The following is a 51,581-nucleotide window of genomic DNA, read 5'->3' on the forward strand; positions in this document are numbered from 1 at the left end:
GTTACTCAGCTAAAGCTATATGGGCAAATTATTGAACAAGTGAAGGTTTTTAGGTTTCTAGGGGTGTGGTTCGATGATAAGCTAACATGGAATGAGCAGATTCAGGTGATAGTTAGGAAATGTAAAACTATTTTAAATGTGATGAGGTGTCTAACCGGGTCGGAATGGGGAGCCAGCAGGCCTGCAATGAAGAATATTTATATTGCGCTGATGAGATCAGTTTTTGATTATGGGTGTATAGCGTTTGGAACTGCGGCAAAAACTTCACTAAAAAAGTTGGATGTGGTGCAATCTCAGGCTCTGAGACTTTGTTGTGGGGCTTTGAGAACAAGTCCTGTGTCTGCTCTCCAGGTGGAGGTGGGTGAGATGCCGCTGCATTTGAGACGTAAACAATTAATGTTGAGCTATTGGGCCAATCTGAAGGGCATTCCGTGGACAAGCACCCGACCACAAAGGGGCTCATGCCGTGTTGGGAAAGCCAAAGGGACAAACGGGGCTGCTTTGCGTGGAGTAGTGGACAATTTGCAAGGGAGATGGGGTTGAATCAGATCAAATCCACTGCTACCGTGTCGCTATCGGTAACACCTCCTTGGTTATTTTCCTCAGTATTAGTTGATCAATTTTTTCTCACTCTGAACAAAACCCAAGCACTTAAAAACATTGACAATATTGCAGGAATGGTGGCGGATAGGCTAAAGACGACATATAAATCATTTACTCCGGCATTCACGGATGGATCGAAAGACAACAATATTTAGCACTAGAGAAGAAAACATATTGAGTAGACTCAGGATTGGACATACAAAGCTAAACAATACAATGCACTTAATTAAAAAACACCCAACTGGACTGTGCGAGTCCTGTAAGACAGCAGAAACGGTGGATCATATCATGTGGCATTGCCAGAAATTTGGAAACGAGCGAGGCAGGTTGAAGAGGAGGCTGGCAGTAGGAGGGGTGCAATTGAGGGATGCATTATCCTTGGGGGCAGGAAGGGTGCTGCAGTATTTGAAGGAGACAGGGTTGAATAGAAGAATTTAGGGCACTGAAGTTGACAGGGCTCCCTTCTTAGTTTAGTTTATTTTAATTTAATTTTCTTTTCTTTTCTTTTTGAGGGGATAAAGGGCTTGCTATTTCTAGTTCGCAAAGAAAGGCAGTAGGTGGCGGTAATGCACCAGTTTGGATGCCAGCCGCCTAAAAACAAAAATAAGAAGAAGAAGAAAGAAGAAGACCGGGCTACGGAAGCTCGAGAGGAACAGAAGAGGCGAAACAGCAGCGCGAGCTGGAAGTGGACGGACCCGAGTGGAGTCAACGGTTTTCCGTGAGTTCGTGAACACGTGAAACGTCGAAGTCCGAGGAGGAACGTTGTAGTTTAATAGAGGAGCGCGAGCGCCAACGGAAACTACTGGACGCCATTTTCAACCCAGAAGTTACAGCGAGCAGGTTGGTTCTCTTTGTTTCTTTATCACTTTAAACTGATGGAACTAGTTCTGGAGGAAGTATTCACATCATGTACTGATAGGCCGTAAGGTGAACACTGTTTTCGTTTCAACCCGCTCCACAGTCGCGCATCTACACAATCGTTAGCTCATAAAAAAGAACGAGTTGTGCTAAATTACAACAACAAAAAAGTCCGTCGCTGAATTTGCCTTCGATTCTCGATGCGACTATGTTTTATGCCGAACTAGTTTCTCCAGAGCGTCATCGGATCTTGGTCGCCAGTGGTGGCACGGTTCGACACGTGATCGGTCTTCACCAATGAGGTAGCTGCTTTTTGTCAACAGAATGGCAAGATGGCGGCTCCCGTGGTTGGATTCAACGTTGGCGATAAAGACGAAAACACCCTTAAAAGTGGGCTAAATGGATTCTAAATAGTGCTGTATACATAGCCGCGTCCAATATGAACAATGAGGCAAATATACGATCATGTTTGACATACCTGGGAATACACCTTACTGACGATCTAACATGGACTGTGAACACCCAGCACACACTGAAGAAATCAAGGCAAAGACTGTACTTCCTACCTCAGGAGGAAGTACAGGAAGATAATACAATGCTGACTTCTGCAGAGTATTTTCAGCTTGAAGCAGTGTATGGAAACCTGTCCAGCTTGGGATTGCACATCTATCCGTATCTGTGGACTTCACAAAAACATATCAGGGCTCCAGACTGCGACCAAATGGTCGCATTTTGTGCCTAAAATTAGACGCAGTGCGAGTAAATTTTTCAGCAACTCGCGCATGCGCGACGAGTAAATTAGCGGGGGGGGGGGGCTAATGTGTGAAAAGAGGCGCACCGCAGCGGAGACACAACGAGGGCGAGGGCCGCAGAGTGAGAGGTCCACGAGGGGATCCTCACGCACCGAGCGGCGTCCCCGTCCCCCGAGTTGAATCTCTGGGTCAACTCAGCCGACTCTCACATGTCTGAGCCCCTACAGACTGATGCTCACGGTAAAAGCATTCGATCGGGAGCGCGCGAGGATTTTGATAAAGTTAGCGGAAGGATTTAAGTGACAACATCCGGTTTTGCAAAGTTAGCGGAAAGAACCACGTGAAACAACATCAGTTTATCAAAATAAGATGTCGACAAATCATACACGAACATATAAAAGTAAACAATGAACTGATTTTGTATCTTTATAGATCATTTCTGAGATTTAGCTTAAATTATGCTGACATTAAAACATGTTTACTGTACCAAGGAAGAGTTTATAAAAATAGTCAGTCTTTTGTATGTTAAGAAAAGTCCTGTATATAGATCTCCCCAAGAGTTCCAGGAAATGAATGATGCAGATGTGTTCCATACATATCTGAAATCCCCTACAATAGCAATCAAACAATTTTAATGTATCAATTAGGACATTTTTCAAAGTAAAAGTCCTAAATGTTTAAAGAAATCGGTAATTTCTTTAATGTTTGAGTTGCTTTATATATGTATTTCCTCATAGTCCTAGGCAATAATGCTACACAATAAATAGAATGCTTCAATCAACACCGTGATCGGTATTATCGGTGATCGGCAGGTACTGATTTCAGTGATCGGTGATCGGCACCAAAAACCTGATCGGTGCATCTCTAATCATAACATCATCAAACCCTAGATCAGGGGTGCTCACACTTTTTCAGCATGCGAGCTAGCTCCGTCCCGATGCGCGCAACGGTGTCGGGGAGCTCTCCAGCGCACGGCGGGGCGGCAGAGGACTGAGGACCACGAAGGAACTTCGATCGGCGCGCCGCGCGCTGTGTCGTCACGAGCGAAAAATTACAGAGTGGCGGGTGGAGATTTCACCCTGTTATAATGGTAGGGGAAACACTGAAGTTGATAAGCGTGTCTTCTTGTCTGATCAATACACAACTGTGAGGTGCATGAATGGACAGATCGGCCACCTGCTGATCACTCACTCAATAGCTCGACCTGGGGAGCACCGAAGACCCATTTTGACCCAGGAAAAACCCTGTGTGCGCCCCTAAATTTTCTACTTGCGCCCCTAAAATTTTAAGTTAGGGGCCACTGTGCTCCTAGTAAAAAAAGTTAGTCTGGAGCCCTGCATATGCCAATTCAGTTTGTGCAGCAAAGTGGGTGTCCATTCTGCATGTTGCTGCCTGCACTTGTTGACGCAAGTTCTGTGGCCCTTGCCTTTTGGACTGATGGTACGGTTCTATAGGCATTTTGGGGGGGGGGGGCTTTGAATGAGGAAACTCTCTTCCTTAGTGGCTGTCTGATTGCTGTGGACATAGGCTCGATGGTCAAACTCTGGAGCATGATTCCATTGGTATGGTGAGTAGTTCCACGACCTGATGGAGTCTCCTCCCCAAAGTCAATGTTATCCCACACAAGTGTTGTGGGTGCCCTCTTTGAGAATCCCTTTGGTATTTTGTCTGCCTTCTTCTAGTCTCAGTTGGGCAAGGCTAGTGTCTAGACTCAAAACTGTGTCCCATGATGCACAATGTCCCAGTTTGTTAAGCAGTGACACAATGCGTGATGATCCTGTTAAATGTCGAACAGTCAAACCTAAAGTCAAGGACTTAGGTGTCTGCTTACGGCCCTTGGAAGCAAGGTACACAATGTCTTGACAAACAGACAACACTTTCAAGTGCAAGTCATCAGTAATGTCGACAAAATGATCCAGTGTTGGCTCCTCAGAGGCGCCTATAGTCCAGTTTACTTGATTGTATCGCGCAAGGGGAACAACAGTTTGTGCTTCAGTGACATTCAAATTTTCAGAGGTTGGAGGCCATGGGCATGACATGCCAGGAGTGTCACTAAGATGTCTTTTTAAGAACAACGCTGCTGTATATAGTGTCCTTGCATCCTCTTGTGTTGTTTGGCACTCTGTTGTCCCTTTTTCAGTCTCGCTGTCTGTCTGGCTCAACTCACTAGACTGTGTGGTTTCTGCACCTGATGGGTAAGGTAGCATGTCCACGAGTGTACCGGTTGACAGGGTCTCTGCAAAAACCAGCTCCCAGATGTTGCGCTTGCTGGGGATGTGAAACACCAGCTGGGGGAAATCACGAGCCAGCCTCTGCTTCAACATATCCTGTCTGCAACACAACAAAACAGTGACAATTAAGAGTCACAGGAGTATCATGAAAAGCAGAGAGTGGTGCAGGTGGTACAAGACATTACAGGCTAGAACCTATCTGCCATACAGCACATTTAACACCAAAGATGCCCAAGAAAGGCACACAACATCACGCACGCACACACACACTTCTCCTTGTTGCCCACTGGTACATGTTTGTGCAAACAGCAAGAATTAAAAACAGTTTCTCAGGCCTGTCACACACATGTTGTGTAAAGCTGGACTTGCACATGACAAATAATAAGACGTGAGAGAAAAATGCATTGCAGTTCCCTGTAGTTTGAAGCATCAAGACCTTCATTTGCTTTCACCAGTTCAATGAAGGCCTTCCTCAGCTGGCCCATTCTCAGCACCTCTTGGTTGACAAGCAGCCTTTGGCCAATGATCCTTTCACAGAATATCTTATAGCTGACATCAAACGTGGGCTCACTCCTAGAACACATATGAATGAGAAGGAAATACATGAATATGTGTTGTGATTGTGTGTAGAGATGCACCGATCAGGTTTTTTGTGCCGATCACCGATCACTGAAATCAGTATCTGCCGATCACTGAAATCAGTATCTGCCGATCACCGATAATACCGATCACCGATCACGGTGTCGGTTGAAGCATTCTATTTATTGTGCAGCATTATTGTCGAGGACTATGAGGAAATACATATATAAAGCAACTCAAACGTTAAAGAAATTACAGATTTCTTTAAACATTTAGGACTTTTACTTTGAAAAATGTCCTAATTGAGACATTAAAATAGTTTGATTGCTATTGTAGGGGATTTCAGATATGTATGGAACACATCTGCATTATTCATTTCCTGGAACTCTTGGGGAAATCTATATACAGGACTTTTTTTCACATACAAAAGTCTGACTTATTTTTATAAACTCTTCCTTGGTACAGTAAAAATGTTTTAATGTAAGCATAATTTAAGCTAAATCTCAGAAACGATCTATAAAGATACAAAATCAGTTCATTGTTTACTTTTATATGCTAGTGTATGATTTGTCGACATCTTATTTTGAAAAACTGATGTTTCACGTAGATACATCACAAAGGTACTCGTTACCTCAGAGGTACATATTGTACTTGTTACTGTACTACTGCGAATATAAAACTGACTTATTGAAGGGACTGTTGTGTTCAAGCTCCTGCAAATTCACATTTATTTAGCCTGATATTAATTGCTTATTTTGTTAATGTTTCCACTCTGTTTCTGAAATAAGACATTTTTCTAGCTTCTTATTCATTTCTGAGACTGTTAAATAAGTGACACACAGTTGTCTCCAGGAGAAATGCTGAGGCCGTTGGTGAAGCAGCACGTGGACGAGGTCGTCGACGAGGCGTTTGGGCTGTTGGACACGTTGACAGCAGCGTATGAGGACATCGTTTCTCGTTTAGGAGAACATGAGCTACACACATCAGGTTGGTGCCGCTTCACGATTGTTCCCGGTCTTCGTGCTCGTTTCACGGCTTCAAGTCACATTTGGTCCGTTTCCAGCTCGTCAGCTGCAGTGAGCGAGACTTTTGGTGGATCTGATTGGTTTCCAGCTCTCCTCTGATCTCATTCATCAGGGAGGAACTTTAAACACCTCACGGTCCTCGAGTCAAACTGGTGACGGGATCTGCACCTGGAGATCTCTTGGGACGGTCTTCAGAACGGCCAGAACAACTTCTGGAGGAGCAAACCGGCCGTAAAGTGTTCCAACTGCCGTAAAGTGAAATAACTGCCGTAAAGTGATCAAACTGTCGTAAAACGATCAAACTGCTGTGAAGCGAAGTAACTGCCGTGAAGTGATCAAACTGCTGTGAAGTGAAATAACTGCCGTAAAGTGTTCCAACTGCTGTAAAGTTATAAAACTCCCGTAAACTGATCAAACTCCCGTAAAACAAAGTAACTGCCAAAAAGTGGTCAAACTGCCGTAAAGTGATCAACCTGCCGTAAAGTGTTCCAACTGCTGTAAAGTTATCAAACTCCCGAAAACGAAATAACTGCCGTAAAGTGATCATACTGCTGTAAAGTGGTCAAACTGCCGTAAAGTGAATGGCGCAAATCGAATCAAGCGGAAGACATGCTCTTCTATCAATCTCTTCTCTCTTCTTTCTCTGCCTCTCTCTGCAGCCAAAAGCTCTTTCTACCTGACCAAAATGCAGTCTTCCTTCTCTAACCCCAAAAAACTCTTCTCTATCTTTTCCAACCTCCTTGATCCCCCCTGTCCCCCTCCTCCTTCCACCCTTTTGCCGAGCCACTTTGTCGACTACTTTACAAACAAGATAGACGACATACGCTCCTCCTTTACTAATCCATCTTCTATCACTACACCAACTTCTTCATCCCCCTCTCTTTCCTCTTTCACCCCCTTGTCTCCCAATCAAGTTCTTAGCTTGGTGACCTCCGCTCGACCGACCACCTGCGCCCTTGACCCCGTCCCGTCTCCCATTCTCCAGGCTATTGCTCCTGACCTTCTGACCTTTCTCACCCATCTTATTAACGGCTCCCTCTCAACTGGCTGTTTCCCCAACTCTCTGAAGGAGGCGAGAGTCAACCCTCTCCTGAAGAAACCCACGCTCGACCCGTCTGAAGTCAGCAACTACAGACCGGTCTCTCTTCTTCCTTTTCTCTCCAAAACTCTGGAGCGAGCTATCTTGAGCCAAGTGTCCTCCTATCTCCACAGTAACAACCTTCTTGACCCTCACCAGTCTGGATTCAAGGCCGGCCACTCGACAGAGACGGCCCTCCTTGCTGTCTCTGAGCAGCTTCACACTGCTAGAGCAGCCTCTCTCTCCTCTGTTCTTCTAGACCTTTCTGCAGCATTTGACACCGTGAACCACCAGATCCTTATCTCTTCTCTTCAGGACCTGGGGATCTCAGGCACTGCACTCGCTCTTTTCTCTTCCTACCTTAACGACCGCACTTACCGGGTAACTTGGAGAGGATCTGTGTCTGATCCTTGTCCTCTCACTACTGGGGTTCCTCAAGGCTCCGTCCTGGGTCCCCTCCTCTTCTCTCTGTACACAAATTATCTCGGCTCTGTCATTCGTTCGCATGGCTTCTCCTACCATAGCTATGCCGATGACACCCAACTGATCTTCCCGTTTCCACCGTCCGAAACGCAGGTGGCGGCACGAATCTCTGCCTGTCTGACCGACATCGCTCAGTGGATGTCTGCTCACCACCTGAAAATCAACCCTGACAAGACCGAGCTACTATTCCTTCCAGGGAAAGGCTCCCCCACCCATGACCTGACTACCACCTTCAACAGCTCTGTGTTGGCCCCTACCCTGACTGCCAGGAACCTCGGGGTGACACTAGACAGTCAACTCTCCCTGACGGCCAACATCGCTGCGACGACGCGTTCCTGTAGGTACATGCTGCACAACATCAGGAGAACACGTCCTCTTCTTACTCAGAAGGCGGCACAGGTTCTGGTCCAGGCTCTGGTCATTTCACGCCTCGACTACTGCAACTCCCTCCTGGCAGCTCTACCTGCTGAGGCCATCCGACCTCTGCAGCTCATCCAGAATGCAGCAGCTGGTCTTCAGCCTCCCGAAATTCACCCACACCACTCCGCTCTCTTCACTGGTTACCGGTGGAGCAGCATCCGCTTCAAAACACTGGTTCTGGCGTACCGTGCTCTGAACGGATCGGGCCCCGTCTACATCCGGGATATGGTCACACCGTACACCCCGGCACGTTCGCTCCGCTCGGCAACAGCCAATCGATTTGTGACTCCTGCACCTCGAGCTAATCACTCTACATCCAGACTGTTTGCTGTCCTGGCTCCTCAGTGGTGGAACGAGCTCCCCACTGACATCAGGACAGCAGAAAGTCTCTCCAGCTTCCGCCGGAAACTAAAAACATATCTTTTCCGACTATATCTGGATTAAAACACAGATTAGCACTTCAGTGGCACTTAAATAGCTCTTATTGTGGTACTTTTGAAGTTCGACGATGTTGAGGAAATGTTACTTTCTGTATTCTTGTTTTTCTTAGTTTGTACTCTAGGTTGAATGCACTTATTGTAAGTCGCTTTGGATAAAAGCATCTGCTACATGACATGTAATGTAAAGTCATCAAACTGACTTATTGATCTGTGTTCTGCAGCCTCTCTTCTCGTTCTTTGATTTAGCTCCAGAAGCTGTGATGAAAGGGTTGAACTGGAGGAGCTCTTCAGGGGGAAGAGGAACCAGCGTTGAGTGCAGCAATGCTGGTCCTTTGGTCTGATTCATGTTTCTGAAGGACCACAAACAACTTTCTTTAATGATGAAAAGATTAGTCTCTTCAAGGTCTGTTAATTCTCTCAATAACAAGCAAGAGCAGGAGAGACGAAACACTCCCGACTTCATTTATCTTCATTTCCGTTCACCACGTGAGGCTGGTCCTTCCTGAGTGTATTTGAGGAGTTATGGCGCCTCCATTTCCCCCAAAACATTGATCCTATGAATCACTTCCAGTGTTCAAGAGAACCCATCATCATATTCTGGGTTATTTAATAATGACGTCACAATCAGAATTTCAAAACATACAAATTATGTATGTAAATTAAACTTAAATATGATGAACGCATTCCAATGGTAGAAAGATGACTCATTACTCATCATGGTGTTACTTGTGTGTTTTTTTTGTAGTTTGGCTTCTTGAAGAAATGTTACTTTCTTGATTCTTAGTTCTGAGTTTGTACTCGTGGTTGAATTCACTTATTGTAAGTCTCTCTAGATAAAAGCGTCTGCTTAATGACATGTGATGTAACAGTTATGTATTGATAGAACCCATTCCTCTAGATTTATATTAGTTTAGTTACATAATGAATTATGTAAAAAGGGGGATTGATAATATAAAACTGAATTATTGAAGGGACGATTGTGTTCAAGCTCCTGCAAATTCAGAATAACATCACATAGCAGATGGAATATGTGTCTGATAATAAATATTATGACTGCCTCTCCAAGCTAGGTACTCGCCTCACACAAACGCAACACACACTTGTTATCACGGTGTTACAATGAGAGAGGGGGACGAGGGCCCCCTCCTGTGAGAAAGGGGTGTGGGGGGGTGCAGCAGATCCGAGGTCAGGATGACTTCACATGTGGGGGCACGGAGGCCCGTACGTGGAAAGGGAGGCCGAGTTGTTTTGGGTTTTCAACTAGTGCCGACCGGAGAGGTCTCCGCTGTGATTGCTATCTCATCGAACTTGTATTTGACGCGTGATCAGAGAATAAATTCTCCCGTTGGAAAGGAGAGAACGAGAGGTCGTACTTTACCACACCTCCAATTTTGATAGACGCTAACACTACACCTCAGAGGTACATGAACGTTTTACTGTACGACACCTCAGAGGTACATATTGTACTTTCAGATGATTTCACTCACGAGTTTATTTTTTCATGTTCTCCCTCAAATCTCTGACCTCATTCATTAATAAACCTATTGAATATTAAAGTTCAATATGAGATTCTTAAGATGTATAAATGTATTTTATTATTCTCCACAGACGTCCAGCGGCAGTTGGTGCTGAAACAAGAGGTTCCCCCTGAACAGCAGGACTGGAGCTCCAGTCTGGACCAGGAAGACCCAGAGCCTCCAGAACCTCCACACATTATAGAGGAGCAGGAGGACCAGGAGGACCCAGAGCCTCCAAACATTAAAGAGGAGCAGGAGGACCCAGAGCCTCCACACATTAAAGAGGAGCAGGAGGACCAGGAGGACCCAGAGCCTCCACACATTAAAGAGGAGCAGGAGGACCAGGAGGACCCAGAGCCTCCACACATTAAAGAGGAGCAGGAGGACCCAGAGCCTCCACACATTAAAGAGGAGCAGGAGGACCCAGAGCCTCCACACATTAAAGAGGAGCAGGAGGACCCAGAGCCTCCACACATTAAAGAGGAGCAGGATGAACTCATGATCAGTCAGGAGGGAGAGCAGCTTCAAAAGCTGGAGGAGGCTGGAATCAAGTTCTCATTCACCCCTGTAAAGAGTCAATATGATGATGAGGAAGCTCAGCTCTCAAAGTCCATAAAAACTGACAAAAGAGAGGCAGAACATTTGAAAACAGAAGCAGACGGAGAGGAAGTCAGATCCACATCAGATCCAGATAGTCCTTTACAACCAACTGCTGATGAGACGTCACAATCCTCTGAATGTGAGACTGATAACAGTGACGATTGGAAGGAGACTCAGGAACCTCAGTCACGTTTAAACCCTTTGGAAAACAATGCAGTCCCTGTAGGTGACATGGACTGTGGGACTGGAAACGCATCAATTAGCTCTTCTCAATTTGCTGGAAGCTTTGGCCAAAAGAGACATCCGAAGAGACACTCTGGAGCCAAAACTGGAGTGACCAGTTGTTCAGTTTGTGGTAAAACATTCAGACAAGCAGGCAATCTAAAACGACACTCAGCTGTTCATACAGGAGGAGAGAAACTATTCAGTTGTTCAGTTTGTGGTAAAACATTCAGACAAGCAGGCAATCTGAAACTACACTCAGCTGTTCATACAGGTGAGAAACTATTCAGTTGTTCAGTTTGTGGTAAAACATTCAGACTAGCATGCAATCTGAAACAACACTCAACTGTCCACACAGGGAAGAAACTATTCAGTTGTTCAGTTTGTGGTAAAACATTCAGCCAAGCAGGCAATCTGAAACTACACTCAGCTGTTCATACAGGTGAGAAACTATTCAGTTGTTCAGTTTGTGGTAAAACATTCAGCCAAGCAGGCAATCTGAAACTACACTCAGCTGTTCATACAGGTGAGAAACTATTCAGTTGTTCAGTTTGTGGTAAAACATTCAGACTAGCATGCAATCTGAAACAACACTCAACTGTCCACACAGGGAAGAAACTATTCAGTTGTTCAGTTTGTGGTAGAACATTCAGCCAAGCAGGCAGTCTGAAACGACACTCAGCTGTTCATACAGGAGGAGAGAAACTATTCAGTTGTTCAGTTTGTGGTAAAACATTCAGTCGAGCAGGCAATCTGAAACAACACTCAGCTGTTCATACTGGAAAAACAAATTAGCGTTCAGTTTTCTATAAAAGATTCCCTCTTCTCTGATTTTAAAAGAAATCACAATTGCATTGTTGAGATCATCAGAAATAAATGAGACGTTGTTGTTGTTGATGTTAGCAGAGTTGATGTTCATGATAAGGTTGAAGAAGTGTTCTTGCTTGTGTTGCTGCAAGTCTTAAACCTATATGATTTATATGTATATACGTAAATCTATATTTTTTTATATATAAATATATATTTCTATATATATATTTAAATATAAATAGAGATTTATTTAAAAACAAATTCCTTTATATATATATAGGTTATGTATTTTGTTTAGATTATTTCCTTACGTTTCTTGATTTAATTTTTTTTGATTTTATTTCTGTTAATTTTTGCTAGTTATTATTGACAATGTGAAACTGTTTAAAGACAAAATACTTGCAACGTCGATATCGCTGCTTCCACAACTTCCGGCTATGGCTCCGGTCAGCTGACCCTGAACTGGCCAATCAGAAGTGCCTCTCTGTGGTAAATCCCGGGTTGTTTTGATAGGGACGCACAGTGCTGAGCGGTTCACACCAGAGAGACCGCGGGGAGACATGACGGTGGAGACCTCCATAAGAGGTGGTATTGTAAAAGTATTACTCCTTCATGATTTAACTATAATATTCTGATGTACCTGGCTTAATGTTTTTATTGTTTTGACTCGTCTTTATCTATTTTTTTATTGTCTTTATGTAAAGCCTCAATGTACTTTATTTACATGCTTAAAGTTACGTTTATGTTAATAAACACAGTATTTTTGACACAGCTGAAGCTGAAGTTTTGTGATGGTCTAAAAATAATAATAAAATACTCTGCTTTAAATGGTAATTTGTGTCTCAAATGTTTATCCATGAAATAAAAAAGCCAGAATGTTTAAACATGCAAATGTTTATTTTTCTTCAAAGACTACAAAACAAAGTGATGTCATCCGGATCACAAGATGTCTCTCAGCTCTCTGAAGTGTTTCCTCTGTGGTTTGTGGTTTTCATATCATGCACATGAAGCTCAAACAATCCAAGGGATTGAACCAAAAGCAAAACCCATTTAGAAATGGAGGGTGGCTTTAATAATAATAATAATAATAATAAAAATCTTCACGATTTTTGTGCTTTTTTGTTCCATAAATGTTCTTGCTCAAAGTTATCCACAATAATTTGTCTGGAAAGAAAGTGCTCACTCTGAGAAACACAGATTATAACAGGATTACATCTATAATCCTCAATCTGTAAATGATGCACGGCACTCGGATTATTATCGGACCAGGAAAAGATGAGAAGCTGTCCGAGTTTTAATTAATTTACACGTCTCTGTGGTAGTTCAGTTTTTGAGGCCATGTCTGACTTCTATAATTCAATTCAATTTAGTTTATTTGTTTAGCCCATTTTCACAAATTAAAATGTTCCCTCAGAGGGCTTTACAATCTGTACACAGACATCCCTGACCTTTGACCTCACATCGGATCAGGAAAAACTCCCAAAAAACTCTTTCATAGGAAAAAAAGGGAAGAAACCTTCAGGAGAGCAACAGAGGAGGATCCCTCTCCAGGATGGAGAGAACAATAGATGTCATGTGACCAGTGTTGGGAGTAACGCGTTAAGTAACGCGTTACTGTAATTCCACTACTTTTAGCGGTAACGAGCATGAAACGAAGTATTTTTTTAATCAACTCACACAGTTACAATTACTGAAATTTAAATGAGTTCGTTACTCGCGTTACTCTCTTTTGTGAAAAATGAACACTTGCAGACAAGAAGACAAGCTAGGCTACTTTAGCTGCTTCTGATCTGACATCGCAGGACCTTGGTGGCGCAATGATATTGTAACGTCTCGGACGTTATGGCACTGATGACACGGAGACGTTATTAATCCTCACTTTATTGGGCATCCACCAACACAGACAGCGTGCTCCTCTCGGCTCAGCAGCTCGAACGTCAACAACAACGGTACCCGTCAACCACCCTTAACTTCCGTTTTCCGACAGGTTAACCCCGCCTCCCCTCTACTCCGCCAATCACAGGCACGCCCCCTCGACCAGCATGCACGGTGCCACACTGTGATTGACAGCCACTTCCAGTGTTGCCAGGTCCGCGGTTTTCCCGCGGAATTGGGCTACTTTTGAAGTGTTGCCGCTGGTTGAATTTTTTGTCCGCTGGTTCGGTAGACCTATTTTGCATGCAAATTACATGAATATCTTTAAATAAAAATCCATATTTTAAATGAAATAATTTATTTGTACCCAAATCCTACCAAACTGACTCCAGATCAGCACGTACACGCCGACACATCCGCGCACACAGGTGAGCACACTCTCACGAGCACCCCCCCCCCCCCTCAATTATATGCAGCACCTCAAGGCACCTTTGTTTTCTCTTTTAATTAGTGTTAATACTGTAGGCCAATCACTTTTATTTCATTGGGCCTAATGTGGTCAAAAAAAACACTGTTAAATGACTGAGACAGTTATTTTATATTAAGTTAAGTATTGCAATAAATAGGTCTACAACATATGTTTATTGTGTTTGACTGTTCAGTACTGTTCATTACATTAAAAAAGCAGACATAAAAGTAACTTACAAGTTACTTTCCCGAGTAACTAATTACTTTTGATATACAGTAACTAGTAAAGTAATTAAATTACTTTTAAAAGAAGTAACTAGTAACTATAACTAATTACTAATTTTCAGTAACTTGCCCAACACTGCATGTGACCAGAAGGAATCATGACACACAAATTAAAACACAGTAACAACACAATCAATGAATCTGACAGAGTGTATGACTAGTTGGTAGTCGGCATGGACCACGATCCAGACCTCCACGATCCAAATGACCAATGTTAACTATTCATTTATTATTAATCTTTTCTTAAACACACACAGGGAGATATGTCACACTGTAAGTAAGAAAGTAAAGTAATGACTAAATGCGAGGCTACTCGTGGTTCCTAGAGTCTTAAAAAGTAGGATGGGAGCCAGAGCCTTCAGGTATCAAGCTCCTCAAAACTATAGCTGTACTGAAGAGAAAAGACCTGCAGCCGGGGCTTCAAGGAGAACAATGGAGAGAAGGAAAACAATGCACGTGAGAGATTTTTGAATCTTCTTCTTTTAAATTAAGGAAACACGTGTGGTGCACCTGGATCACCACAAGGGGCGTCAAGTCAGAGCTGCTCCAACTAAAAAAAGTGCACCCATTTCCAAACATGTTTTGTGACAGAGTTGAAGCATAAGCAGCAATCCACTAGTGAAGCTGTCCTCGACCTGCGTTTCCTCTGGGCAGGATTACACAGCTAGTGTAACGGACTTGTACTGGCCAAGGAAGAAGTCGAGTCCGCAGGTTTATTTTCCAGGTTTTATTCCTGCTGACCACATCCATACATCAGCTCCCTCATAAATACAAAAGTCTTATCTCTGGAGATAACCAGGGCTGTGTCTACTACCGCACATTTTACGAAGTACACTGCAATGCAGTGCACTACAATTCAGTGCACTGTATTGCAGTGCACTGCGTCGCTGATGAAGTGCTGTCTCAAATGGAACACTTAACCATTAACCACTTAGCGGAAGTGACGGACGCAAATCTGTTCACGGCACCCGCGAAATTAAGCCGGGAGTGACGTATGCAAATCTGCTTGCGATACCCTAACCCTTAAAGTGACCAAATGAAGCACTTCTTGCCCTCTTGTTGTCCCTTGTTTACCCCTTTCTCCACCCCATGTGGACGATACCTCCACAATAGCGGCAGGAGCCTCCGCCTTCTGGCTGAAGTCGAGATGGTATATGTACATTTAATTGTGATTTTGCCTTACCTTCATGTAGTAGTTGCAATTAAATTCTCCTCGCTAGGTATGCTAAATTCTCAATTATCTTTGTCAAAAGTAGCCTTCTTCTTTGCAATCCACATACACACCAAATGGAAATAAAACATGACAAATCTGTACATGTTTGTCCCTAGATTCCAATTAGTTTTAAGAATTATCCACTGAAATGATGGGCATCATCTGCTTGAATTCACACAGTAATAGGCCTACTTTGACTGACTGTACTTTTATACACATCTCTGTTGTAGTGAAGTTCACCCTGATACAGGAATCAATTAGCAATTGAACACACAGGCATATTAATTATTGTTACAAACATGCATCAATTCTAATATAAATCAGAAAACGCAATAAAAGACGACAAAACCTCAATGACAACATTTTATTGATAAAATGACTTGCATATTAATATAATCTTCCCTTCCCCTCCCCTCCCCACACACTCTACAGCAGCCACCCAGTCCCAGGCGGTGCTGCCGTATCAATGTTGCAATGCCACTGCTGGCGTTGTATTGTGATGGCCAGTGACATGAGGGTGGACTTCAGGCTCACCGAGAGTCATTCAACGCCCTCATGGCTGTGCTGGGCACTGACTGTGACCACGGTTGGGGCCCCGAGATCTCCTGTCTAGTTTTTATTTTTTGGCTTGCCAGCGCCACCTCCTGTCGGGTGGTGGCCAGGGCCTTCGACAGGCCACCGTTCACCGGCTGGTGCACAGGATGAGTGGGCAGATCGCTGCGCTCCTGTACACCGTTGTCCGCCATCCTACAGGAGAGGAACTCCCACGCCTAGGTGCCCGCTTCGCCCGTCTAGCTGGGTCGGCAGCCTTCAGCAGAGGGGTGGGGGCTATTGATGGCGGTCCATCTTCTTAAAGGCCCTGGAGGTGGATGTGAGGTTTGTGCCAGAGGTCATTGGCGCCAGATGCAGATGTCGGGAGGGCAGCAGAGGACCAGCCAGCACCTCCAGGAAACGTCTCTGGGGCAGAAAACAGAAATAGGATAGCCATTCAGTGCTATGTCCCAGACCACGATTACATTTAAATTAATACATACATACACGACATTAAAAAAAAAACACAACGATGATTGAAAGCTACAATTATTTCTAGAAGGACAAGCTTAGATAGCTATCGTAACGGTATTAATTATCGGGCGGCGTGGGCAAACGTTCGCGGTGTCATGTTAACCCGTTATTAAACTGAGCATATCCATTGTTAATCCATTATTAAAATTGCTATTTCGATTGTTTAACAGAACAGCCGTTGTTTAACACTGTCCGATGACTGACATAGCTATCTGTCGTCGGACTTGCCGCTGGAGCCCGCCACCTGCCCCGGCTCGTCAAGCGAAAAGTGTCCGATAAAAGTGCACCTTCCGGGTACTTTCAGTGCACTGAATTCTGCTGGTTTTTTCAGTGGCGCACTTCGAACACTGAAAGTCAGTGCTCGAAGTGCTCAAGTGCGCGGTAGTAGACACAGCCACGGTCACACAGCCAAAACAGAAATAGAGTTAAACACTGCCCCCTAGTGGACAAGCATTGGAAGGAAACCTTTCGAAGTTTTGCAGAATTAATACAAAATCTCTCTCTCTCTCTCTCTCTCTCTCTCTCTCTCTCTCTCAGGTCTTCACTCGCTACGGGAAGTGTTACACCTTTAACGCCGGCGGTGATGGACGCCCCCCTCTCTTCACCACTAAGGGAGGTATGGGCAACGGACTGGAGCTCATGCTGGACATCCAGCAGGATGAATACCTGCCCATCTGGGGGGAGACAGGTGAGGGGTCACAGGTCACAGGTCACAAGGCCTCAGAGAGTCAGAGCTCTGCATTCAAAATCTGTTAGAGTTTGTTAGGATTCAGCAAAATGCAGTAAAAAGTTCTCATTGTGTAGTCTCTTAGGTCCCTCCAGTTGATCCAGAATGCTGCAGCTCGTGTTCTCACTAAAACTAAGAAAAGAGATCACATCACTCCTGCACGAGCTGCTCTGACCTGGCTACCCATAAAATCAAGAATCACTTTTAAAATTCTTCTCTTAACCTACAAAGCCTTGATTGGTGATGCACCATTACATTACATTACATGTCATTTAGCAGACGCTTTTATCCAAAGCGACTTACAATAAGTGCATTTCAACCTAGAGTACAAACTAAGAACAACAAGAATACAGGAAGTAACATTTCCTCAACATAGTCGAACTACAAAAGTACCATAAGTAAGTGCTATTTAAGCACCATCATATCTTAAGGAGCTTGTAGTACCATATTGCCCCACTAGAGAGCTACGCTCACTAAATGCGGGACTACTTGTAGTTCCTAGAGTCTTAAAAAGTAGAATGGGAGCCAGAGCCTTTAGTTATCAAGCTCCTCTTTTATGGAACCAGCTTCCAATTTCAGTCCGGGAGGCAGACACAGTCACCTCGTTTAAGAGTAGACTTAAGACTTTCCTCTTTGACAGAGCTTATAGTTAGGGCTGAATCAGGTTCACCTGGTCCAGCCCCTTGATATGCTGCTATAGGCTTATAGCTGCCGGGGGACGTTTTAGGATGCACTGAGCACCTCTCTCCTCTTTTTTTTTTCTCTCCTTAAGGATGAATTTTCATCTCTCAATCACACGTTACTAACTCTGCTTTCTCCCCGGAGTCCTTTTGACTTCACGTCTCATGGGGTCATCGGACCCTATGAGACGGCATAGATCCTATCTGCCTGATGGATCATCGAGGTCTGGGTCGTGGAATTCCTGCTCCTGACTACGCCACTGTCCTGTTGAGACTCCGCCTACTGTTGAGACTCCGCCCACTCCTCCTCCCCACCGCCATCTGCCTGATGGATCGTGGAGGTCTCCATCGTGGAATATGCCTACTATGAACTATTCATACACTCTGTCATATTCATTGAATGTATTTAAACTCTAAATCTGTCCTTCTGTACACATTACATCTATTGCATCTGTCCATCCTGGAGAGGGATCCTCCTCTGTTGTTCTCCTGAAGGTTTCTTCCCTTTTTTTCCTCCTGAAGGGTTATTTGGGAGTTTTTCCTGGTCCGATGTGAGGTTTTGGGGCAGGGATGTCTATGTGTACAGATTGTAAAGCACTCTGAGACAAATTTGTAATTTGTGAAATTGGGCTATACAAATAAACTGAATTGAATTGAATTGAATTTAAATGTTCCCGGTCAGTGTTTCACTTTTTATGTTGTGATGTTTTTATATTATTATTACTGATGCATTAATGTTTATGTTGCATTTCAGTGTAGATGTTTCCGGTTGTGCTGATTTTAACTCCTTAATATACTGTCAGCTAGTTTAATCTTTAACAGAAATGTATCATATCCTATGAGATTGTGTGTCTGTGGCGTGTGTTTGTAGTTAGTTTTTTTTCGGAGAATTTTCTCAAACCATGAAGAAACATTTTAAAGCTTCACATTCAGAAACATTCAAATTCGAAATCAACATATCTGGAGCTGCGTTGTTTTTAACGGAAAGGATGGCTATGAAAAATATGTATCTGGAAAAATAAGTAAAAAAGTAAATATTTGCCTCTGAGATGTCGTTTAAAGTATAAAAATGCATTAAATACTCAAGTAAAGTACAATAACCGACATGTTTAGTACTTTAGTACATTAGTTGAGTAAATATAGGTACATTCCACCACAGCTGAGACAAAACTCTGTGAAACTCTGTGTGTGTTGCACCGATTCAACGCTCTTTTCATTTCTGCAGATGAGACTTCGTTTGAAGCCGGGGTCAAAGTTCAGATCCACAGTCAGGACGAGCCGTCCTTCATTGACCAGCTCGGGTTCGGAGTGGCGCCCGGCTTTCAGACGTTTGTTTCCTGCCAGGAGCAGAGGGTATACGACCCACATGCACTTATCTGGAGTTAATTAAATTATTCTTGTCTATTCCATTCTTTTATTACTGGAAGCGTCCTCTTTTTAATTCATGAATGTTTCTTTTTTATTTGCTTTAATTCCCTTTTAAGCCCCAGGATACATTGTTTTGGATTTTCGACATGTAGAGACTAACTAAAAGTGCCAGTAAAAGTATTTATAAGTGTATAAAACGGTCTAATGAGTGACGTGTGTTTGTCGCAGCTGATCTATCTTCCTCCTCCCTGGGGAGACTGCAAGGTGACGGCGATGGATTCAGACTTCTTCGACACGTACAGCATCACGGCCTGCCGCATCGACTGCGAGACTCGCTACCTGGTGGACAACTGCAACTGCCGCATGGTGCACATGCCGGGTAGGCCCCGCCTCTTCCTGTAGCCACTGGGACCCCCGGACCAGCGCAGCCCCGAATATGTTATACACAGCGCTGGGTCATCAGTGTCTGATTTAGAATAAAATATATCAGATTATGTTCATGAACTTACATTTATATTTTATTGAATATTTATTAATGGATAATAGTTATAGATATATTTAGAAAAAGATCACGTACCCCCTGGAGTGCCTTCACGTACCTCTATTTGAGAACCACTGAGTTAGAGGGTACAGTGAGTGTGTGTTGCATCAGGGTCCAAATGAGTGTACTGTGAGTGTGTGTTGCATCAGGGCCCAAATGAGTGTACTGTGAGTGTGTGTTGCATCAGGGGCCCAAATGAGTGTACTGTGAGTGTGTGTTGCATCAGGGCCCAAATGAGTGTACTGTGAGTGTGTGTTGCATCAGGGGCCCAAATTAGTGTACTGTGAGTGTGTCTTGCATCGGGGCCAAAATTAGTGTACTGTGAGTGTGTGTTGCATCAGGGGCCCAAATTAGTGTACTGTGAGTGTGTGTTGCATCAGGGGCCCAAATTAGTGTACTGTGAGTGTGTGTTGCATCAGGGCCCAAATGAGTGTACTGTGAGTGTGTGTTGCATCAGGGCCCAAATGAGTGTACTGTGAGTGTGTGTTGCATCAGGGGCCCAAATTAGTGTACTGTGAGTGTGTGTTGCATCAGGGGCCCAAATGAGTGTACTGTGAGTGTGTGTTGCATCGGGGGCCAAAATTAGTGTACGCCCAAATGAGTGTACAAATTAGTGTACTGTGAGTGTGTGTTGCATCAGGGGCCCAAATTAGTGTACTGTGAGTGTGTATTGCATCGGGGCCCAAATGAGTGTACTGTGAGTGTGTGTTGCATCGGGGCCAAAATTAGTGTACTGTGAGTGTGTGTTGCATCAGGGGCCCAAATTAGTGTACTGTGAGTGTGTGTTGCATCAGGGCCCAAATGAGTGTACTGTGAGTGTGTGTTGCATCAGGGGCCCAAATTAGTGTACTGTGAGTGTGAATGAGTGTACTGTGAGTGTGTGTTGCATCGGGGCCCAAATGAGTGTACTGTGAGTGTGTGTGTTGCTTTGACTGCAGGCGATGCTCCCTACTGCACCCCCGAGCTGTACAAAGAATGTGCTGACCCGGCTCTCGGTAAGAAAAGAGGCGCTTCATCCACGTCTAGCCTGAATGTTTTACACAACAGATACAAACACACACACACACACACACACACAGACCATCCCCATGACATGTCAAAGTCACGGCAGCATTGATCTGTTCCAAAGGTCCAACGGAGCTCTTGCTTGTTCTCGTCTGCAGACTTCCTGGTGGAGAGAGACAACGACTTCTGTGTGTGTGAGACGCCGTGCAACATGACCCGGTACAGCAAGGAGCTGTCCTTCGTCAAGATCCCCAGCAAGGCCTCCGCCAAATACCTGGCCAAGAAATACAACAAGTCTGAGCAGTATATTAAGTGAGAGTCAATCAATGTAATGCATTCAAACACCTTTAGTTACGTATTACAAATACACTGCATTAATTCTGCAGCGTTCAAATATTTAAACAAGATATGTTTCGCTTTAGAGGGGAATAAAGAACGAGATGTGAAGAAAAATAATTCACATTTGTACATAATTTTATTATATTCGATTCATATTTTTCTTTAACCCTCCTGTTACCTTCACATTTACTAACATATTTTACCCTCGGGGTCAATTTGACCCCAGCAATTAAAACCTCCAAAAAATTATTAGAATTAATATTGTTTCCCAAGTTTAAGTGTGAGGTACTTTATGTTTGTTTGTTGACTACCTAAATAGCCCTTTAAATATATAAAAAAGTTAATATTTCTTATATGTTTGACACAGTGAAAAACAGCCTGGGGTCAAATTGACCCCAAAGAATGTTGTGCACCGACAGATATGCTAGAGAGGTTCATGTCATTTATGTTCGCTTTCCCTCATTCCAGGCTTCCTGATTGTTTTCACCTGTCATCACACCTGTCTCCTATGCTCATCACCCTGATTGGTCCCACCTGTGTCTTGTTACCATGTGCTTAAATTCCCTGTCTCCCAGTGTTCTTGTCAGTCTGTCTGGTCTTTTGTTCACTGCAGAACCGAAAAAGTACTTACAAATACTTTATCTCTGTCTCCGGTCGACATTATGGACCCATTTCATCACGAAAAACTGGACAAAGTCAGCGAAATACAAGAGCTGAGAGGACGCCAGGCGGTTCAGGAAGAATTATCTACACAGATGCAACAACTGGTTGCCCAAATGAATAATTTTTACTCATCAACAGACTGCTCCTATGACGTCATCCACAGCTGTGAATTTGCCTGTCAATACTCCAGCTGACGACCCAGGTCAGGCTGTTTCCTCCCCATTACGGCTGGCTCTTCCGGAGAGATTTTCCGGAGACTCTTTGAATTGCAGAGCCTTTCTGGTACAGTGTGATCTGCATTTTCAACACAACCCAGCAGCTTTTTATCTGAGCATGGTAAAGTGGCTTATTGTGTCTCATTTAACGGGAAGACTGCAGAATGGTCTAGAGACACCGAACTATGTTACTCATTGGCCGATTTCATAGAGACTATGAGGCGCATTTTTGATCACTCATCTGTGCTTTCATGCCATCCGGGAGTAGCAAGAACAATGTTCAGGATTCAACAACGTTTCTGGTGGCCATCCATGAAGAAAAATGTGGCGTATGTAGCGCTTGTCCGTGTGTGTAATAAGACCTCATCTCAAGTTAAGATGGGCTTGCTCCAGCTGCCGATTCCCCATCGTTGGTCACACATTTCGATGGATTTTGTGACAGGATTTCTCATCCAGAGGCAAGACTACGGTTCTAACAGTGGTTGATCGTTTTTCAAAGATGGCTCACTTCATCCCATTGACCAAGCTTCTCTGCCAAAGTCACAGAGGTCATGATGAATCACGTATTCAGGATCCATGGATTCCCTAATGACATTGTTTGTCCAATTCAATTCCGCCTCCGGGAGAGAGATTTGTCGACTCATAGGTGCCACCGCCAGCCTGTCATCAGGATATCACCTCAGTCAAATGGACAGTCGAACCAAGAACGTGACCACCTCACATGGGTCGAGGTTGCCCACAATACCCTTCCTCCACAGGTCTCTCTCCATTCCATTGTGTCAATGGTTTCCAGCCCACTTTTCCCTAACAACGAGGAAGAGGTGATAGTTCCATCGGCAGATGCCATGATCAGACGTTGTCGCAGAGTTTGGGCTGCAGTCCAGGCCAAAGGTTTGGCTCACCAAAGACTTACCACCCATGTCGCCTCAAAGAAACTGGCTTGTCCAGAGTCATCAACCCCCTCCACCGCTACTGGAGGTCCGTAATAGGGGAGGCAAGCAACAAGACTCTTATCCACGACTTTACAATCAGCCTGGGCCATCAGGAGTTACAGATATGCTAGAGGTTCATGTCATTTATGTTCATTCCAGGCTTCCTGATTGTTTTCACCTGTCATCACACCTGTCTCCTATGCTCATCAGTGTCAGCCCCTGATTGGTCCCACCTGTGTCTTGTTACCATGTGCTTAAATTCTGTCTCCCAGTGTTCCTTGTCAGTTGTCTTGTCTTTTGCCATGATCAGGTCGGGTTATTTTGTGCTCTTGAAAGTTTTGATCCTCACTACGTTGCTCACTGCAGAAACTGAAAAATAAAGTACTTACAAATACTTTATCTCTGTCTCCCGGGTCGTGCAATTGGGTCCTACTTCCTAAGTGTCTGAGATCGTAACAAAGAACACCGACGTTAAACATTGAATGGGGTCAAATTGACCCTAAAGGTATGGAGAAAAAAAACTAAAATGCAAATGTATTGCAAAAAAGAAAAGACACATATTATTAAGACAATAATCAGAGCAAAGTAATAATGTAATAATTTACCCAAAGCAGTATTTTAATATTTCATAAATGGTTTCAATAGCATTTAGTAAAAAGTATATCCAAGGATAATTTGTTAGATTAAAACTTCTCCTATGAAGACATATTTTACAAAATTGGAATGTGTTATCTTTTTTACTCCTTGTATAAATGTGAGGTGTTCTAGCTGTTGACAAATACGTAAATAAACATTTCTATCTGCGTACAACTACATTATATTGTGTTATAATCTATTAATTAAACGCCCATGAATGCTGAATAGTTTGACTTCCCTCAAGTGGAATAATAATGTGTTGACTCTTCTCTCCACAGAGAGAATATTCTGGTTTTAGACATCTTCTTTGAGGCTCTCAACTATGAAACTATTGAACAGAAGAAAGCTTATGAAGTGGCGGGACTTTTAGGTACATGAGTTTATTATGTGGACCTTCTTTCTGTCTTAATGGTCGATGATGTTTTGTATGACCTTGAATCGTATGATTCCAGGTGACATCGGGGGTCAGATGGGGCTTTTTATCGGAGCGAGCATACTCACCATCCTGGAGCTATTCGACTATCTTTATGAGGTGAGACCTCGTCGGGAAAAGTGATTTTATGGAAGAATAATCCTGCTGCATGTAAATATTACTGGACCTCTGAGGTCACTGAGGTCATGTAGGGTTTTTTTCTGGGAATGTTGGTTTTAGCAAACTCAGGGGAGCCAAAATGTACACAATTGCATTTTAGAACTAGATTACACTAAAGTCATCTTCAAATTGTTATAGATTTGGGCCGAAGTAATACCCGCCTCTGTTTTTTTTTTACACCCCCCCCCCCCCCTCAGGTGATAAAGTACAAGTTGTGTCGCTGCTCCGATAAGAAGCATAAGCACAACAACAACAACAACGACCAGGGGACGGTCCTGAGCGTTGACGATGTCAAGTGTCACGTCGGTAACTTTCATTAGGAGTCTCGAGGACTTTGTTCGTTGAGGGTTTTTTTCCGAGGCCGCGGGAGCGACCCGGAGGGGAAGTGTCTTGAGCCTGGAGAGAGTTTGTGAGTTCAGCGTGTGGCTGGAGGAGAGGTCATGCACACGGCTGTGGAGAGCACACACAGCAGACATGTTGTGAGGAGTAAAGCAAATGAGACTAAGTGCATGGTCGTCTGTAAACAGCTTCTGGAGACGTAACAGATCCGGTGGATGAACTGATCCGAGGTCGGCGTGTGTTCAGTGAGTCAGCGTTAGAAATCCCAGCTGTGTGTGGAGCTCTTTGTGAAAATATTTTATGCGACGTGTTTGTTTTCACTTACGAGATGTTATTTATTAATTTTAAATATATATAAATAGAGTTTCATCGGCGTTGTTGTTCTTGACTTGTTCTTTTTTTTCCTCCTTTTTTTTCACCAACTTTCCATTTTTTTATATTCATGTCGCCCAACCTCGTTTCACGACCCACGTCTTCCCTCCGGAGCATTTTGCCGAGTAAACTGTACTACCTCATCTCGCAGGTTGACGGCGCCCTGAAGAATTGACGAGCCGAGCATTTGATTAATAAAAAGAAAGAAGTAATTCTCATGTTTAGAAATGAGCAGAATAGGTTGAGGATTTTTTTTTGTTCTGGCCTTGAAGAGAGCCCATGCACATGTGCTGACAGGTCTTTACTTCAACGGTGTAAATATTAGCCACCATGAGCTACAGCCCACATCAGACACAGGCATCCGAGTGGCCGCCAATTCTGTTCTGTATTGAGAGTAGTTTGAATTTTGGGGAATACGTCTTATTTTCAGAGAGTTAGATGAGAAGACTGAAACCATTCACTCTCCGTAAAATGTAACGCGACGGCCAGGAGCTGGTTAGCTTAGCTTAGCACAAAGAATGTAAACAGGTGTTAAACAGCTGACCAGGTTGCAACAAATCACAAATAAATATCTTCCTTTAAGTCCAAACCCGTAAAACCGTGTGTGTCGTGTTTGCTGTAATTGGACAGGCTAGCTGTTTCCCCCTGTTTCCAGTCATTATGCTAAGCTAAGCTAACTGGCTATAGGCGTTCTCCACTCTCTCCTCTAGAGACCTAAAGCCTGTTTTTCTCATAATGCTGAACTTTTGCTTTCACGCACTTTTAGCATTTTGAAGAACATCCAACGAAATTAGCTAAAAAAATATTTGAACATGATAAAGAGAAGTCTAAATACACAGCAACGGCTAAATTAAACACAGGTGTACAACCAGGTGCTACGTACTGTATGATTTAACTTCAAATTCCCTTTTTAATGAAAATCCCTGGATACATTTAAAAACGCATATTTCCTGACAAGAGGCAAAAGAATTGACATTAATCTAAGGCAGTGTCTTACATGTGTACATGTAGGTGCTGTTCATCACATGTAAGGGAATTTTTCTTTTGTTTGTTTTTTTTGCAAGAAAAAACTAATGAGTATAAATATGTAGAATGTGTTTTTCCATCTTCTCGGGCTCTGAGTTGCATGTAGCACTGACCAGTAGGCGCCTTAAGTGTGCTCCATCAATGAACAAGGTTTACTTCCATCTGTCTGTTGAATGTGAATTTTTTTCTTCATTTGTGTGTATTTTTTATGTTATGTTGAAAAATGATTCATAATGCGACCTTCATATCCAAAACACTGAACCTGTTATCAGTTGGTAAACATGTCGGCTCTGGCATGTTCAATACTGGGTCTATTCTAACTCTGTTTACAAAAATCTAACAATATTCTGTTGCCGTTAATCCACTTGCACTCATTCCCATTGAGATCCGTGTTTTCTTAACAGGAAGTGGGAAATGTAGTAGCTGTGTAGTGTTATTATCAAGCACAATCATTCCATCAACCGCAATGTAATGTAAATATTGGATAATAATCTCATTATTACGATGGTCTGATCTGTGTCATGTTGTACTTGTTGTATTTAGACTTTTGGGTATCTCTTTCTGTATATATGATTGTACGTTTATTTATGAGAAGTATATTTATCAAATATTAAAGTATGAGGCTCTTTCTATTCCTTTTGTTTGTATTGCTACAGTAATAGCTGCTTCAAATGTATCATCGGTAAATAAAAATGAACAGCTGGATTGTTGTTCTCAGAAATGAGGTCATGCATCTCAATTCAAGTCCTCCATTTTTTCTTCAGGCTCGTGTTTGACACTGTGTGTTCCAGTCATCGGACTCTATTTGAGCTGAAGTACATGAAGAACTGATGGAGCAGACAGATAATTCACACGTTTTATTAAAGCACAAGAAGCATCATAACAATGAAAGAACACAACATTACTAATAAAAGACCCACATTCAGAATGATGGATGTACAAACTACTGAAGAATGTTCCTCATTATCGGAAGTAAAAGCACTCTTTATGCAGAATAAACTCTTTTAGAGAATTATAATAAAATAAACAGCTGGTTCTTGGACCAGTATTGCTCATTTACATCTCAGTCACATCTTCACACTGCAGCAGGTTGAGATTTAACAAATCAATGCGTCGTATTTAAAAAGCTCATCACACATTTTATATTTTACTTACTGTGCTGCATGTCTTTGGACTGTGGGAGGAAGCCGTAGAACCCAGAGGGAACCCACGCTCCTACACAGAAAGACTACCCAGACCAGAACCCAGGCCCCTCTTGCTTTGAGACTATAGTGCAGCCGCTACACCACTGCCACAGTGCAGCCCTTCTAAACATCGAGGATTTTAAAATTCAGGCCATTAGGAAGAACATGTTAGAACCCTTATGTCACAGAGAATATAAACTATACCACATCAATGTAGTAGAGTAAGAGTCTAAAGGACTATGAGAGGGGAACAGGGTACTTCACAGCAACGGGTCGGTCCTGGGGTACTTTGGTTCTTTCTACCATTAATGGAGAGGAAGAAGAAAAGGAGGAAGAGGGGGAGAACCAGAGTGGGTTGAAAGAACATTACAGCTCATCTCTTCTCTTCTTGGTCTCCTTCTCTTCCTTGTGAAAGACTTTTCCATCCGACTGCTTCTTCCAGCTCAGCTTGATGACGCCTTTCTGCCCCTGGTCCTCCAGCCTCTGTTTGAGCTGAAACATGGAGAGAAGGACTCTTCACTAGACTTGTTCCCTTACCTCCTGCATCCTTTCTCTCTCTGTCCTCATGTGAAGCTCTAGAAGGACTCTTCACTAGACTGTTGTTCCCTTACCTCCTGCATCCTTTCTCTCTCTGTCCTCATGTGAAGCTCTAGAAGGACTCTTCACTAGACTGTTGTTCCCTTACCTCCTGCATCCTTTCTCTCTTTGTCCTCATGTGAAGCTCTCGAAGGACTCTTCACTAGACTGTTGTTCCCTTACCTCCTGCATCCTTTCTCTCTCTGTCCTCATGTGAAGCTCTAGAAGGACTCTTCACTAGACTGTTGTTCCCTTACCTCCTGCATCCTTTCTCTCTTTGTCCTCATGTGAAGCTCTAGAAGGACTCTTCACTCGACTGTTGTTCCCTTACCTCCTGCATCCTTTCTCTCTCTGTCCTCATGTGAAGCTCTAGAAGGACTCTTCACTAGACTGTTGTTCCCTTACCTCCTGCATCCTTTCTCTCTCTGTCCTCATGTGAAGCTCTAGAAGGACTCTTCACTAGACTGTTGTTCCCTTACCTCCTGCATCCTTTCTCTCTCTGTCCTCATGTGAAGCTCTAGAAGGACTCTTCACTAGACTGTTGTTCCCTTACCTCCTGCATCCTTTCTCTCTGTCCTCATGTGAAGCTCTAGAAGGACTCTTCACTCGACTGTTGTTCCCTTACCTCCTGCATCCTTTCTCTCTCTGTCCTCATGTGAAGCTCTAGAAGGACTCTTCACTAGACTGTTTCCTTACCTCCTGCATCCTTTCTCTCTCTGTCCTCATGTGAAGCTCTAGAAGGACTCTTCACAAGACTGTTCCCTTACCTCCTGCATCCTTTCTCTCTTTGTCCTCATGTGAAGCTCTAGAAGGACTCTTCACTAGACTGTTTCCTTACCTCCTGCATCCTTTCTCTCTCTGTCCTCATGTGAAGCTCTAGAAGGACTCTTCACTAGACTGTTGTTCCCTTACCTCCTGCATCCTTTATAGCACCTCCACATAGTTCTTAGTAGTCCACTTCATCTCATGTATCACCTGTTGTTCTGTTGTTAATGAGAGGAAGATGTACCTGCTTCAAGAGGTTCTCCATCACCACAGGGTCGTTCAGATCCAGAGAGGAGCTGCTCTTCTCCAGCCTCACCTTCACCACTCGCTTTGAAACAGGAACAACATCTAAAAAACAAGCAACCTCATGAGTCACAAAATGTATGGCTCATAATAATCAACATCCTTGAATGTTTAACACTTTGAATGGTGAAAGAGAAAAGTATTGTCATTTTCCATCGGCCTACTCTTTAAATGAGACTGATACAAGTATAGCTTAGCTAAGCTTAGCTTAGCATGGAGTTAGCGTTAGCGTCGTTGCATCACTGAGGCCAGCACTCGCCATCATCTGCAGTTGATCTGCATCTTCAATGTGTTTTTATCCATAACTTGATATTTAAAAATGTCAATCTATTTGAATGTATTCTTTACTGTATCTGCAAATGAAGCAAACCTGAGTTCACGTTTAAAGTGAGTGGATTATAGCTCACCAATGTAGCAGATGAACACTGACTTGACATCAGAGTCCAGGGCCTCCCATAGTCCATCGGCACTAAAATCTGCTGCCACACCAGTCTTACTGGAACCACGAGGCTCATGAGTTTTCCAGTTCCTCAATGAGGAGTCACTTCCATCAGACCACTTCCATCCATCTCTGAAAAGGCCGATCCAGACTTGTTCTCCTGCTGTAGATACCAGATTCTGTAATATCTGGGCGTCCTCCAAGTTCCTCACCATGGCCAGGTCTGTGTGGTGTTCTCTGCAGTAGCTCTGGGCCTCAGTCCACGTCATGTAGGTGTTAATTAAGATAAAAGTCTCACTGGGCCCTGAAGGTAGAGCAGAGTGAAGTGCTGCAAACTAGATCCTCAGTATGTTATTCATGGGTTCACGTTCATGTGTTCATATGTAATGAATCAAAAACAAAGATGCCGCATGCCAAACTAAACAGCAAAGCCTGGGCTACAAGAGCATATAAGCCAATGTGACATGTGTCACACCCCTGAAAACGGGGGAAGAATAATCACGAGTGTTTTGTTGTCTTTTCCTCAGCAAGGGCTTTACTGTTGGCCGTATTTGTCCAACACAATAATTTATCTAATTTATCTATCTAATATTACAGCTAGCTACAATTTCACTGGCAACAGGCAGGAACTCACGTTCACACTGACACACACTTCAATATTCACGTTAAAACTCAACTCTAAATTAACCAAAACAGACCAACAACATTCTCAGGGAACATCGTACATCCATACCAACAAGTTAACCTGAAAAGGGAGGATAAATAAGAACAGGGCTGATCTGGTGTCTTTACTGTAATGACGAAAAGATTCTGTTTCCCCCCGAGGTATGTAGGCGGAGACTAAAGCAATCAATCTTAGACTTAAGATCAAGACTTCTATGTAGATCCATGTTCAAAAGAAATGTTCTTGACTTTCCATTATCAACAGTCCATAAAATGTCCTCATCAGTTTTCAGGACTAAACTTGATATAAACTCTGAATATGGACCTGGTGGCCGGTACAGTATCACAAATAGAATTGAATAAAACTTAATTTACAAAATGGATTCAAGCCGACGCACCAGAACCAACACTACCACTTTAGTCCACAAGGGGCACCAGAACCAACACTACAACTTTAGTCCACAAGGGGCACAAGAACCAACACTACAACTTTAGTCCACAAGGGGCACAAGAACCAACACTACAACTTTAGTCCACAAGGGGCACCAGAACCAACACTACCACTTTAGTCCACAAGGGGCACCAGAACCAACACTACCACTTTAGTCCACAAGGGGCACCAGAACCAACACTACCACTTTAGTCCACAAGGGGCACCAGAACTAACACTACAACTTTAGTCCACAAGGGGCACAAGAACCAACACTACCACTTTAGTCCACAAGGGGCACAAGAACCAACACTACCACTTTAGTCCACAGGGGGCACCAGAACCAACACTACCACTTTAGTCCACAAGGGGCACAAGAACCAACACTACCACTTTAGTCCACAAGGGGCACAGAACCAACACTACCACTTTAGTCCACAGGGGCACAGAACCAACACTACCACTTTAGTCCACAAGGGCACCAGAACCAACACTACCACTTTAGTCCACAAGGCACAAGAACCAACACTACCACTTTAGTCCACAGGGGCACCAGAACCAACACTACCACTTTAGTCCAAAGGGGGCAGCAGAACCAACACTGACACTTTAGTCCACAAGGGGCACCAGAACCAACACTACCACTTTAGTCCACAGGGGGCACCAGAACCAACACAACCACTTTAGTCCACAGGGGGCACCAGAACCAACACAACCACTTTAGTCCACAAGGGGCACCAGAACCAACACTACCACTTTAGTCCACAGGGGGCACCAGAACCAACACTACCACTTTAGTCCACAAGGGGCACCAGAACCAACACTACCACTTTAGTCCACAAGGGGCACCAGAACCAACACTACCACTTTAGTCCACATGGGGCACCAGAACCAACAAGGCCACTTTAGTCCACAAGGGGCACCAGAACCAACACTACCACTTTAGTCCACAAGGGGCACCAGAACCAACAAGGCCACTTTAGTCCACAAGGGCCACCAGAACCAACAAGGCCACTTTAGTCCACAAGGGGCACCAGAACCAACACTACCACTTTAGTCCACAAGGGGCACCAGAACCAACAAGGCCACTTTAGTCCACAAGGGGCACAAGAACCAACACTACCACTTTAGTCCACAGGGGGGACCAGAACCAACACTACCACTTTAGTCCACAGGGGGCACCAGAACCAACACTACCACTTTAGTCAGAACATTTTTACATTCTCACCTCTGGCATCGAAGCAGATTGACCTGCCTGTAGTACCACAGCCCACCATTTTAAAGGGTTCTCAACACTGTCAACTTTCTTGAGCAAGAACCCCCTGCAGCCACTTCACTAAGCTTGTGTATAAAGAGCTGAATTTGCACAGGGAAAACACCTGAATCCTACCTTTCAGCTTGCACAGCTTCCACTCATTCTTTAAAAAACTACAAGTTTCATGAGAAGATCAAGTGACAATTACAAAGAAGAAAAGCACTTCAATATAATTGTTGCAACTTTAAAATTTAAAACTTGTACAGTTTTGGGAAGCAACTTGTTATCAGACCAAACTTTTCCAAAGAACTGAGACTTTGACACCTGTTTACACAACGGACACTTGACAAACTATCAAACTTTCGTGAAGAAAAAACTCATTATTACATTGAAGACAATATTTACAAAATAATGTAAATATGAAAAAGTCAATAAAACTAGATCAAGTTTAGGACTGTAGACATTAAAATCAAAACTCAAAGTCTTCGTGTGAAAAACTCTTTGCTGACGCAAATCATCAGGAAATCTAAATCAAACTGCATGAAAGGTAAAACAACATTGTTAAAACTCATTTTCAACACGATCTAATTATTTAGACAAAAAAGCAAGATTTAGGTTAATGAGGCAATTTACTAACAGTTCCGGGTTATTGACCAATTTTCAAAATTCAGTCAAACAACCTTGCCCCCAAAATATCTCTGACAAAACCGTTGTACAAGCTGCATCATTTATCATATGTGGCAACGCAACTCGTAAATGTCTCAATTCACAAAGGTGCGGATATTGCAACTAAGAACAAACACACAAGGCATAGTAAGCACATTTCCACGTTGTAATTGAATAACAATCACAAATTTTGATTACAGTAAACCGAAAACACCATCGGCATAACAACAAATCCTTGTACAAACTTCATCTAAGTTTAAGTGAATAATCATGGGCCAAGGCAAAGACAAATTAGATTACAAACCATCTATTACTGAATTATATAAGCACCAGCACATTAGAGAAAATTTTCGTCACCTCCAAAACCCAAACATTTTTCAAACTTTTGAAACCAAACTTTCCAAAAGCACCGAAACCTCACTTTTTTGCAAACCCCCAGGCACCCAACCCCCTTTCAAAGGGGACCAAATACAAAATCCAAAGGGGGAAAACCACGGTTTTAAAAAATTTTGGGAAAAAAAAAAAAGGGGGAAACAAAACAAAATTTTAAACAGCCACGGGGAAGGGACTTTTTTAAAAAAAAACCTTTCCAAAATTTAAAACGGAAAACATTTTTTTTGGACAAACCTTTTTCCGGGAACCCCCATTTTAAAAAAAACTCGATAAGAGTAAAACACATTTTCAAAAAAATGTTATCCCAAAAAAATTTTTTTTAAAAAAAACCCAAAAAATAAGTTTTAGGTTGAGTTGGGGAAAGGGGCCGGAAATTCCTGGTTTTAAATTTGGCAAAATAGACATTGTAAAAAACCCAAATTTCCCCCAAAAATTATCTCAACAAAAATTTTTTTTTTTACCATTTTCCACCCCATTTAGCAATTCCTACCCCAAAAACCGGGTTGCCGGGTTTTCAAAGGGGGGGTCTTAAAAGAAAAAACACGAAAAGGGGGCCCCGCAGCAATTTGCCCAGGTTTTTAAAAAAATCAAAACAATTTTATTTACGGGAACCAAAGATAAAAACCCCTCATTTTTAAAAAAACAGTCCATTTTTTTAAAACTTCATCTGAAATAAAGCCAGCAAAAAAAAAGGCACCGCACCACAGGTTAAAACCCCACTTTCCTTTTTTGATTAGCCACAGACAATAGAAAAAATATTTAAAATAAAATGAACATTTTTTTGTGATATTATTACTAAGTTATCATAGAAATTTGTTTTTATTATTAACTCCCGGCACCTTGTTTTTGTTGTTGCTTGACAAACATCCATTGTTTTACTTCTGTCCGTAGTTTATAAAAACATTAGAGTCCCCATCTCAGAGGACAGACCTGGTCTTAGTCTTCGGGCACTGAATGTTTGTCAGTATGTACACTTATAGTACAGGAAAATAAATTACTTACTTACTTACTTACTTTAAATGTTCACTCTTTGTTTCATGTGCTAAAATCTAAACAGTTCATGTTATTTCTCATTAATGTAACTCAGCACCATCTTGACAGGAAAAACATAAATGTAGAAATGTTTGCAAATATATTAACAAAGAAGAAGTGAATCTCCCATGGTCCTAAGTCTTGAGTTGAGTAGAAACCTTTGGAGCTCGTACAGCAGGAGTCTTCTTGGGAATGCAGTGTGAGTTCAATATGAGCGTCACAGCAAAGGCTCTGAAGACTTAGGACCATGGAAGATTGACTTGTTATTGTCTAATAACTTTGCAAAAATTCAAGCTAGGGTGCTGAGTTACATTAATGAGAAATAAAATGAACTTCTTTGATTTTAGCAAATGGCTGCAATGAAACAAAGAGTGAAACATTTAAAGAGGTCTGAATACGTTCCGTACCCAATGTATTCTTGATACTGACGATCAGTCTGAATTACAAATCTTTTGAAGGACAGGTTCCAAGTTATTTCAATTCTGTCTTGAAACAGTATTCAGGTCGTAAAATTAATATTGAAACAGGTTTTATTTCTGTCATCACTCTGTTCATAATGGACTAAGTGTCTCACAACAAGGTGACGCTAACGATGCTAACAGCGCTAACAAAGGCAACATTACTCCACTATATATATATATATATATTAGGGCTGTGAAACGATTAAAATTTTTAATCGGGTTAATCACAGGTTTTTGTGGATTAATCATGATTAATCACATATTACCGATATTCTCGGTATATTTTGTGAGAACATAGAGATTTATGACAAAAGACGGATATATACATTTATACATTCTTCTATACAATGGTGCTGCAACTCAGCAGTTATTTAGCAGTTTTCTTCCATATGGAACATTAATACATCTTCATCCTAAACAGAATGTTTAACCCTCCTGTTACCTTTAGGGTCAATTTGACCCCATTCAATGTTTAATGTCGGTGTTCTTTGGGGTCAATTTGACCCCAGGCTGTTTTTCACTGTGTCAAACATATCAGAAATATCAACTTTTTATTTATTTAAAGGGCTATTTAGGTAGTCAACAAACAAACATAAAGTACCTCACACTTAAACTTGGGAAACAATATTAATTCTAATAATTTTCTGGAGGTTTTAATTGCTGGGGTCAAATTGACCCCGAGGGTAAAATATGTTAGTAAATGTAAAGGTAACAGGAGGGTTAAACAGAGCATTTTTCTTGTTTGTCAACCATTAACTCCACCATGATACAATCTAAAGGTGGACAGATTGACAAGTGACTTTTTGCTCGGTCCCGATGCGCGCACGGAGCTCTGTGGCGCGCGAGACGGAGATCGATAAGTGTTAACGCAACGCGAAGAGACAGAAATGACATGCTGCTGTGGAGATACGATCAACAACAGATGTTTAGTTTAATAAAAGAACAAAGACGTGCTATAGAGAACATGTCAGGGGGCGGGCCAATCTTTTTAATGTCATGCGATCTACCAACACTACGCCACGATCGACGTGTTGAGACCCTGATCTACAGGAAGTAAAAGTCGTAACAAGGTTTCCGTAGGTGAACCTGCGGAAGGATCATTACCGATGAACAGACCGTCTGCATGAGAGCGGACAGAGTTCAGATTGAAGTGGTGTATTGGAAGCTCATTTTGCAAGTGACTTTTTTTTCGTCCCAACGACCAACAACAGACGGATTGGAAGCTCATTCTGCGCATGCGTTAAATGCGTAAAAAAAAAAAAAACTAGTTAAACCTGTAATTGGATTAACTGAGTTAACGCGTTATTTTTCACAGCACTAATATATATATATATATATATATATACAGTATATGTATATTAGGGCTGACGTGTCGGGTGACGCAGCACGGAAAGGACTCGTCACACGAAACCTTCACCATGATTTGTCAATCCGTTTGTCTGTCAACATTTAGCGAAATAAACAACCAATGAACACTCAGTAAATCACAAAGGACCACACAGGTGAGGCTCATTAGCAACCTGTCAGTCAGAGAACCAGAGAACATGGCGCAAGGACAATTGAGCCTCATTGAATAGAGCTGAGATTGTTCTGGAATGTTTGATGTATAACACGTGGGTATGTGTCACATGCAAACGCCTTTAAAAGGTGAATTAACATTTTTTTGTAAAATGGAGAAAATGAGCCCAGCCTCCAGAAGGTTAACGTGACATATTTGAATGTCAGTCAGTTTACCAAGGCCACTGGTTCTGCTGTTTATGTTAAAGATGACAGGACCAATGAGGTCTCAAATGCACCTTTTTTTTACTAATCTGGATGTTTCACTGAAGAAACAATTTATCATCCACGATATTAAATACCTCGCTGGCACTTTATATGTAGGAGCCTCTTTGAAAACACAGCTCTGTGTAAAGTTTTGTCTTTAAAGAAGAAGAATTAAAAAAAATGCATTAATCGCGATTAATCAAAATGTGCGATTAATTAGTTAATTTTTTTTAACCGATTGACAGCCCTAATATATATATATATATATTTACATGGACAATGTTTGTTTGATGAGATATTAATGCTCTAAATATCAGTACAGATCGGCAATATGTTGGATTAAATCATAATTTTTCTTAAAATCTTAATCTGTAAAATACCTCAAATAGATGTCCCTCTGAACTATATACTTTCCCTGTGTGAATGTAAAACGTTCAGACCACCTGTCACTGGCGTCATGAAACTCACTGAGTGGATCGTTCTCTTCAGGGTCTTCAGGATCTCCAGGTCCTCCAGGTCTCGTATGGTGGCCAGGTCCTTGTAGTTCTCTCTGCAGTGACGCTGTGCTTCAGTCATGGTCTTCAGCTCATGAACAACATGGTAGCGACGTACAGTAATTGCTGAGACGGCACACAGTCCTGATGGAAAAACAGCATGTTGATCACATTTAATATTCATAACTTCCATCCATCCATATATATCCATTATCAATACCGCTTCATCCTCATTAGGGTCGTGGGGGCGCTGGAGCCGATCCCAGCTGACATAGGGCGAAGGCAGGGGACACCCTGGACAGGCCGCCAGTCCATCTCAGGGCTCACACAGAGACATACAACCATTCACTCTCACATTCACACCTATGGGCAATTTAGACATCAATTAACCTGCAGCATGTCTTCGGACTGTGGGAGGAAGCCGGAGAACCCGGAGGGAACCCACGCTGCCACGGGGAGAACATGCAAACTCCACACAAAAGGACCACCAAGACTGGGAATTGAACCCACGGCCCTCTTGCTGTGAGGGGACAGTGCTAGCCACTACACCACCGTGCAGCCCCTATTCATAACTTGACTCATGCAAATGATAATTTACATGAATGTAAAAAAAGAAGAAGTAAGAAAGAAGGCAAGTGAGAGGAGAAATGATTAAACAGTATTATAATAATGTTGAAGATGGTAAAAGAAAAAACATATTAAAGTCTTGCCTGACATGACGATGACGCTCAGAAGAAGTTTGTCCATCCTGGTCTCCTCTCTGGTCCTCTCTGGTCTCCTCTCTGGTCCTCTCTGGTCTCCTCTCTGGTCCTCTCTGGTCTCCTCTCTGGTCCTCTCTGGTCTCCTCTCTGGTCTCCTCTCTGGTCCTCTCTGGTCTCCTCTCTGGTCCTCTATGGTCTCCTCTATGGTCTCCTCTCTGGTCCTCTCTGGTCTCCTCTCTGGTCTCCTCTCTGGTCCTCTCTATGGTCTCCTCTCTGGTCCTCTTTGGTCTCCTCTCTGGTCTCCTCTCTGGTCTCCTCTCTGGTCCTCTCTGGTCTCCTCTCAGGTCCTCTCTGGTCCTGTCAGGCACGTTCACGATGTATGCGCTTCTCATGCAAAGTTCTACAACAATCATTTGCCTTTCAAACTTTAATATCATTTCACTAACAAAGACCAGACTAGTAGTCATATGGGTTTCAAATGGTTTAGAGAGATGGAAGGGGGTTAGATTTAGGAAGTGGAAGGGGCTTGAGGGATGAAGGGAGGAAGGGAAGAAGGGGTCTGTTACTGTAACACCGTGTTCCGTTTCTCCTGTGTTCCATGTCTCCTGTCTCCTGTGTCTTCTCTGTCTTAATTGTTTAATTTCCTGCACCTGCCCTCAGCCACTCTTGTCTTGTTAGTCTGATGTCGTACACCTGTTTCCCCCCCTATATATTGTGTCAGTCTTTCCCTTGTCTGCTGTCCGATTGTCGTCTATGGTTCTGTGTCCTTTTCCTGTCGTCCTGTCCGTGTTCCTGATCCTGCCTGCCCTGACCGATGATCCTCTGCCTGCCCCTTTTGGCCCTTGTTTATTTTGCAACTGTTTTGCCTCATTAAAGAGTGTTTTTTGTTATTTATATTTCGTCCAGCCTGTCTCTCTGCGCCTGAGCCTCACCCCGTTACACTCCCCGTGACAGAACAATCGGACCATGATTGGCTCCGCAGAGGACAGTGTGCGCTCAGCTCTCCAGACGCAAGAGGAGCGTCTTTTAAGAATTGAGCGGTTAATCTCTGGGAAGTACAAAGAGCTCCACGACCAACAGAATTCTTTGACCGTACAGCTGAGGGATCTGCTACTCTCAAGCGAGCCGGTGCGGGCCGGCTGCAGTTCCCGGTCGCCTGATGGGTCGGCGCCGCCAGCCCTCGCCGTGCCTGTCGGAGCCCCAGCCGTTCTCCACTGCCCCCTGGCAGCCGCCGGCGTTCCTGTCCGGCATTCCCTGTGTCCCGCCGGCTCCCGCTGTCGCCTTGGTGCCGTAGCCCCCGACGGTTCCCGCTGCCGCCTCGGTGCCGCAGTTGCTACCGGTTCCCACTGCCGCCTCCGCCGTGCTGCAGTCCCGGCCGATCCGACCTCTCCATGCCCCTTCCCCGTCCCGGCCGGCTCTAGTTCCCTCTCTCCCGTCTACGTCCAGGCCGGTCCCAGTCCCTCTTGCCCCGTCTCCGTCCCGGCCGGCCCCAGTTCTCCGTGCTCTATCTCTGTCCTGGCCGGCCCCAGTTCCCTGTGCCCCGTCTTTGCCCCAGCCGGCTCTAGTCCCTCCTGTTCCTATTCCGTCCCCTTCCCGCCCGGTGGTAGTTCCCTGTGTCCCGGCTCCTCGTGTTCCACCGCCGTCCCGGCCGTTTCCCCCGTCCCACTCTAGACTGTCCCGTCGCCGTCCCCCCCTTGCCCGCTTCCGGTTCCCAGTGTCCCGTCGCCATCTCGTCCGCCTCCAGTTCCCAGTGTCCCGTCGCAGTCTCCCCCTTTCCCGATTCCGGTTCCCAGTCTCCCGTCGCCATCTCATCCTTTCCCAGTGTCCCGTCACCATCCCAGCTGGCTCCAGACCCCTGCCTCTCCTGTGCCCGGTACCCCAGCTACCCATCCCTGTACTCCGGCCCGCCCTCCGGCGTGCCTTTCGCCTGGTGATCGCCAGCCGGCCCACCCCCCAGATTACTTCTGCCATGCCCTTGGTCCCTCCGCCGGCTCCCCTCCACCCACCCTTGTTGATCCTTTGGGACGTCTGGTATCCGTCCCTTAAGAAGGGGGTACTGTAACACCGTATTCCGTTTCTCCTGTGTTCCATGTCTCCTGTCTTCTCTGTCTTAATTGTTTAATTTCCTGCACCTGCCCTCAGCCACTCTTGTCTCGTTAGTCTGATGTCATACACCTGTTTCCCCCCCTATATATTGTGTTAGTCTTTCCCTGGTCTGCTGTCCGATTGTCGTCTATGGTTCCGTGTCCTTTTCCTGTCGTCCTGTCCGTGTTCCTGATCCTGCCTGCTTCGAGCCTGCCTGCCTGCCCTGACCGGTGATCCTCTGCCTGCCCCTTTTGGCCCTTGTTTATTTTGCAACTGTTTTGCCTCATTAAAGAGTGCTTTTTGTAATTTTTATTTCATCCAGCCTGTCTCTCTGCGCCTGAGCCTCACCCCGTTACACTCCCCGTGACAGTTACGTCCCCTTTTGTCTCGTCGAGGGGATAAAGAGGGACGAACACATGACAACCAAAGAATATGTAAAGAGTCAAAAGTAGGAGTAACATTTCACAAAATGTGTTGTCACTCAGGGTTATGGAAACAAAAAGGGGGAGAGGTTGGGACAACTGTGGCCGGGCCAAACCAATGTGAATCAACTCGACAACATGAGGCCTGGGTACCTCCCTCTGGAGAGAAAACAAAATGGTGTCCCATGCTCCTCTAACAATGCTTTACCAAAACAAAGACAGAGGGAGCAGCGACCACGAAACCTAGTGTTTCTAGATATGTTTCAAATAGCTATGTGTTTGCACAAATGTAGTTAAGTAGTATATAACCCCCACAGATGCGCGTGCACGTACTGTGGGGGCTATATACTAAAAAAAAAAAATCTTTTTCAAAAAACTTAAAGAGTTATGGAGGTCATGAGATTTAGCGTGTAACAGTTGACGAGCATGTGCGTTGCTGTGATAGGTCTAATTCCAATTATCATAGAAAGGCATATTTAGAGGGGGTGTATATACCCACGAGCCCTATATATATACAGGACTGTCTCAGAAAATTAGAATATTGTGATAAAGTTCTTTATTTTGTTATATTGCATGAAAAAAAAAAAAATAAATGCATTTCTTGCATTTTAAAATTCAACTGATATGTTTTAATTCCTTTCTGTTTTTAATATTGCTCTTACAGCTTAAAACTTGAAAAAAACTCAATCTCAAATAAATTTTAAAAATATTTCCTCAGACCAAGTAAAAAGATTTATAAAGTGTTTGTGTGTTGTCAAAACAGAAACAGTTACTCAGGTTTTTCGAGTTTGATTTTCCAATTCAAGTGATTTGTTTTGTTTCCTATGATATACTTTTTCTAGTATTTATAATATTTGAGATTAGGATATTTATTTTTTAGAAGAGCTGTTAGCAATAAAACTTAATAAAATAGAAAGGCTCAGCAATAATATTTCAGTTGATGATACATGAATCAGTTTTTTTTGTTTTAATTCAAAATGAATGACATAAATAAGAAATCTAATATATTCATTCTATATATATAGGGCTTGTGGGTTTCTGGTCATTCATCAAAAGCTTGTCACACTTGCTGGTGCTGAAGTGTTCGATTGCTGCCGTCAAGGATTCTTTTTTTTTCGAGAGAGAGAGAGACAATCTACCACTATGGATGACACCAACATCACCGATTGTTCTATAGGTACGTTGGTGTCCTTTAGTCCTAATAATGATACAGCTATGCCTGCCGTTGTAGCTACAGATGTGTACACCGTGGTGGATACTTCCATACCTATACGTCGTACATCAGAGCCGGCCCCAGGCATATCGGTTGAGCACGTGGGTGTATACGGGTATGTTTACCAGGTTAGCTATGATAATGGTTCAGTGGGGCTCGTGAGTAAGACTATAGGACGTACCAGGTCATCTGACTACGAGATGAGTATGGTCCTGTCTGTTAGTGATTGGCTGCAGTTTCCTTCAGTTGTCGCCAGCTTGTTTGATCATGTGCAAGGGTGTGTGACCACCGCCCATTGGTACAGTGAATCAGGAGCTCAAATATACCATGTAGATGTTGGCGAACCCCCAAGGTCGCCCCAACGATTTCTTTTTGTAAATAGCTGTATAAACCGCGAGCACATGCGTGTGTGTAGAGGGGGGTCATGGGATGGACAGCAGTCGTCCCCGATCGGACGTGGAGAGTATGGTTTCCGACAGCATACTTTGTCCAATGGTGTGATTGGCAGGCCGTGCAAGGTCTGTTGAGTCAGGTTGACGAAGCGATCAGGGGAGACAGCCGCTATGAAACTTACGGATCTATTAGAAAAAGCCTTGCTTACGACGATCCACCACTTGGCGTCCAAATTGGTATATCTGCTGTCATGCGGCACTGATAAAGTCGACAAACCCCGGTCTTCTAAGAGGGGAAAAGCCAGGTATGTTATAAGTTTGTATATATATATATTGATATGTTGACATGTATAATTTGATACAGAACTGTAAATATAAAATGTTTTTTAATTCTGATTTTCAGACGCTGAAAACACCAATGCCAATACCGCATGGGTCTTTCAGGCGACGGACAGTCCACCAATCTATGATGACTCTGCTGATGATGAGGATAGTGAGTTTGATTTCGCCGGGGTACACCGTCCATCTGATCCGAGGTTGCCCTCAACAAATACACAAGGGATTGACATTAATGTTCCATCCGTGCCAAAAAGAGCACCCCCAAGCTTCCAGGAGTGTGTTAAAACAGGGGTTCTACACCTGTTGAACACTGCTCTGCACCGTTACAATGTGGAAATCTGTTATGGCTGTCGGACCAGTCATCCCAGCCAGATGCAACATCCGTGTTTATGGCTGGTGCCAGACGAGTTCTACGGCTGTCACTTTGAACAGTTGATGGTGCGGGTGTGGATCGAGACCTTCATACCTGCCCTTCACATGTATCTTAACTTTTACAACATTCACGCCTCCGATGAACGGATCCGTGGAGCCGCTGACATGGTTTTCCACGAGCTGCATGACGTTGACAGTGTGAGTGATGTATTGACCAGCATGGCCGCCCAACTGCCTGATGAGGACCAGGATGATGACAACTGTGTTGGCAGACTTGACAAGCTGCGGGATAGATGAATGATTGGATGTGAAAGGATAAATTTGTTCATCTTGTTGTTCAAATTGTTAAAAATTGTTGATAAATAATGTTTGTGTTTCTTCTTTTGGTACCCATTGGGGTCATTCTTTGTTTATTTGTAACAAACCTAATGTGATGTGTTTTTGTACAACAGAACCTAAATAAAAGATGTTGTCACAGATACATTGGCTATTATTTATACCACGACTTTATCATGGTGTCAGGTCTTTGTGACGGGGTGAGGCTCAGGCGCAGAGAAACAGGCTGGACGCAATAAAAATAACAAAAAAGCACTCTTTAATGAGGGAAAACAGTTTACAAAAAAACAAGGTCCAAAAGGGGCAGGCAGAGGATCGTCGGTCAGGGCAGGCAGGCAGGCAGGGTCGAAGCAGGCAGGATCAGATACGACAGACAGGACGACGGGAAAAAGACACGGAACTAGAGATGACAATCCGACAGCAGACAAGGGAAAGACTGACACAATATATGGGGGGGGGAAACAGGTGTACGACATCAGACAGTAACGAGACAAGAGTGACTGAGGGCAGGTGCAGGGAATTAAACAATTAAGACAGAGAAGACACAGAGGAGACACAGGAGACACGGAACACAGGAGAAACAGAACCGGGTGTTACACATGGAGAGGACAGTACAGAAGATTTATTATGATCCCGCTCATCCCGGTGGCCTAGGCAGCGTGGCAAAGCTCCGTAATGCAGTCAGAGAACAAACTGGTGTTATGCCTCAATTATCCAGCGTCAATACCTTTTTATTAGAGCAAGATGTTTACACCCTCCATGCCAACGCTGCAATACATTTCCCAAGGAACAGGGTGCTGGTGGCGGGCATCGACAAACAGTTTCAGGCCGATCTTGTAGATATGACAGAATATTCGGAGGAAAACGATAACGTGAGATACCTGTGAATGTGTATCGATGTCTTTTCTAAATATGCGTGGGTGAGATGCCTTTCTAACAAATCAGCCAACTCTGTGACAAATGCCTTTCAAGACATTTTGGACAAAGGCCGTATCCCTGTGAAACTTCAGACAGATGAGGGCACAGAAATGTATAATAAAAAATGTCATCAACTCATGGATCAGTATAAAATCATCCATTTTTCAACATCAAACGAGACTAAGGCTAGTATAGTGGAGCGGTTTAACAGAACATTTAAAACCCGCATGTGGAGATATTTAACGTCTTTTAACTCACGCAGATATCTGGATGTGGTTCAGGATCTTGTTAAAGCCTATAATAACTCTCATCATAGGTCTATAAAGATGGCTCCAATAGCCGTAGATAAAAACAATGAAAAAACAGTCTTCATGCATTTGTATAAGATTAGGTGTGAGCTGAACTGACAGGGGGGGAAAGGGCTGCTGACTGGATGCAAATGAGGACTGGGGTGTCACCGGGGAGACGCTCTGTTGACTGGATGCAAATGAGGACTGGGGTGTCACGATCAGCTGGAGTTGACAAATGTCATCACACAAACTGGATAAATGTCATTATGGATAAAAAGTGATTTTATAAAAAAACGTGTTCCTTTACAGGGTTTGTTAGGCCAGCCCTGTGTTTATAAGACAGTCAATTCCAAATGAAATGGAGCCGAATATCCTGTATTTGTCAGAGGCATTAACATACACAGCTGCCATTAACATACGCACCACCAGCCTCAGTCCCCTACAGACACACTGACAGCCCCCCACCCTGAAAACTAAAGAGCGTGCGTGAGCACCCAACACACACACACACACACACACACACACCGGCCATACATTTCACTGAAATACAAAGCTTGAAATTCCAGATATAAATTAATTGAAATAGACTTTAAAAGCTCAACATGAAAGACTTAACTACACCAATGTAGTTTGTTTTGTCTATATTTATATATGTTCATAGCACTCTGACCAAGTGCATGCATTGCCCTAGAAAGTACATGCAAATTAACATGTCCTCAGCAAGAGCTCATAGGTTCTAATTGCAAAGAAAAGGCATTAAAAATGTGATAAATAAATAAATATCATTATGAAATGAATTGCATGTCTTTATAAATGTAACCGAATACATAAAGCGGCATAATATTTATACAAAACTGACTGACTGGCATAAAATAAATCAGAGGAGGCAGCGGTTTGGCCTGTTTTTGTTATGTTATGCGTGCCATTTCTCTAGATTGATGGTCTCGTAACACACAGAGGATTCTGGATCCTGCATAGGTCATTGCCTTTGCTAATACATTTTAAGTTTGTCCGTGCACGCGCACATGCGCGCATGCATGTTATGGGGGCGTGGTATATGCAAATGTCAACAATTTTTTTTTTTTCTGTGGGGGTTCTATACTACTTAGGTACCCCAAACTCAACGACTGTCCTCAACCTGCCACCACAACCTTCACATTTAACAACCTCAGTGCCATGTGTCCGGACCATGGATGGTCATGACACATGGCACCGAGGTTGTTAAGTGTTACATGGTTAATGTCTAATGTTCTAAGTCGTTGGGCAAAGGCTTTGGATTTTAAGTTGGTGCCTTGATCTGTTTTAACTACTCTTGGCAGACCCAGCATGAGTTGGAGCCGTGATCCTTCGTAGCGGGATGGCCTCTGGGAACCAATAGAAAGCACACATGACCGTTAGTAGAAACTTATTCCCAGCTTCAGTCTTTTGCAATAGCCCAACACAATCAACAACAATCCTTTCAAACGGCTCACCCACTGCCGGAAAAGGGCAAAGAGGAGCGTTGATAGCTGGCCAAAAGAAATGTCGGAGCACTCTTTCATAGATTCTGGTGATCCCATGTGTCCTACCATGGATGGTCATGAGCTAAAGATAGTATTGGAGATTGATAGGATGTAGGCTCCACAACCTGGTAACTCTCACTCCAATCCCTATCTTCTGAGACATTACTGGCCCGGCGACGCCTTAACAGGCCATCATCAGGAAATCAGGCCATTTGCTTGCTCCTGGCCTGCAGCTGAATGCGGGCTACGTGAACCGTCATCCTGGCATCACCACTGGATCCACTGAACTCTGGGGAAAGGGTCAAAATGAGACAAAGTTGAGCATCACCGTCACACATATCAACAGCTTCCAACTGGAGGTGGAGTGGGTGCAGCCTTGTTATCTGAAACAGGAAGCTCCTGGTCCCAGTAAACATCGTCACTCACAGGAGTCACTAGCACCTTTAACTCCATTGGGTGTTCTCATGCTTTGTTTCTAATTCCTTGTTGAAGGCCACACATTTCAACTGAAACATTAAAGTGGGATGCAAAACACAACATCTGATTTTTGCAGCATGAATCAACTCTTTAAATACTTGGATTTAAAATAAAGTCCTGCAAGTCAAAAGTCTTAAACCTTTACTTCTTTTGTATGTTTCTCAAAGGAAAATCCAGACGAGCCCACACGTGTTGCGTCCCCTTTAGTCTCGTCCAGGGACGAACACATGTCAACCAAAGAATATGTAAAAGTCCACATTCAGAGTCAAGGTCAACAGGAAGGATGGATTATCATGTAAAACACTTCCAAGGAATTTACATCAAAGCATGCAGAGAGAAGAAGATTTAAATCAACTCACTGAGGCTGTGTGTGTGTATGTGTGTGTGTAGGTGTGTGTATGTACGTGTGTATGTGTGTGTTAGATACTGGTTACTGTGGGTGTATGTGTATTTATTTGTGTATGTGTGTGTGTTAGATATTGGTTACTGTGTGTGTATGTGTATGTATGTGTGTGCATTGTGTATGTGTATGTGTGTGTGTGTGTGTGTTAGATATTGGTTTCTATGTGTGTGTGTGCGTGTATGTGTATGTGTGTGTGTGTTAGATATTGGTGACTGTATGTGTGTGGGTGTGTGAGTGTGTGTGTGTGCATTGTGTATGTGAGTGTGTGTGAGTGTGTGTGAGTGTGCATGTGCGTTTATGTGTATGTGTGTGGGTGTATGAGTGTGTGTGGGTGTGTGTATTTATGTGTGTGTATGTAAGTGTGTGTGCATGTGTGTGTCTTTGTAGCATTAGCATCATTCTGAGCTACATCAGGAGGATTGAGGGGACTAGTGTAAAGTTCCATTGGCGTCTCTGTTGTTCAGTAAAAGATGTTTATAGTCTATTGTTCTGTGTGTGTGTGTGTGTGTGTGTGTGTGTGTGTGTGTGTGTGTGTGTGTGTGTGTGTGTGTGTGTGTGTGTGTGTGTGTGTGTGTGTGTGTGTGTGTGTGTGTGTGTATGACAGGTGTGCTGTCTGGCTCATTTCTGGATGGATTATGCAGCATTATAGTGGCATCCACATAGTGAGTGTGCGTCACATGCTGTATAATCACAACTCTCTCATGGCCTCTATTGAAGGGGAGGAGCCGTGTTCCTGAGGGCCGAGGATTCTGCAGGATTAATAATATAACTTTTTATCTGAAGGCTTCTGGGCAGCTCATCCCGCTTTGGATCGCACAAAAAGCGTCTCACCCACAACAACAACAGTACATCACGCCGTCATCTGATTGGCCGAATCAGAGGATATTTGCCTGCATAACCCAAGGTGACCTGACATGAGGTCCTGGGCGGGGCTCATTGCTCGGGATTAGATCCTATGACGACTCGCCTCCTCGTTCATATATATATGTGTATCTATATATACATTCATATATATATATATATACATATATATATGTATATATATATATGTTTATATATGTATATATATAAATATATAGATATATGTGTATCTATATAGATATATGTGTATCTATATATACATTCATATATATATACATATACATATATGTATATGTATATATTAGGGCTGTCAGCGTTAACGCGTTAATCTATGCGATTAATTTGGCCGCGTTAATGCACTAAAATATTTTAACGCAATTAACGCAACTTTGTTTACTTCCGGTGTTCGTTGAAGTTTTTACACTCAAACAGAGTGTCAAACCGCGGCAGTACGGTTTAACACTGTTTCCGTTTTTAAAACAATTATTTCTCCGCGAAAATAAGGAGCAGAAATCAGTTTAAACTCGTGGATTAATCAATCGGGTTTCCTCCTCCGCCTCCTTCCTCCCGTCTCCCCCTCTGATACACAGAGGAACGGAGGGGCGACGTGTCGGGGGACGCGACGCGGAAAGAACTCGAGAGCTGAGATTGTTCTGGAATGTTTGATGTATAACACGTGGGTATGTGTCATATGCAAACGCCTTTAAAAGGTGAATTTACATTTTTTTGTAAAATGGAGAAAATGAGCCCAGACTCCAGAGGGTGAACAGGACATATTTGAATGTCAGTCAGTTTACCAAAGCCACTGGTTCTGCTGCTGTCCAGTGTTAAAGATGACAGGACCAATGAGGTCTCAAATATACTTCTTTTTTTTTACTAATCTGGATGTTTCACTGAAGAAACAATTTATCATCCACAATATTAAATACCTCGCTGGCACTTTATAGGTAGGAGCCTCTTTGAAAACACAGCTCTGTGTGAAGGTTTGTCTTCAAAAAGAAAAAGAAAAAACTTTTAATCGCGATTAATGAATTTCAAAATGTGCGATTAATTAGTAAAATAATTTTAATCGATTGACAGCCCTAATTTAAAGACATGACTCTGGAGAAGTATAGACACAACAGCATTGATGAAGCATAAGAAGTAACGGTTAATGGGGACAAGTTCTTGAAATACTGGTTTGTTTGTTTTGTTTTATGTACTGTATATGTGTATGTGTATGTGTATGTATGTAGGTGTGTGTGTATATGTGTATGTATGTGTGTGTATACATGTGTGTGTGTATGTATGTGTATATGTATGTATGTATGTATATGTATATATATATGTATGTGTGTGTGTATGTATATGTATGTATATATGTATATATGTATATGTATGTATATGTATATACAGGCACGTGCACAGACATTTTGGGGGGCAGGTGCTCAAACCCCAAAAAAGGGCACCCAATGCCAAAAAAAATCTGCTGGACGAGGCTTTGAAATCACGGAGTTTTTGTTTGTTTATTTTTTTAGGAAACGTCGGACCAGTTGTGACGTCATGTTTTCAGCAGCGCTAATGTTGTGGTTGATTTATCACAAAACAACGTTAGGGGACAAACACCGTCATGACCTGTTTGTCTGATGCTGCGGGTCAGAGGAGAAGGAGGTGAACCCGTTCGGTGGCGCGAGGAGCACTGCGTGGAGGAGGAAGTGGAGGAGGGAGGGGCGCGGCGGGGGGAGGGAGAGGAGGGGGGGCTCGTGAGCGCCAGGGAGCGGGTCTAGGCGAAATTCTCACAAGAACTCAAATAAATGCCCCGTCGGATATTAAAACACATTTGGGGGGACTTGATGACAGAGAGAGTAACTTTTATTCTTAAATACGGATGAATGAAAAAAATGTGTCTCCAGCAAAAAGGGCACTTTACTCATCCAGGGCAAAAGGGCTGGTGCTTGAGCACCACTAGGGCTCTATCTGTGCACGTGCCTGTGTATATATATGTATTTGTATGTGTATATATATAAAGAGAACTATATATCGTTATTTGAAATACGTTTTTTTGAGAAATCATAGGTTAGGGCACTTATAAGCTAGATAGCTTCAGTCTTGACCCTTTCGGTCAGCCACTTTCTTCTTTTGTTGAAGTCTGATTGTTGTATATTTTGCTGATCGAAATAAACTCAAACTCAAACTCAAAACGCTAGGCTAGTAATTATCTAGTTACAGACCAACAGGCTGCAGCCTGCGGTGGAGATGCTGCGTGTGATGTGTTTCTGTGCTGTCAGTCGGTATAAACAGTTATCAAACCCAGACGCGCCTGGATGTCATGTGTGTCCGAGTGTGCAACTCATTAAAGGGTACCTGTTGAGATCGCGAATATGTAGCCAGATCAAAAGATAATGTGTTTCTAAAGGTTATTCATGCACTGACGGTCCAGTATTCAATAACAATACGTAGTTTAGGCTGTTCAAAGTCCCTCAACTCCGACAAGCTTCATTGCACTGGTGCTTGAATATGGCGCCGGTGGTGTGACGTCACATCGTTGATAGATCGACAGCCAGCCACAGCGGATGTGTTCAGAAACCAATGTAAACAACGTCGAGCGCTCGCAAACAAATGCTGAGAACTTGATAATAATATAGAAAACGGGCGAAATATGGACGATGAAAGATTGTCAGATTCAGCAACTGGATACTTGTATGAACCATTAAAAGCAGACTATCCCCATTTAGTGAATTGTGACAGCGATGATAGCGATGATTCAGATGAAGTTGATGCCGAAGGACCGCCGGTCCAGATGCTTCACCGTGCGGACCGTGCACGCAAGTCGGCGGACGTTTGGTGCAGTTGTGGGAAATGTGTGCCACAAAAAACAGACAAAGAGTGCATTTGTTGTAAAGAACACAAACTTATGTCCGATGATATAGTGACATTAGACCTCATCTGCTTTACACAAAAGCGTGAGCTTGATAGCTACATCGCGCATAAGCCAGCGCTGGAGATGTCTTTCATTGATGCAATGTTCGGCCGACATGTTCGGGGGCCTGCACCCGAGGGAGAACTGTCAAATCGGTAAGTTTGCCAGTTGTTTCATGTTGGCTAATTTGCGATCACCAGAGTTGGTGTGATTATTACTAATATTCTGAATATATTCACCTTTATTCTCCCATAAGCGAGAGGCCTAACATTTGCCTGCATACTATCGCCCATGATTATGATGATCCTTTAGCAAAGACTAAGAAGCCCATACTTTAAATAGCGGTCTCAGTAGGCCGCGCACCATGGAGGCCACGGTATATCGAATAAGGCCGCGTCCGCTGCCCGTGTATCGTGGCATTAGCAGTATCTCCATTGATTTTGACCATATAGATCAGGGGTGCTCAATACGTCGATCGCGGCGACCTGCCAGTCGATCGCGGCGTAGTATTGGTAGATCGCATGACATAAAAAAAATGTGGCCCGCCCCCCTGTCACTTTCTCTATAGCGCCACATTACAGCAGAAGCATGTCATTTCTGTTTCTACGTGTCGCGTTAACAGTCCTCTGCCCGCCGTAGCTCCCGACACCGGTTTGCGCGCATCGGGACGGACGGAGCAAAGAAAAAGTCACTAGCACACCACCCCCCCCGTCAACAACTCTTCTCCGGTCGGTGAGCACACTTACTAGCACCCCCCCCCCGTCGGTCGATCGCCTTGACTTGGTCACATAATAAGTAGCTCGCATGCTGAAAAAGTGTGAGCACCCCTGATATAGATTGTGTAATTCTTGAGGCCACCGATCTATCCCAATAAGCAACGCGTGTAGAAGTGGCTCCGGATTGGCTGAATTCCTTTCAACGACTCTACGTCATAGTGACCTCTGACATGAGTAAATAACTGGCAAGATGTCTGCGCCCTGAAGCGTTCACGGACTCGGAATGTTGACAAAGAAATGTAAAGCCTCGGGCTATGCGTGACTTGTTGACAATAGCGGCAGGGAAAATATGATTTATTTGATGCGCCTAATGGATGTAGCACGTTGTTGTTTTGGGCTACAGGTACCCTTTAAACACGCGTGACGCTCCTCCTGCGTCACATCAGCTGTTCAACCAGACGCAGGTCACACCTGTTAGATATGGCTCACCTCCCTCCAGGTGAACGTCACGCTCCCGTCGTACACGTGTGTTTTACATGTATGTGATGGTTCACGTATTCATGAAGCGCAGCGAGGGCAGCCGCTGTGAGGTCAGACGCGTCTGTGGAGAAAGGGGAGGAGCCTCTGACAGCTCGCTGAGCTCTAAACGAGCTGCACGGATTAAAACGTGTGAGGGGACGAGAGCAAGAGAGGCCCCCGGCAGCCGGTCGATGGAGGAAGCTAGAGTGTGTGTGTGTGTGTGTGTCTGTGTATGCGTGTGTGAAAGTGTGTGTAAGAGTGTTTGTGTAGTGTGTGTGTGCATGTGATTGTGTCTTTGTGTGTGTATGTATATGTGTGTGTGTGTGTGTATTTTCATGTCATTTAGCAGATATGTGTGTGTGTGTGTGTAAAAGTGTGATTGTGCGTGTCTGTTTGTGTGTGTAGCAGGCCTGACGCCGCCACCCGTGGGTTTCCCCCACCAGCACCAAGGATCCGCCAGACACAGAGAGGTTTTGCTCAAAGACATGCTTTTATTCTCGAAACGCACACCGAGCAGACCGCCAAACATGCGCCTCTGCTCACCTCTCTCCTCCACTCTCAAGTGGGAGCTTTTATAAGGGTGGCCTCGGCTGCTGACTGATTGCCAATCACCAGCAGCCGAGGCCAAATCAGACACAGCTGCCACAGTGTGTATGTGTGTATGTATATGTGCATGTGCATGTGTGTGTGTGTGCATGTACATGTGTGTGCATGTGTGTTTGTGTGTGTATGTATATGTGCATGTGTATGTG

At 43.6% G+C, this 51,581-nt stretch overlaps 2 protein-coding genes and 1 pseudogene across 2 annotated transcripts; 2 read left to right on the top strand and 1 right to left on the bottom strand.

The window, feature by feature from the left end:
- The first annotated feature begins 1,270 nt into the window (after window positions 1–1,270).
- Window positions 1,271–12,452, top strand: LOC130200163 (uncharacterized; annotated as a pseudogene).
- Window positions 12,179–26,577, top strand: LOC130200124 (acid-sensing ion channel 1B-like). Its single transcript, XM_056424115.1, has 10 exons — window positions 12,179–12,203; window positions 14,557–14,702; window positions 17,053–17,212; window positions 19,157–19,284; window positions 19,528–19,678; window positions 20,779–20,835; window positions 21,004–21,157; window positions 23,909–24,000; window positions 24,083–24,162; window positions 24,420–26,577. The coding sequence occupies exons 1-10, from the start codon at window positions 12,179–12,181 to the stop codon at window positions 24,540–24,542; spliced, it is 1,116 nt and encodes a 371-aa protein (XP_056280090.1). The 3' UTR covers window positions 24,543–26,577.
- Window positions 26,578–27,386: 809 nt separating this feature from the next.
- On the bottom strand, window positions 27,387–31,560 carry LOC130200165 (macrophage mannose receptor 1-like). The gene is made up of 4 exons (XM_056424198.1): window positions 31,548–31,560; window positions 29,195–29,530; window positions 28,729–28,832; window positions 27,387–27,635 (listed from the first exon to the last, which is right to left on the bottom strand). The coding sequence occupies exons 2-4, from the start codon at window positions 29,493–29,495 to the stop codon at window positions 27,510–27,512; spliced, it is 531 nt and encodes a 176-aa protein (XP_056280173.1). The 5' UTR covers window positions 29,496–29,530; window positions 31,548–31,560; the 3' UTR covers window positions 27,387–27,509.
- Between the last annotated feature and the right edge of the window lie 20,021 nt (window positions 31,561–51,581).

Source organism: Pseudoliparis swirei, chromosome 9 (assembly GCF_029220125.1).
Source record: "Pseudoliparis swirei isolate HS2019 ecotype Mariana Trench chromosome 9, NWPU_hadal_v1, whole genome shotgun sequence".
Lineage (NCBI taxonomy): Eukaryota > Metazoa > Chordata > Actinopteri > Perciformes > Liparidae > Pseudoliparis > Pseudoliparis swirei.

Coding starts and splice junctions, on each gene's coding strand:
- LOC130200165 (XM_056424198.1), bottom strand. CDS start 29,495: ATGACGTGGACTGAGGCCCAGAGCTACTGCAGAGAACACCACACAGAC. Junction 28,833..29,194: donor AGTGTTCATCTGCTACATTG/GTGAGCTATAAT, acceptor CTTGTTTTTTAG/ATGTTGTTCCTGTTTCAAAG. Junction 27,636..28,728: donor TGGAGAACCTCTTGAAGCAG/GTACATCTTCCT, acceptor TCCATGTTTCAG/CTCAAACAGAGGCTGGAGGA.
- LOC130200124 (XM_056424115.1), top strand. CDS start 12,179: ATGACGGTGGAGACCTCCATAAGAG. Junction 14,703..17,052: donor AGAGAAGGAAAACAATGCAC/GTGAGAGATTTT, acceptor CTCTCTCTCTCT/CTCTCTCAGGTCTTCACTCG. Junction 17,213..19,156: donor GCCCATCTGGGGGGAGACAG/GTGAGGGGTCAC, acceptor TCATTTCTGCAG/ATGAGACTTCGTTTGAAGCC.